A 71,633-nucleotide genomic window follows, 5' to 3' on the forward strand; every position below is an offset into this window, starting at 1 on the left:
TTGACGTCGTCGTCGCCCACAAGATAAGACCTTAACTTTACTAAACAAGCGAGATAAGCTCTTTCTATTCAGTCAAGACCCGCAATGCAATAATAGAGCACGATTGGAACGGGAGACTCGAAAGACCAGACTTTTGCGCGTCTTGACTGCAAATTCATTTTAGCCGTCACTAATGGCGTCGCTAGAAGACCGCCATTGACGAATCCAAGGAAGGACTTCTTTTTCTTCCAACTGGGGAAGCATCATCACGTAGTGTTAAAGTTTTCTACATTTCTTTGTTACGATTATGTCAAGACCTCATGTCTATGTGTCCGTCTTCAACCTAACAACTTATATTTTCTGGTGAATACCTATCTTAATCAGAGCAAGTTCGTCAATTTCTTCACGTCGCTCTTTAAATTTAACATAAATTTAATTATGGGCTCTTGCTAATTATATTCCTTAATCTTCAAGTTTTCGAGTGACGTTTTCCCAATCCAATTTGCTCATAGTCTAATGCTATCCTACATTGCCGGATGGTGGGATGTCATGATAACCTCTTCCGAGATGGAAAATACCCACCATCAACACGGGCGAGCTACACAATCACTCAGAGCAGTGTTTAACTCACAGGAGATGAAAATACCTCTTCCGAGAGCATCGGGTTCAAGCCGAGCTCATTTCCCGCCGATGCCACACTGGCCCGAGGGAAAATGGACGTCCACGGCGGCGGCGGCGGTTCTGCAACCAAAAATTGCCAACGGAAGAAAGCAATCGATCGAAACGTTTTCAGGCATGAAAGCACACAACAAGCGCACACGCAAAAGATAATGTACGTCCTCTTGTATTATGCACTTTGATTGTAGTATAAAAACCATTGTCGATTCTTTGCCCTAAATTTGTTTTCAAGCCTATGTGTAGATTCAGAAAAATTAAAGTGAATTACCTATAGTTGGATTTGATTTTAATTTTTTTAGAAGACCTTTAATAATGTAAACTCAAGGTCAAAAGAAAAATTAGACTCAGCTACATGAATAGAGACTGATTGCAAAATACAAAAAGAAAAGGTATTATTACATGAAAAAAGCAAGAATATCTTCGATTAGATTTGAAGAAAAAGAAAAGGGGGAGGAGAAAAAAGAAAAAAAAAAAGATAGAAATTTTAGAAAAGTATACGCTTTATATTTATTTATGAGCAACTTAAACACAAAAGAAAGAAAAGAAACTCTCAGATGAAATGGAAAAATTTGAAAAAAAACAAATCAAAGAAAAAAGCTTGGAGGAACCACAGCACCAGCTAGGGGTGTGCAATCGGACCGGGTTTACCCGGAAACCGGACCGGCCCACCCGAAAAATAGGTCCGGTTACTGGTTCTTGTTAGAACCGGTTCGGGAACCGGTTCCATTTTTTTGGAACCGGTTAGAACCGGTCCGATTTCCGGTTCCAAGTAAAAACCGACCCGGACCGGTTTTAGAACCGGTTTTAAGATAATGTAAAAAAAAAAACCCCCAAATGACGATCACGTTATCCTACCTCTCTTCTCTCTTCGCCACTCCTGTGTATCACTTCTCTCTTCGCCGCTCCTCTGTCTCAGTTCTCTCTTCGCCGCAAGAACGCAATTACGCAACCAAGGAGGCTCCTCGTTCGCTTCGCCCATCCAGCTCTCACCGATCCGTGAGTCCTCCGTTCCCTCAGTCTCTCTTATTCGTCTTTGTTGCAAGGTCAGATGGTTTCGAGCTCGAGCTCTGAATCTGTTCTCGTGTTGGGGAAATGTTCGAGTTCGAGTTTGAGGTTTTGCGTTTGAGTTTTAGGGGTTTTTCGCTGCGGGCTTGGGTTGGTGTAGAAGATTCTCTGAATTTTGATGATCAGTGGAGGACTTGAGGGAAGAGACGCCATCTGATCTTGCAGAATCCGGCTTGTCTGAAATTTTTTTTTTTTTGAAACTTTTATCTCTTGCTTCTTGGATTTATGAGTTTGTTTAATGGTAGAATATAAGCGTTGGTTGTATACCTAATTTCAGTGGTTGACCTCAACTCGAAACTCTATATGTTGCAAGCTCCTTAAAGATTAGTGATTTTTGCGTATTTGAGTTGAGAACCCCCTTGAGTTAACCTGATATGTTCATCAGGAGTCCCCCTTTGTTCATTCTTGTCGTTCTTTTGGTTTAGATGAAGAACTTAAATTCACTAAAAAGAAATTTCGCCCTTTTATCCAATATAGAAAAGAAAAGAACTCATGCTTGTTAGCATGCAGATCGCTAACATTTTATGCTTGCTGCTTGTAATTTATGAATAGGAAGGGAATAATTCGTCACATATCAGTTTAGCATCTTAGACAAGAACAATGATATTTGATCCTAGAATATAGTTTAGCATCGTAGACAAGAAAAAGTTTGCAATCGCACCAATAAGTCAAAGAATGGTCTATCTGTGTAGTTATATGTTGCAAGCGCCTGCTGGATTTACTACCAAATCTTGCGTAGTTTGTTTAGGGATTGTTACTTTTGGCGGATAGTGGTTTTTATTATTCATCTTTTATTTTGAATCGTTTCATTACTACATATATTATTTTGCTAGAAAAAAATGAAATCAGAAAAAAAAGAAAAAAAAAACAGGTTCTCGGGTAGACCCTGAAACTGGACCGGAAAAACAAGGTCGGTTCCAAAACAGGGTCCAGGGAAAACAAGGTCGGTTTCAGGTTCCAAAAATTGGGAACCGATTATAATAGGATTGGTTTCAGGTTCCAGGTCTGGACCCAACCCACCCTGTAACCAATCACCCCTAGCACCAGCATTCCAGCCTTTGTCCTAGGCGGCCAAAAAAAAAAAACCCTCTGTCCTAGGAGTGGTTAACGGGCCCGTCACCCACCTGAGCCAAACATGGGCCTGGCCCGGTCCCCGGCCCATGCCAAAATCTTTTAGGTTGGGCCACATAGGCCGAAATAATAATTATAAATCTTCTGCATTATATGTTCAGTCTCTAATAAAAAAAAAATTAATACCAGTTTCAACAATAATTCCGGCCCAAAACAAGTTCCAAGTAGAAGTAAGCATAGTTCCCGGGTAGAACCGTAGAACCGTAGAACTTGTCTAGTTCTAGAGTATATAGGGTAAGTTTTCATATTCCAAAAATTGGAGAACCTATTTCGATAGGTAGGTTCCAAGTTCTAGATAGGTGGAACCTAGGACAAGTTTTTGTATTTTTCTTGGTATATGTCTTCGCGTGATCCAACGGTATTCCATGGCATTCAATGATGAGTATATAATCTAGAATCACTAGTCCGAGTTTCCATTTTATGACTAAGACTTTTGTTTTGTTAATGTTTCATATTCTTTGTGTGTTTAAATATAAATTGCGATAAGTGAATTATAGCAGTAAGTGGTGGTTATTAAAGGTGATGATTCACTGCAATCGTTCAATTAATTATACAGAAGACTGGGTAGACCTAGAACCGACTCTAGAACTTATGACAGTAAGTTCCAAATTCCAGAGTATGTAGGGTAGGTTACAGGTTCCAAAAAATTATGAACATATTTCAACAGGTAGGTTGCAAGTTTCAGGTGGAACCCGTACGAATTCTAGAACCACTCACCTCTAGTTCCAACAATATCATGGCTGATATCTAAAAGAGCAACCGCATATTTTAAACAACAGACGAATTGATAATTCCAGCGAGCGAACACCCCAGTTATGTGAGAATTAGAAATACAACCAGATAGTTTTTTAGAACAAGAACATGTGTCAAAGACATGCCATAACATTAAAAACTCCTACACAAGAAATTTAACAGGAAAAGGTACATAAACAAGGCATCATCACAGTTAATCATTGTTATTAAAAAGCTGTACAGGAAAGATAAGGTATCGAAGCCCAAGCGTACTTCGACTTAGGCGCTGCCAGTTTTAGGCTTCACCTAGCCACTTCTCAAAAGGATATCTTTACAAACGCAGCATGACTCAGATTATATTTTACTCCTTCAAAATTTCATTAATTAGGAGCTAATGCAGATGAAAATCGAAACTCCTGCACCAAAAAGGAAGAGAAGAAGAGGAAACAAATGGGACAAATGGGGTTGAAGGATGGCTATTTCTAGACACATTGCTGTAGTTTACCGTTGGCACATTGATATGTTGACGGGCTCGGACTTGAGCTCCCTCTTAGCGATCTCCTCAGGTGAAGATATCGGGCTTTTGCTGCGCACTCTCAACAGAGAGACCCTTCAAAACTTCAACAACTTCACTCATCTGGGGACGAGCTTTTGGATCTAAGCTAAGGCAGCGAGCAGCCAACGTGAAAGCAATCTGGACACCTTCTTTTGAGAACTTTTTAAGCCTTGGATCCATCAATGCGTGCAATTTTTTTTTCCTTCCTAGATGTGGCCGAACATATTCAACAAGGTTAACTTCACGGGGAGGCCGATCTTGGTCTAGGACTGTCCGTCCGGTCAGAATTTCCAAAAGAACCACACCAAAACCATACACACTGCACTTTGCTGTGAGGAGCCCTGCAATAGTATATGTGCACTCACTAAACAGGTGTACATAAAATAAGTACCAAATGGTCCTATTTATATATAAATACAGTCCATGAGGTACCCGCCGAATATCTCGCAAACCTCTTGCAATAAAAAACAGGTACTTGACCTAAAAGGCTGAAACAATAACTTAGTTCCGTCTTCCCATCACTTCTTTTTTTTCTTCTGATTATGCTAGGTAAGCACACCGCATGTTGCAGGGGATAGAAAGCTATCGGTATTAGTCATGGAATTATCAAAGTAATTAGTGCCATACTAATTAAAGCCCAAATTATGATATTATCGGCAATTCCGAAGTACAATATTGTATCTCTTGTTATCATAATATACTTCATTCAAGGCTTCGGCGAGGCAGTAATTTATAGCATGATAGACATGGACCTAACTAATTGATCTGTAAATCAGAATAATGCTTGTTCTTAGAAATTGTCAAGTCATGATAATCTCCATTTACGATAAAATAGTGAATGCTTCTTTATGCATTGCCTTCACTGACACTACAAAAAAACATGTAATTTGCGACGGATTATATTTTCCGTCGCAAATTAGCGACGGTTTATTTCCGTCGCAAATTTTCGACGGAAATAAAAAACAGTCGCTAATTCCGTCGCAAATTTGCGACGGAAAAAAGTTCGTCGCAAATTTCCGACGGAAAAAAAAACCGTCGCAAAATCCGTCGCAAATTTGCGACGGAAAGAAGTTCGTCGCAAATTTGCAACGGAAAATAAATCCGTCGCAAAAAGTTCGTAGCAAATTTCTGACGGAAAAAAAAACCGTCGCCAATTCCGTCGCAAATTTGCGACGAAAACGAACGTCCGTCGCAAATTTGTAGTTTATCAGCCCGTGATATTCCAACCCTATCTCTCTCTCGCTCTCTCTCGCTTTTCTCCCTCTTTCATATGTCTGAAATCAGCAAAATCCGCGCACGCACATATTAATCTCGGTGAAGCTTTTGTACCAGTAAGTATCATAGCTAGCAACATGACTATTCATCGTTGAATTGTAATTTCTTTTATTTTATATATGTTTATGTTTGTTTTTTTTTCGTATCTGCATCACCGGTTTAACGACCGGTGACCGGCAACACCTCGCCGGCCTTTGGATGAGGCCGAACGGCCACGCCGTTTTGCGACGGAAATAGTTTCCGTCGCAAATTTGCGACGGAATGAAGGATCCGTCGCAAATTTGCGAGGGATGAATTCCGTTTCCATCGCACATTAAAAATTATTGAAAAATGATTCTTAAGTGATTATTCTTTTTGGGTATGTGTCTAATTGAAGGTCTCGCAATCCAAGTGGACGTTGCAATTCTCATCAAATTGACCACTTTCTCCTACCAATATTTCAGTCAAATATTTGGGTAAGTCTTCTTTACATAGTAATTTTTTCTATTTTTGCAATTTCATATTAATTGTTGCGTGAATAACAAAAAATTATAATTTCCAAAATTTTATGGTTTTAATTAAGAACAATGGATATGATATTTTAAATATTTTACTAGAATTTTTTATTTTAATACAGACACAATGCAAAGAAAAAGGGCTTGGATGTATAATAAGAACTTACCTGGACGTCAAGGATTGACAGATGAGTTTCGTACTGGGTTGGAACTATTTTTAGACTTTGCTAGTAGTAAATATGAGTTCATGGATAGAAATAAGTTAAGGTGTCCGTGTAAAAAGTGCGGTAATGGTAAATTTCTTATGTGTGATCAAGTTAGAGAACACCTTACTAGATTTGGGTTTAGTCCGAACTATTATAATTGGACTTCCCATGGTGAACCATTTATATCTAATGAAGGATATGGAAGAAGTGACCAATTTTCAGTTAGGGAAGAATGTGGCTATTATGAGCAATTGAACCCATACGAGAGGATGGTGATTGATGCAGCTAGTTATAATTTTGTCACAGAATCAAATCATGCAAGTACTAGTTTTACTCCTACACATGAACAAGTGGGTACTAGTCATGCTTCACAATTGGAAGATATAGGAGTAACAGGTTTTGATGAGAATATTTATAATGAAACTTTTCAATGTAATCAGTTCTGGGATGTGTTGAAAGCAGCAGATGAACCTTTATGGGCAGGTTGTGAGGACCACACTAAGTTATCGGTGACAGCCCGACTATTAAATATCAAGGCAGAGCATAATGTGTCTGCGGATTGCTTCAACTCTTTTGTTGAAGTAATGCGGGAATCATTGCCTCGTGATAACATCATGCCAAGTGATTTTTATGATATGAAAAAGCTAGTGGATAACTTAGGTCTTCCGGTTGTAAGGATTGATGTATGTAGTAGGGATTGTATGATATATTGGAGAGATGATGAAAATGCAGAATCTTGCAAATTCTGTAGCCAACCTAGGTACAAGATTAACAGGAGGCCGGGTCGTAATTAGAAGCGTAGACCATACAAGCAAATGTTTTATCTACCCTTAATCCCCATATTGCAAAGGCTTTATGCGTCTAAAGCCACTGCTGAACACATGACTAGGCATGCAAATCATGAAACAGAAGAGGGTCTAATGTGTCATCCTTCAGATGCGGAGGCATGGCAACATTTTGATAGAACATACCCTGAGTTTGCGATGGAGCTTCGGAACATCAGGTTAGGTCTCTGTGCCGCTGGATTTGCTCCATTTGGGAAAAGTTCAATTTGGTTAAAATAAATCACAAGAAAATGTATATGAAGTATGAACCATTTGTCTTGGCACAACAAGCAATTCAAGTATGTTATGCATCATATCCTAGTTTGAAACGTGACAAAGCTGATTGGTGGGATGTATGTAAAATCAAAGCACGGAGGAAAATCGAGGAACACTAGAAGGATAGAGCCTACCAACAAGAGGAAGTGTGTAACACGGTTGAAATTGAGGAATATAACATATCAACTTTACGAGATCCGTGTGGAGCAATGATAGATGTGGATCCAACTGAAATTTGCGAATTAAATGTACAAGAATGTTCAGAATCTGATTTTCAGACAGATGACGAAGACGAGGACGAAGACGAAGATGAAGACGAAGATGAAGATTAAAATTTTTGTCACAAAACACTACAAATGTGTAATTATTAATGCTACAAGTGCTATTTTGGTTGTTATCATTATTGTTCTTGTTATTATTGTTATTGTGCTTTTTTATTATTGTTATTGTCGATTATTCTTTTTATTTTAATTGATCGTCCGAAATTTTGTTCCTAAATGCCGACAAGTCAAATATTATTAACGTGCCCTAACATTTCCGATATTCTAATTTCCATTGCAAAATTTGAGATGCCAAAATTTTGGACTGAAAAAAAGACGTCACAAATTTACAACGATCATGTAGTATGTCCATATTTGCGACGGATTTTTATTTCCATCGCAAATTTGCGACGGACATAGAAAGTCCGTCGCATATTTGCGACGGAAATTGGAGTCCGTCGCAAATTTGCGACGGACCAGTATAGTCCGTCGCAAATTTGCGACGGAACTCCACTTTCCGTCGCAAATTTGCGACGGACTCCACTTTCCGTCGCAAATTTGCCACGGAAAATTTTACGAAGGATTTTTATTTCCGTCGCAAATTTGCAACGGATTTTTTTTTACGTCGCAAATTTGCGACGGATTTTTATTTCTGTCGGAAATTTTTTGTCGGTTGAAAATTTGCGACGGACATAGAAAGTCCGTCGTAAATTTGCGACGGACACTTTAAGTTCCGTCGCAAATTTGCGACATTATTACCCCCTCCTCCTCCTCCTCCCCCCCTTCCTCGACGCCACCCAAGCCCGATCTGCGCAGCTCCCCCCCGCCGTCGCCGCGCAACCTCGCAGCCGCGCCTCGCAGCTCCGCCGCCCGTCGCCGGTCGCCCTGCAGCCCCCGCCCATCGGCGGTCGCGGCCGCCCACCCCGACCCCCGCCCGTCGCCCGCCCCGCCCGCCGGGTCGCGCGCCTCGCCGTCGCAGTCGTCGCCGTTGCCGTCCGGCCCTCGCAGCTCGCCCGTGAGCTCCCTCGCTCGTCGCCGGCCGCCCGCAGCCCCCCGCTTGTCGCCGATCGGGGCGGCCGCCCGCAAGCCCCCGCCGTCGTCGTCGATCGCGGGGCAGCCGCCCGCCCGCGTGCCGATCGCGGGCGGCCCGCCTGGCCCGGTCGCCCGCCCCCGGCGGTCGCGCCCTCGCCCCGCCCGCCTCGTCGCGGCGAGCAGCGGCCCGAAGGCTCGCCGCCGCCGCCCGGCCTCGCCGCCCTCGACCGCCCGCCAGGAGCCGCCCACGCCGTCGGCCGCGGCCGCCGCCGGTCGCCGCCCACCATCACCATGTAGGCCGAGGCTCTCGCCCAGAGCAGCCCCCGCCCTTTGCCACCATCGCCGGAGCACGGCCCCGCCGTCGCCGTGGCCGGCCCGCCGACGACGTTGTCGTCCACCGTCGCCACCGCCCGCCGGCCGTCGGCGCCGTGTTGTGCCGCCGCCAAACATTCCGGCCACCCGCCTCCCAGTCGCCGCCCGACGCCATCGCCACCGAGCCGCCGCCCTACGCCGTCACCACGGACCGACACCGTCGACGTCGAGCTCCGCTGTCGTTCGCCCGGTCGTGGCCGAGCACCTGGCTGACTAGTCACCATTTGAGCCCACGCTCGCGCCGGGACCGCCACTGTTCGATCGGCCGATTTTTATTGTCCTTGAACCAAGTAAGCAACTCTCTAAACCCTAGTTAGTATAATTAGGTAATTAGTCGGACTTGTTTTGGGATTATTTAGGATCACTTTTCGTTGGCTAAGTTACGGGTCAATTTCAGGATTACGTGTGACTTTGATCGATGGTCGACTGGTTAATTTGTCTATTATGTGGATGATTAAGCGTTAAATGACGATAGGGTGATTGATTAAGCGTTTTCACAGAAAATGCTTGAAAATTGAACAATTCTATAAAAAATCATGAAAAATTACGGAAAATTAAAAAAAACGGTATATGTTGGCAACAAATATGAAATTTGACCGTAAAAGTTTTTAAAATTTTTAAAAAACTAAAATTTCATAATATCACAAAATGGCAAAAATTAATAGTGACCACCCATTTTGAGTGAAATTTAGATTTTTTAACGTTCCGGGACAAAAAATATTAAAATATTAAAAATTTTCATAACCTTATAAAATGGCTTAAAATAAATGTGGTCACCCATTGTGAGGGAAATTTTTATTTTTTTTTTGGTGAAAAAAAAAATTAAAAAAATATAAAATTTCAAAACTGCATAGAATTACCTAGAAAACATGTGGCCATCAACTTGCAGTGAAATTTAAATTTTTTTACATGGCCAAAAAAAATTAGAATTTAAAAATTTTCAAAACTTCACGGAATGGCTTATAATACCTGTCGCCACCCACTTTTAGTTATATTTAATTTTTTTAACGTGTCCTAAAAATTATTAAAATAAAGAAGGACAAAAATTTTGGAAACTTTACCTAATAGCTTAGACTACCTGTGGCCACCCAATTTTAGTATGGAAAAAAAAATTCATTTCACGGAAAAAATTTTATATTAAAAAATAATAATTTAAAAATTCTACAAATTTTTAAATTTCAAAACTTTACAGAATGTCTTAGAATTCGATGGCCACCAACTTTTAGTGAAATTTTTTTTTTAGGTCCCAAAAAAAATTTAACAATAATAATAATTTTTCTCTTACAAAACTTTACTGGAATGACTTAGAATACCTGTGGCCACCCACTTTCAGTGAAATTTTAATTTTTGTACGTGGTCAAAAAAAATTTATTCAAAATGAATGCGATTCATATAGTGATGTTTGATACATGTGGCCACCCATATCGTGCTCATATATTGATGTTTCATATCAAAATGAATGGGATTCATAATATATTTGTTCGTAGGAAATTGCACGTCATAAGCACTCGACATTGGCTCATTTCAAGGAAACATTTTCTCAGTCTTTTCCATCAAAATGGTAAGTTTCGTCATGTACATCATTATGTGTCCGTAATACGTGTCAATAATTCTTTACATATTCGCATAACCTTCCTACTTGTCAGTATAAACGTGGAGGTCATTCGTATGGAAGACAAGCCTCTTCCTCATCCTCGTCCCCGGCTCTTTCCTCTTCCCCTGTCCCGTCATCTAACCCTCAACCACAATATGGTCCGTCACAATATGGACACATTGGCCCTTCCTCCAACACTCAACAACATGTTACGGGACTTGGCCACATGCGAACTGAATCTCCTCCAGTTCAATCTCCTTTAGCTCCCTCTCCTTCCGTTCCACCCCATTATTCGGCGGAACAATCGAATATTGACAGAAACACATGTCAAGAAGAAAACCGATTCTTCATATGCCCATTTGGAGATTCGTAAGTACTTCATTTTTATTTTAGTATATGTAATATTTAGGGCTTTAGATATTGATGTCAACTGAATTGTCGATGTTGCACAATATCCGTATGATTACAGATTCACGGATGCTCCGTATGTTGTGAGGGAATTGAACAAAATAGTAAGAAACTTTTGGATGGGAGAGTATATTACTTACAGAAGTATTCCACAAGAAGTGAAAGAAATGTGGTGGAATGAGTTCAAGGTAAATTTTACATATTTTATTTTCTCACCAATTAAGTTTGGTGTAGTATATTGATGGTCAAGAATGATATAAAGGGACCAGAACAACTCTGTAGTTTTCGATACCTAAAGGACCAGATATTTTCCCCGACATAAACTTTACAAAATCTGTCTATATTTGTTTGGTGCATGGTTATGGATATGTGATCATCATAATAACTTTCAATTTCTGTTTTTATTCATTGCAACGGAAGTTCAAGTGGGAGAAAGTGGAAGACAATGAAGTGAGAAGAATTTTCGATAAGAAAAACGGTGATTTTATGCGAAATGTCATGAATAGAGTGAAGATCAAGCAAGTGAAGCCGTCTTTCTTTACAGCTGACAATTGGGCGGCAATTAACAGATTTTGGGCATCTGAACAGAGTCGGCAACTCTGTGAGCAGAATAAGAAGAATCGATCTTCTAGTTCTAGTGATGGGTCAGCCACATATGCTGGGGGCTCTATCAACATTGCGGAGCATCGCAAACGACTGTTAAGTCTGTTAAATGAGTTATAAGTTAATTTAATTCAATTACTCATGTTTACATTTTGTAGGCACAAGAATTGGGGACGGAACCGACATTTGCAGCTACATTTGAATGCACATTTCAAAAGAAAGATAAGACATGGACTGGCGATCGAGCAAAAGCTGTTAAGGTATGTAAGGTTATACTTTGGCTTATATGTAAACTATAATGAAAACCGTGAATGCTTTCAATATTTATGGTAGATATATATATATAGGGAAAAAACCACCAAAAACCCCAAACTTTACCATCTGTGACACATTTACCCCGAACTTTTTTTTGTGACACCAAAAACCCCCAACTTTGCTTTTTGTGACACATTTACCCCAATGTATTTAGTCCATGGGCATTTTCGTCTTTTCTGCTTTTTCTTTTTTTTTCCTTTCCGGCGAGGGGGGGCCTCGCCGGATCCGGCGAGGGGGGCCCTCGCCGGCGTCGAGAGGGCGGCCCTCGCCAGATCCGGCGAGGGCGGCCTCGCCGGCGTCGGGCGAGGTTCGCCTCGCGGGCGAGCGAGGGCGGCCTCGCCCAACTCGGGCGAGGTCGACCCTCGCCCAGACGCCGGCGAGGGTCGACCTCGCCTGAGTCGGGCGAGGCGGCCCTCGCTCGCCCGGCGAGGGCGACCCTCGCCGGCGTCGGGCGAGGTTCGCCCTCGCCTGGGCGAGCGAGGGCCGCCCTCGCCCGACTCGGGCGAGGTCGACCCTTGCCGGCGTCGGACGAGGGTCGACCTCGCCCGAGTCGGGCGAGGGCCTCCCGCGCCGGATCCGCGAGGGCCGCCCTCGCTCGACGCCGGCGAGGGTCGACTCGCCGGATCGGGCGAGGCCGCCTCGCTCGCCCGGGCGAGGCGGACCTCGCCCGACGCCGGCGAGGGTCGCCCTCGCTTGGGCGAGCGAGGGCGGCCTCGCCCGACTCAGCGAGGTCGACCCTCGCCCGACGCCGGCGAGGGTCGACCTCGCCAGATCGGGCGAGGGCGGCCCTCGCGCCGCCCAGCGAGGGCGGCCTCGCTCGCCTGTGCGAGGGCGGCCCTCGCCGGCGTCGGCCGAGGTTCGCCTCGCACGGGCGAGCGACCTCGCCGGCGCCGGGCGAGGGTCGACCTCGCTCGAGCCGGGCGAGGGCCGCCCTCGCTCGCCCAGCGAGGGCGACCCTCGGCGGCGTCGGCGAGGTCCGCCGCCCGGGCGAGCGAGGGCGGCCTCGCCCGACAAGCGAGGTTAACCTCGCCCGACGCCGGCGAGGGTCGACCTCGCCCGAGTCGGGCGAGGACGCCTCGCTCGCCCAAGTGAGGCGAACCTCGCCGACGCCGGCGAGGGCCGCCTCGCCGGATCTGCGAGGGCCGCCTCGCTCGACGCCGGCGAGGGCCCCCTCGCCGGATCCGGCGAGGGCCCCTCGCCGGATCCGGCGAGAGCCGGACCGGCGAGGCCCCCTCACGGAAAGGAAAAAAAAAGAAAAAAAAAAAAAGAAAAAGCAGAAAAGACGAAAATGCCCATGGACTAAATACATTGGGGTAAATGTGTCACAAAAAGCAAAATTCGGGATTTTGGTGTCACAAAAATAAGTTCGGGGTAAATGTGTCACAGATGGTAAAGTTTGGGGTTTTTTGTGATTTTTTCCCATATATATATATATATAGTGATTTTATTTTCATCTACATTGTTAATGTAGGAAAAATATGATAAACTTTTAATGAGCAGTGCTAGTGGTAGTGATGATTGTCCTAAGTCCAGGCCATGAGTTGATAATATGGCATTATGGATGGAAGCAACGGGTGGGGTGAAAAAAGGGAAAATATTTGGGATGGGATCGTTGTCAAGGATGTACATGCCGAATAATCCTGGAAGTTCATCATCCACTGCGACTGGTCGAAGGAGGTCACGACAAGACGAGCAATTGACCCAAGAAGTGCATCGTCTGAATAATTTACTTGTTCAGAAGGACGAACAAATAAATAACTTGGAACAACAAATGAGACTCGTTATGCGACACCTTAACCTCAATCGCTATGACGATCCTCCTGTACCTCCAGCCAATCCAATAGGTGATGGGCACAATGATGACCAACACATTGATGCCGAGAATGCTGATGATGATGATGATGATGATGATTTTCTCCAGACTTTCTAGTTAAAATTCTCAAAATCGGGGTAAGCTTACTTCATAATCTTGGTTTTTCATAATTTCACTCATATTCATATGTAAGAACATTTATGTTCGTCCTGAAACGTATTTTTGTTAACCCTCTTGTTATTTTACACCTAGTTTCACATCCATGCATAAACGCTTCTTTTATATTCTGGACTGATTTATGTATCGACATTTCCTCAGGTCTCGACAAAAGTGACTACTTTTGGTGTCCTGCTATCGTACCAAAGCTGCATCTTCTTGTGTATGGTTTTTCTGCGTCTTCTATGGTTGTCCCGTCTCTTAGTTCATGTTTTGAATGTATTGTAAGATTGGATATCAAATAGCATCATGTCAGACTCTGCAACTTTCCTTCAGTTATTTGTTTCAATTATCTGTCATCGTGGCTGGTTTGTCAAAATCTATGGTTTGTTCGTTTTTCTATTTCAATTATATGTCATTGTCTCCTTTGTTTGATATGGACAAGAATTTATGGCCGAAATGATGTAAAAATAGCGACGAATATTTTAAGCCGAATTTTGCGATCATTACAGTTCGTCGCTAATTTGCGACGAATACATTTTGCAACGAATTTTGCGACGAAATTGCGACAAAATTTGCGACGAATTTTGTGACGAAATATTTGCGACGGATTGTATTCGTGGCTAATTTGCGACTAATTTTGCGACGAATTTTGCGACGAAATTTTGCGATGAATTTGCGACGAAATTTGTGACGAAATTTGCGTCGAAATTTGCGACGGATTGTATTCGTGGCTAATTTGCGACGAATTTTGCGACGAAATTTGCGACGAATTTTGCGACGATTTTGCGACGAATTTTGCGACGAAATTTGCGACGAAATTTTGCGACGAATTTGCGACGAAATTTGCGACGAAATTTTGCGACGAATTTGCGACGAATTTGCGACGAAATTTGCGACGAAATTTGCGTCGAAATTTGCGACGAATTTTGCGACGGATAGCGTTCATCGGAAATTTGCGACGAAATATTTGCGACGAATTTTGCGACGGATTGTATTCGTGGCTAATTTTGCAACGAATTTATTTTCGTCGCAATTTTGCGACGAACTTTTAAATTTTCCGTCGCAAAATTTTGCGACGACCTAGTAGCGACGGAATTTTTTCCGTCGCAAATTCGATTTGCGACGGATTTTTCCAAATTTTCCGTTGCAAATTTCGTCGCTAATCCGGTGTTTTTTTGTAGTGTGAAATTATAAGGACGTATGTAGATTAAAAACAAAGAGAAGATAAAAGTTTCAACTCTTAATCTATAGATGTATAAGATAAATCAACCGCCTTTCTAATGGTTTCTAAGTTAAATTTTTCTTCTCGTAAATGACAAATAGGATAGTACAATGAGAAAACACATAAATCATGATGTACTACATGTAGACCTGAAGCGCGTAAAACAAAGAAACATATGATACCTAGTTTTGGTCTACGTTTTTGGGTAATCATCTTGTGCATGGAGGATGGACGACTACCACATTTAGTGGAAATTAACTAGCTACTTGATAAAAACCTAGATCCTACATTCTGAACTGAGAACCCTTTGGACACGTAGCGTTGAAGCACATAAAAACATAAAAAGAAAGAGCTTTAATTATGAATCGGTGTTTGGGTAATTACTGGTTGTGCATCCTATTAAAAATTACAACATATGGGGATTGATCGAGTGTCCGAAGGGTGTAGCGGATATTCGGCCGTTAATTGAAAAGAATAATATCAACCAAAGACAAAAAATAATAAACAAAGTAAAACAAAAACAAAAAATTCACTTGCCAGCAATGCGTAATGTCCAAGAAGTTCAAGCAAGATATATGCAAAATATTCCATTCAATGATTGATTATGTGGTGGACTGAAAGATAAGGGAATAACATCATTTGGGAGACTACATGCAGGACTCAAACAGAAAGAATGGGACTTTTAGCATGATGTGCAAGAACTACAACTGATTGTACCATTACTGCAAATTGTGATCATGTATGAGGACAGACCAGATATAGGATGCACACAGTGAAAAGTAGGTACATCAGTGTATAACCATCCCTCTAATTTGCTTGTCTTTGGCTGCGATTGATATCCACCTAATTCAATTCAGTTCCTAATCATAATTGGTGCACTTGTTGTGCATGAGGTGTGTAGATTGGGGCTGTTATTTCTTTTTAATGCGATAGGATTTGACATGTCAAAAACATTGCTCAACCACTTTTATGCAGTTAACTTGGACATTTCTCATCATCAAATTGCTTGTACTAACATATACATACCAGTCGCTAGGTATTCTGGGGCAGCATAGCCAAGAGTTCCTATGACACGGGTGTAGACATGGTGATCTCCCTTGGGAATAATTTTTTCAAGTCCAGAACCAGAAAGCTTGGCGTTGTAGTCCTAAAAAAAGACAAGTCATAAGAAAATAAAACAACATAACAAAAATGGAAAAAGGAACGCCGCCACAACTTTTGCTACGTACAGCATCTAATAGGATCTTGGAAGTTTTAAAATCACGAAATATCACTTGCAGTTCTGCTTCCTCATGAAGAAAAGCGAGACCCTTAGCAGCATCCAGCGCTATTTCCATCCTGGTAAACCAAGGGAGAGGCAGAGTCCCTCCTACACAGCCCACAAAAAAACACAAAAATTAACTAATAAAATATTTGTCGTCACACATATATTAGTATTCCCTTTCTGAAGCCACCATAGTCAAAGATAGTTTGGTTAGAACTTATACTAACTTTTGGAAAATTACTGTGAAGAATTAGTAGGGCCAGAATGGAGAGACCACAGCAGGCCCTTTCTTTTCTCATAAAATTGAAATTTACGCTTATGCAAAGGAAAGCTCAGCGAAACCTGCCGAAACAAATCATTATGCCCTACTATTAAAAACATTTAGTAGCTATCAAGAGTTGTTCAATTGGCAAGCATGTACCTTCCACTAAATATCATTACTAGCGTGCTTGCAAGCTTTGTACTCAGTTTCATCCTCAATATGGTACAACTGTGGTGTTCTCGCGCCTAAATGACCAAGCTAAAGAGAATTAAGTCTTAGGATTCCCTGAGATGTCGTACTGAGAAACAAAGATGACAAAACGATACTAAAAACATCACACGGATGAAGCTGCTAGAAAGTGACATTTCATGACCATTTCACATGATCTCCCGACATTTCTTTCCTTTTTTTTTTCATGGCTACGAACTATAATGTCCCCTGGGTATGATGACATTGAAAGTCTCTGGTCTTGCATCCTTTTGGTTCTCAGTGGCACCAACATCAAACAAGCAATTTACGCTAAAACATTTCAGGAAGAAGAACATTCAAGAATAAGCATTGTGGATGACAATTTGTATGCATATTCTTCAGGAAAATATGGTTCCGAACCCTATCATATTTGGAAAGACGTCCATAATAAGGACAAGTAAGTTTCTCTCTCCTTAACATTATTATCCAGATGCTGGTAGCAATTTACTAGTTTTCTTAGGAGACATGACTTCAATATCCAGCTATGGGTGGATTGATCTACCGTGAGTACTTATACAGGATAAAAAAAATGTAAGACATGTCATTAAGGGCACCAAAAGGACAACTGCGCATACTTTTAAAGAGGTGATTGTCCAAGCTCCCTCCTTGCATAAACTCATATATTAGCAGCCCTTGGTCGCCTTCCTTGCAATATCCAATTAACTTTACCAAATTTGGATGCTCTAGATGACCAAGAATACTCACTTCAGCCTGGCACATCGAAAGTGCAACAGATCAAAAGTCATACTAACTTTCAAACCTGCATTAATCCAGAAATAAAAAGATCATTAGATGATATATTACCAGCCACTCTTTTTGACCCTCCAGCCCATCGTCCGTGAGAGTCTTGACAGCAACAGCCAGCCCAGTACCAGGCCTCGCGGCAGCAGTCCCCTTTTCTTCAATCCAACCCTTAAAGACACGGTTAAAACCGTCTCCACCGAGCAGAGCCTCACGACTAAAGTTTCGTGTAGCTAACTTAAGATCCTTTAATGAAAATTTCCGCAGCTGAGGAGCGACTATAATTTCCTCTTTGAGTTTAGAAGTCAAAGTGTTGATTGTTGTATTACTAGTGTTCTTGGATGAAATTGAAGAGGTTATTACTGTATTACTAGCGGCCGTAGATGAAACAGAGGAGTCAATCCCTGTAATTGGTGTAAATGAAACCCCAGCAGCAGCAGGCTGCTCTCTGCTTGTGTCATTTGTAAATCCACGTACACAGCCCGAACCAACTTCACCAAGAAGACTTGCAGCACTAAAGTTTCTTGCAGCTAACTTAAGATCATTGAATAAGGATTTCCACAGCCGAGGAGCAACTTTAGGCTCCCTTTTGAGTTTAGAACTTGAAGGGTCTGCATTACCAGTGGTCGTAGATGAAACCACCGGAGGAGCCGGCTGCTCTCTGCTTGCATCATTTCGAATACTTTGTGCTCCTCAAATACGAAGTTAGCAAATTAGACGAAACAAATAAGCATCGATTTGGGTCACTTATGGGAACAACAAGCACCAAGCCACTTCATCTAAACAGGAATTTAAAGATCAATCAGCTAATCTGCCAGCTGGCATAACACGTGTTACTTTTCCAATACAAGGAAGTATCCAGTCCCGAATAGAGGAGGGCATGTAGCCACCCAGGTGGATATCTGTGGTTTACCACAGATAACTATGACAACGTACTTCAACTTGCAATCGAAACGATGGAAAAAGATGAGCAGAAATGAGTCTACCCGATCTCTTGATATAGACTAAAATAATTCTATGCAATCAATCTCCGAGGTACTTCGCTCACTTCTTGTGATATCACACCCTCAACCTACTCTAGATCTGTCACAAACTTATGTCTTCCTATGAGATACATCGCTATCATCACCCATTACTAGATTATCTACAACACGATAGTTGTTAGTCACTTCCCAAAGCAACTCCGCCAAATAAAACTCTGGGAACAAAGAGCACTCCTAAAAACACTAGCAATCAACTCCAACTTGACAAGTGTTAGCGGGGCAATTGCATGAGCCATCAAAAAGCACAACCAGAATTAGACTATAACTCCACAATAACAAGCTACATATAATAGTAAAATATCCCACTTTGCTTCTTTTGGGGTTTATAATGGTCTTATGGTCTGCATCCACTTAATACTTAAACTTTCAGATTAAACTTTTGATTTGGTGCTAGAGCCAACTTTCAATTTTTCAGGCCCCATTAAATATTTCATTTCGAGTGAGATATTTTCTCTATCTTATTATTGAAGTGCATTGATCATATGGTTTTATTCGGGTTTGCACATGAGAGGGGACATTAAAGTATGGAACTTCACTAGTTTACGGAGCTTATAATAACCATCGTTTTAAGTAGCAGCTGATAGTAGTTGGCAAGAATGAAATTCACACCAATAGCAGCCGCTATTGGCCCTACTGTGGTGATTACACCTCCAGAAGGCTCATATACCTGCATCTGTGATTATTACAATGCAATCCGTAACACAATTTGAAAATTAATAACCTTGTAGACATGTAGTCTCCCTTGCCCCAATAGCTTAAGCCTGTGGTTGGACTTTGTGACATAAACCAAACATTAATTTCAAGTTCATTCCTTCACCAGACCAAAAATAAATAAAAAGTATGTTCCTTTCCTTTTTACCATATGTACCTCCAACAAACACAAGCAGGATATTAAGAAGTAAGATCTTCATATCGCTAGATAAAAAGTACAGAATTTCTACAGAATGCAAAACAGGAATTCCAATGAAATATCCACAACTGAGCTCGATAATAACTCCCTAAGCACTCTGATGAAGAAATTCTCCCACAAGAAATAGTAACTAAGCCGACTATTGTTAATTCGCTCTACAAGCTTGAAGCACGTTTACAGTGGCAAAAATAAACCAGCAATCCATATCGGTGCAGACTAATGCTGTGCCAACATATGGTTTTGTCCACCGAAATATAATATGCATTGGAAGAAGTCACAGTTCTGAAGATACAGAAGAACGGCCAAAGTTTTTTACAGTTAGCTGTCACTGCGTCATTCATAAACATTTCAAGGGTAATAGATCAGATATCTGATTTGAAAGAAGATAAGAGTTCATTCATATAAGTGTGACTTTCCAATTTTTCTCTTCATTAAAGCTGGGACGGCAACTTTTAACTTGTTCAATCAAATGCATCGAATGAAATTGAAAGAAAAAGACACATCATTTCAAAAGAACACTGATTATTACCCTTACGTTTAGTCCTTGTCGGATGATTGCCACAGATTTCATCAGTTGATGGTCTCTTGAGATTCGGACAATCAATAATGCTCAATCATTCCAAGTTTGGTGCAATGCATAAGCCATTGAAAATGCTAATGAATTCAGGCAATGAGAATAGGGATATCTTTTTCAACTTGGGGAGGACGTAAGTACTCTCGCAAACACAAGTATCTTCACACCTCACTAAACTTATGACAAGGGGGCAGTCTTCAACTTTCAGCTCATCTAAGCTATCAAGGTTTTCCAGCAGGCCAGGTGTGAATATAGTAGTCAACTGAGGACATGTGAGTAAGGCCAAGCATTTAAGACGAGACAAGAATCCTCGATGCAGCGGCCCCTCATAAATGCACCTCAAACTCTTGATACGATATAAATAGAGATATTCAAGTGATTTGAGAAACCTACTCTCATCCTCCCATGTTTCTAATACAATTTCACTTCTATCTGCTTCGCCATACATGTCAGTTCCATCAACAATAATCTGAATCTCATCACACTCCCCAATTATGCAGCATTTCAGTTGCTCCATGTTCTCAATCCCAAAATCAGAAAGCTTCGAGACATCTCTATGGCGATCTAAGAAAAATGCAGAAGTATGACGAAGCATCTTTTGGATATCTATGGGTACTCCCACACCATTTACATATTTCAGGGATCTATCCCAGTGTTCTAACTCAAACTCAAGATCCTCTGGGAGATAACACATGATGCGTTTAGCATGTTTGCCAACAACAAATTTGAAATGCGACAAAGATCTAGACACCTTTGATGTGCCAAACCATTTCCTTAGATGTTCCACTTGTGGAAAGTACAGTTTAAGTGTATCCAGCCTCATCAAGCCACAAACATCGTCAACAAGAGCTTCCACAACACTCTCCCACCCCTCATCCTCTGGATGTATATCAATACTTAGCTCTTCTAACTGTGATAGGGCAGAAATAGTGCCTTGAGGAATCAATGCATTCACTTCTGTAGACTTTGTGCCACAATTTGTGTGTGGACAAAAAGATACTTCTAAGCAAGTGAGCTTTGTTAGCTTCGCAACCTCCTTCGGCAGATCCATGATCTTAGTGCCTTCAAGATCAAGTACCTCAAGCTGCTGAAGTTCTCCAATTTTCGGAGGTAACACCCTCAATAGCTCACAATGATTTAAGAATAGTCTTTTTAGGCGGCTTAACCTGAATAGAGACTCTGGCATGGACTTGATCCGAGTTCGGGATAAATTCAGGATTTCAAGAGCAGGCATGAAATCAAAGAAAGGTGGACTAATCGTTCTGAGTTTGCAATTTCTATTTAGAAACAGTACCATGAGTACTGGACACCGAGGATTCTCGGATAACTCAGTCAACTGATTTTCCATCAAGTATATCTCTGTGAAACTCTGCCATTGCCTGACCTCCGGAGGCTCCGTCAGTCCTAAACCCCCGCACATAAGGACCTTTCTATTACATTCAGGTGGACTGGATTCGTTGTCGTTAGAACATCTTTCAAGTTCCTCTGCCAGGTGCGGTGGCTCGAACTGACAAGATTCATCAAAGGTACCTGATAAGTAAAGATCCATTAATTCTCCCCAATGATGAATAATCCTACTAGGAAAATAAACAATTAAAGCATGTGTGTCAAGCAATAAATGAAGATCCCAGCCAAAAACCAAAAACAGCGCACAAAGTTGGAGGTCCAACACCTAGACCTTCTTATGTAAACAGGAAAATTACGCTTTGCATCCTGTAATGGATGGTATAATCATATTTTGCATCCTGAGAGCAACACCACTACTTTCTCTGGGGTTTGTGGACTTTTTTCTATATATATATATCTTGAAATAGGGTGAGTTTCTTATTATCCAAACCAACTGGTAACCCTGCTGAACAAACATTGTATCAGTTTGCTTGTCCAAAAAGAAACACGGAGCGTGGCAATTGAAACCTTACCAGTGACCTGAATTTTCTGGGACCATTTAGAGAGCAAAGAACTCCAACTTGGCAAGTGTTAGTGGCGCAAAATCATACATCATCAAAGCGCAAAACTGCAATTAGACTATTATTCCACAAAAACAAGTTACATACAATGTCACCCACTTTGCTGGTTATAATGGCACCATAGTCCGCATCTCCTTAATGGCTTAAACTTTCATAATGGACCTTTTAACGCGGTACTAGAACCAACTTTGAATTTTCCATGCCCCATTTACTATTTCATTTCGAGTGAGGTATTTTCTCTATATTATTCCCAACGTGCATTCATCATAAGGTATTATTAGGGCTTGCACATGAAAAGAGATATTAAAGTAGCAGACATCACTTGTTTACAGAGCTTGTCATTACTATCATTTTGACTAGCGGCCGATAGCAGTCGTCAAGAATGAAATTCACACCAATTCTTTTAACTCCTCGAACCGTGTGCCCTGCTTTTCCCAAAAATCAATTATTATCCTCGCTACCTTTTTGTTTTTGGTCAGCAGAAGCTAATCATTCCTTATATTGAGATCCTTTTATTACTAAAAGTTTAATGGCCCAACTAAGCAACACAGAGCGCTAACAATGACTTCTCTGTGTCTTTTAAATGATCGTAACTCAATTACAACGTCTTATTTATCAACTCACCGAGTACTTTATCTTTAGACATCTTGATTTGCTTCAAAGCATTCTTCCGTTCAGATAAACCAGCGTCTTTGACATGTTTCGCCATTGCAAGAATTAGGAGAGGCAAACCTGCACATTGGTGGAGTGCTTCATCCACCAAAGGTTTGAGCTCGTCATCATGAATTTTGTCCCCTACCATCCGCTCAAACAATATTTTTGCCTCTTCCTCCTTCAGTTCACCCAGACGGAAGCCTATGTCGCAGCACATTTCCCTTTGCAAAACATTTCGATCCCTCGACGTCAACAACAACTTGCATCCTAGGACTTTGTTGTCATTTCCGCAAGGAATGCCGACTGATTTCAAGTCGAGCCCCTTCCACAAGTCGTCCAGTATTATGAGGACTTTCTGTTTCTCAATTTCCAACCTCCTGCGCAGACGATCTGCTCGCACACTCTCATGCTCATCGTCCTTTAAGTCCACGTCCAGCGCGCACGCAATCTCTCCTTGAATCCTCTTGACGCTCGGATTTGCTGACACGTCAGCCTTAGCGACCAGATCGAACGACTTCTCTCTTCTTATTCTCCTTTCGGCATCCTCCAAAAGGGTGGACTTGCCGACCCCGCCCATCCCGTGAACTCCGACCACGCTAGTGCCGTCATCGGCAAGAGCCTCCATGATGCTATCTATGATCGAAGCCCTGGATTCAAAGACGCCATCGTCCCCAATCCTAATCGACGTCGAGGCAGAAGGAGCGGAGACAGATGACGCCACGGCGGTCGACGGAGCAGCACGTCCGCCTTCTCTCCTGGCCGGAGCAGCAGGATCGACGAAGGAGATGTCATTCAATTGCTTGAACTCGCCGCACTTCTGAACAAGTCGCCGAATGATCTTGATCTTGTCCTCAGCTTTCCTGCTGAACTGGTACCGGTAATCGGGGTCGGCAAGAGACCAGCAGGAGCAAGTCTTGCTCGCCTTACTGCTGATGTCTTCCAACAGGTACCCCGCCTCCTGCAAGGCCCTGTCGGCGCTCTGCCGCCACTCCGTGAAGCAATAGTAGATATTCCGAACGTTGATCCTGGCCTCTTCCGCCAAAGTGTCGACCCTCTGAGCCTCGCTCTCCAGATTCCGGACTTCCTCCCGAAGACGGTCGGCGTAGCGCTTGGTGGATATCACGTATCCGAATCGACGCTTGATGGGAACAACCACCTTCTTCTTCAAGCCATCCCATGCAACAACAAAGGTAGAATCGCGCGGCATTTGTTTCTTCTTTTTTCCCGAGAAACGAAGAGCGAGAAGACGACCGGAAGAGATTTATTAATACTGGCAATCCTCCCATGCACCACTCAAGTACTTTGCTCCTAACGTTTTGTTGAATTTGTCGTGATCTCTTGGTGTTGCCTCTACGTCCCTTTCTCTCCCTCTCTCTCTCTCTCCTCATTTAGTCATGAAAAACAACTAGGATTTGCCGTAGGAAACGGCAGGTGAGGGAAGATGAAAGAATTTGATAGGCACGGTTTGGTTTGGGTTGGCTTTGGTCTCAATGCAAACGCCAATCGGAAAAGTCAGACAAGCGAAAATCAGATGGTGAAATGTGAGATAACCCATCCGAATGGCAAAAGGAAAAAACAAAGGTGGTCGGCAGTGGCCAACTTGGCCGACCGAGCAACAACACTGAAAATGGCCAATCTGACAACTATGTAATAAAGATAGAATTGTCGATACCTTAAACAAGAAAATCATTATTAAAAAATCTATTATTAAAGGATAATTAAATTTTCATCAATTAATTAAAAATTTAAAAGAAAAAAGCGGGACGGGCATCTGTACATGTGTGTGCGTATGTATTTATGTATGTCCCATCCTTATTACTCTTAATTTCTTAACATTTTCATTGAATCCATTAGGTTGATTACTTGCGATCATGATAGATCATCCGACTTGAGCAACGACTAAAAAATTCCAATTAACCATGGAAGCTCCGTTCTCCGGTAGCAACCGCATATGGACAAGAGTGTAAGTCAAGCCGGCAGACAGAACAACTATACAAAAAGCGCCCAATTTATATGACAAAATGTAACAAATATAAGATCCATGAGAGTCGTTCTCAACTTTCCAACTAATCTAAATATTTAAGCTAATTATGCCCTGACCATCCACAAGTTCTTCCAAGCCCTTGACCCAAAACTTCTCCCGTTAGATTTTGATTGATGATGCCTCATTATTTAAATCTAAACTTTTATGAACCAAGTAAAATGCATCAGGTTTATCTAAGAATTTTTCGTTAGAAGGGTAGGTATTGCTTGCACTCGGCTTAAAATTAGCAAATTAGAATGATGATTCAAAAAGTGATAGAAAAAAAAAAGGCTATTTCGTCCCGTTCGTTTTACTGGCATGAAAATTGCTTATTGACTTTCTCAATCTGGCCAAAAGAAAAAGACTTTCTCCTAATAATAATTTGAGATATTATGTGAACTTTACAAAAGTAAAGAAGCAAACAAAAAATAAGTGGATAGTATTCAAACACCTAATGAAAGTTTGACACATGGAGGAATTGTCCCAAAACATGACAATTCACAATCATGGGATAAGGTGCACGAGGGCATTTGTGCAATTGAATAGGCGCAATTTGGTCTTTCCGACGAGTCAACGTCAATGGATCGCCCACTGGTTCATTTCTCTCTCTCAAGTAGCTTCAACTGGGAATAACTTTTCTCACATGTGATTCTTATCTTGCCAATCTCAATCTCAGCAGAATCAGGTACGCGAGATGTTCCTTCTCTCTCTCTAAATCTGCGATATGTTGCTTATGGGTCTGTATTTTGATATTTTCTTTTTCCTTTTAGTTCTTTCCTTTCTGTTGCCTAAACCTGTTCTTGAAAAGATCCCATCTCCACTGCAAGATTGCTCTTCTGATTTTCGATGAAATGATGGTCGTATCGCAAAGGATGCAACTTTGCAGCTTGAACAGCCGCCATCTTTTGCCATCTTATAATATCTAATGGTCTAAATTTATCTTCTTCTGAATCTGTGGGATCTTTCGAATTGAACACAATGGATGTTCATGTAGAACCTAACATTTCTTCTTGTGTGTGTGGGGCTAAGTAGGCAACTTCCTTTTAAGCACCCAATTATAAGATAAAGCTCTTGTTTCGTTTGGTCTAACTTTTCCGATGCCCATTTTTTGTGGAAAGGTGACATTTCAGATTCAGTGTGTACTTGAGCTGAACCAAGAACTGCAAGGTTGTGGCTGCTGTGACATCTCTTATTACTTTGACTTGCCGTATGCTTTTATTACATGTAACATGTCATCATGCTCTAGTTTAGGTACCAATCATTCTTGACAACATAGGTTTGCACATATGGATTAGATTCACTTAGACTGGAATTGAGCTAAATGCAGAAGTTTTAAGGTTTTTGTTTTTGAGACATCTTCGTTGAAGTCTCTGAATTATTACAAAACTTTATTTCCTTGCTGTTTATAGTGATGTTTTCCTGTACATTCACTCGATAAATGTAAAGTCGAGCCTTTTCTTTTTCCTTTTGTCTGAGTAAGTATTATTACCGACATCTCATGGCTTTTGTTCTTGTGATAGTCATGGTTGAAGCAGTAGCAACTGCAGCAGCTTCTGCAATAGCAGTTGACGCATACAAGGAAGGGCGTAGCATTTTTCGCTACATCAGTAAAAAAAAAGAGTATGCTGACAAATTTGAGGTCAATTTTAAGGAGTTGACCAAACAAGCACAAACGCTTTCTAAAAGAAAGAAAATTGTAGAGACAGAAATAAAGGAAAAAAAAGATGAAGAGTGAGGAATGTGAAGGTTGGATTGGCAAGGTCGAGGTGGCTGAAGAAGAAGTGCTCCAATTGGACAGCAAGTACAAGAAAGAAATCAAGCATGCTTGGAGATTCCCTCGGTTCTGGTCACGTGCAAACCTGAGCAAGCATATGGCCAAAAAGCGTGAGGAATTACAAGACCTGATAAAAGAAGGAAAGCTTGATAATCGGTTGGTAGCTGAAAGACCCCCGGAGCCCGTGATAGTCATAGATGCCCCTAGGACCGAGGGTAAGCCTTCACTACACGAAACCGTTGAAGAAATATTGGGTTTTCTGAGAGAGAGAAACGTCAAAAGGATCGGACTCTGGGGAATGGTTGGCATTGGGAAAACCACAGTCATGCAGAATTTGAATAATAATGAAGAGGTTAAGAAAATGTTTGATATTGTCATTTGGGTATCAGTGTCGAAGGCGTGGAGCATTGAGAAGGTGCAAGATGCAATCACACAACGTTTGAAGCTAAAAGTGGAGGGTGGAGTCAATGCGGTTGAAACTGCTCAACTTATATCAAATGAGTTGGGAGGCATGAGGTACTTACTTCTCCTTGATGAAGTTTGGGATCCTCTCGATCTACATGAGATAGGTATTCCTAATAATGACAAGGACAGCAGGGTGGTAATTGCCAGTAGATTCTTCGAGTCGTGCCGTAAAATGAATGCCGACGAGCTTGTCCATAAGAAGCGTTTATCGAATTCTGATGCATATAAAATGTTCAAAGAAAAAGTCGGTCGAAGTATCAAAAATCCAAACATCATACCAATGGTGAAACTCATGGTTAGAGAGTGTTCTGGTTTGCCACTATTGATCGATAAAGTGGCTAGGACTTTCAGGAATAAGAAGAACATTCACCTCTGGAGAGATGGATTGAGAAGCTTGCAAAGATGGTCCAGTATCCAAAGTGAAGGCCTAGATGAAGTGCTCGAGTTTCTACAATTCTGTTTCGAGGATTTAGATGAGAAGGATAAAAAGGATTGCTTTCTTTATGGAGCATTATTTCCTGAAGAGTGCGACATATTTGTGGACTATTTGATGGAATGTTGGAAGGCAGAGGGATTTCTTCAGAACATGGATGAGTTTAGAGATGCACGCGGTAGAGGGCATAAGATATTGGAGGATCTAATTAATAAATCTTTGTTTGAAGAAGGTGCGATGAAGGAACATGTCCGAATGAACAAAGTAATTCGTAATATGGCGCTTAAAATCTCATCACGAGGCCTTGACCATAAGTTCTTGGCAAGAACATGCGAGGGGCTAAAGGAGGCTCCAAAGGAAAAAGAATGGGCTTCTGCAAGTCGAATTTCTTTGATGGATAATGACTTGCATAGTCTACCAGCAACACCAAATTGCATAAATCTTTCGACTTTACTCCTGCAAAGAAATTACAATTTGATGTTGATCCCAGATAACTTCTTCTTCTCTATGCAAAGACTCTGAGTCTTGGACTTGCACAGAAGTGCGATCGCATCCCTTCCACCTTCTTTGTCTTGCTTGACTGGTCTCAGGGCACTCTACTTGAATTCATGCACGCTTTTAACAGAACTGCCTTCAAGCTTAGGGGCACTGGTGCATCTAGAGGTACTAGACATCCGACGCACCGGAATCATCTCTTTACCTATTAAGTTAGATGTTTAACACAGATGAGATGTTTACGGATGTCATCGTCAAATTTCGGCACCGGAACCATAATATCCGAGGTGATTTCAAGCCTTTCATTATTGGAAGAACTCATCATCGATGTAGACCCGAACACTTCGTGGTCTGATCAGGTCGCAAGGACTATCATGGAGGAGGTTTCTATCTTGACACGGTTGACTTTGCTAACATTTTCCTTTCCTAAGGTGGAGTGCCTTGAAATCTTCATCAGATCAAGCCGTGTGTGGAAGAATGTGCACTTCACATTCCAATTTTCAGTCGGTATTTGCAATTCGGTCAAGCATCATATTCTTGATTATTTTGAATATCAATCGTGCAGGTTCTTGAAGTACGCAAACCATGAAGCCGTACATCCTGTGATCTTAGAAGTACTCACTGAGACCAATGTATTTGAATTGATTGATCACAAGAATATATCGAGCTTATCAGATTTCGGCACTAAGAACATGGGTAATCTGAGAGCTTGTTCGGTGGAGGGATGTGAGGATATCATATGCATTATAGACGGCAACGTAGCACCACATCCTACATTCCAACGGCTAGAGAGAATGGTTATAAAGAATGTCCCAAGTTTGCATTGCATTTGGAATGGTCCTGTGCCCGTGGGAAGCTTAGGTTGGATGACTAGTTTAACCTTGTACAATTGCCCTAAGCTGAAGAAGATATTCTCAAATGGTTTGATTGAGCAATTAGCCGAACTTCAGCATTTGAGTGTCGAAGAGTGCTACGAAATTGAGGAGATCGTCATTGAATCCGAGAATACTTCTTTGGACCCAAGAACGCTTCCAAGACTGAAAAAGCTAGTACTTCATGATCTTCCAAAATTGAGGAGCATTGCGCCGGATGACTCATTGATTTGGCCTTCTCTAGAGAGAGTGGAGATAACTTCATGTGGATCCTTGTCGAAACTTCCCTTTTGTGGGGAAAATGCTATCAATCTAAGATATATTGGCGCCGAGGAATCATGGTTGCCTACATTGGTGTGGCAAGACGAGGCCACCAAACAAAGGTTAAGGTCTTTGTGCAACTTCACTCCGTAACTCTTTGCTTTTTATTCATCTTGTTTGTTGTGATTGGAAAAAAGACCAGAGATCATGTATCAAGCCAGACTTTCTCTTTAAAATTTCTTTGCGTGTAAAATCTATGGCTATTGGTCGTGGTATCACTGGTATGAGGTGATGAAAATAATAATAAGGACAATTCTAGTTTTGTTTTTCTATGATCAGTCCACTTGGTTGCAATATTAAGCTTCTTTAGTATTGTCAAACAGGAGTTGGTTCCCCCCAGGAAATAGTGAATTGGATGTAGTTTCTTCTCAATATCATGCGAGTTGTATATATTGCCCGTTCGTCTACACGGCTACAATCTTTAATACAAAATGTAAAAGTGACTTTTGAGCATTTGATAGGTTTTATTAGGATGAGGGATGAAGAATTGTGCAGGGCATACATATTATGTGAATTGAGGTCATAATAGTTTGCCCAACATCTTAATTATGTCCATGTTGCTGCCTGCCCCTTTTCTCTTCCTTCTGTTCTTTATTTCTAGTGTACTACATTATTTTGAGTTTAAAGGTACCAATTATGTTCCTTCCATTCTTTTTTGCACTTTGTGGGTTAATGTCATATTTTATTGAAACTACAGTGAATCATTAGAGTTAATCTGCTTTTATTTTATTCATCACAATCGAATATATGTCTCTTGAATTTATTAAAGTACACTTCATATACTTATAATTTTATGTTGTCTATTTACAATTTCCTCTTTAATTTTTTTTTGTCTTAATTTTTTTCTCTCATCTTAATAATTATCACATCCTACCTTGAAAAGTCTACAGACTCATCGATTTATGGTGGGATAATGTCGTTTCTTTTCTTAAATTTCATATCATATCCCGAAAGTTAGATGCCCGTTAGACGTTGGAGAGAAATTGAGCGCTCCTCAACTTGATGAATGAACCAAACCCAAAACAAACGGGTTTCGCAGTGTGACTGATATAGTAAACTTGCCGTCTCCTCATGGAATAGCGAATTAAATATGTGTAGCTTATTTTAAATGTCACACAACTCATTTTATCGACATGTTAAAATTGCATGCAAGTGATGATAACCAAGAAGGAAATTATGGCCGTTTCAATAATAAATTCTAAAGAAGTATTCCATTTTACATCAATATTCCCGTGAACTCATTCCCGGTAAAAGCAGGATTCTTGGTGATGTCTGAGATAGAAATATGTTCTATACTCGGTCATCGGCCTCCAAAATTTCACTTCAATAAATTCAATCCCTAAATTAAACTCCTAAATCCACAATCTGCTCTGCGTCATGCATTGACCCAGGGTAGGAAAAGCATGGAGGATATGCCCACTGTACTGTCGAATAATCAAAACAGCCTCCTCAAAAGTTCCCATGGATGGAAGAAGCGTCTCTTACAACCGGGGAAGACACCAACCGCTGAGGATGGAACCTTGCTCGGTTGCGATGTCTAGCCTCTCTCCTTGAACTTGGCCGACTCCGATATGAGATTTGATATGAGATTCGATGCCATGTCTAGCCTCTCTCCTTGAACTTACTCAGTTGCGATGTCTGCTTGCCACATGAGGGCTCGGAGCATTACGATGGAGCTTCGACGAAGACGTATTGATCTTCTGCCATCGGAGGGGGAGATACTTCTCGGGGATCTGGAAGCAATTCCCTACCGAGAGGACTCGAAGCGCATGCCGGTACAGAATTCCAGAAAACTCGAATAGATGGCACGCTCTGTGGATGTTGATCTATTAACATCAAATAGACAATCTCAGGTAAGAGCACGGCTAATAAGAAATATGGAGCATAGTAATAATAATTGCGAGTTTATCTGTCAATATTTGTATATTATGAAAGTTTCAAGTGTTTCGAATAAAAAAAATGTTAAAATTACAAATAGATTTGACCGTTCGACATGTGCTCTTGTACTAAAGTAACCAAACCGTTGGTCCTATCTACAGCTACACACATCCATGATTACTTGGCATGACAGTAATTTTAGAAAATTAAATAACTAATGATTGTGTTATTTCCCCTATAAGTTCCTATTAAGAAAAATAAAGTCTGCATTAAATGATAGAAGAGAAATCTATAGTTTCGGCATCTTTGGGACCACATTTCGAATTTTGGTACTTGTTCTCTGCCCGTTTGCTGATTATTTGCTAGATTTAGCTTGGTTTATGACTTTACTAGGTCTTTTGAGAATAACTATGCCAGATTCTCATATAGATCAACTTCTACATATTTCTTTCTAATTCTTAAAGATGTATCTAGGTTGGTTCACACTTTGTAGGCTTTTATGGCCTTTTAGCCCCGGTTGGAAAAATTACCAAAAAAGTCATAAATCTATTGCACTTGTGTCAATTCGATCATAAATCTTTTAACAATTTACCGATATACTCCATCTGATCAATTTTGGCCGGAGATCATTGATATGGATGCCGGCCATCCTACGTGGCATGGCCGGCACTGATATGAACAATTTTTTAAATTTTTTTATTTTATTTTTTCTGATTTTTTTATTATCATTTTTTTTTCTTTTCCATTTCTCTTCTTTCCTTTTTTTATTTTTCCCCAACCGTGGGCAAGGTCGTCCAAAAAGAAGAATGATATTGAGCCCGAAAAATCTGTCCAATCTAGACTTTCAGGTGAGAGCAAACCACAAAAAAAAAAATACCTTTAATTAACCGTTATTGATCTTTTAAACATACTAAACGTGATCTTGACGTGGAAATTGCAAGCAAATATATCTAGATTTCCTCAATTTTTTTTCACTAGAAAGCATCCAAAATTTCCTTTTCTTTTTCTTTGGCCTGTGGCCGGTGCTCGGTCATGGCCGGCGACCGGCCACGAGGGCTGACGAGGGCATCACAGCCCTCGCCAGAGGCCATAACGTCCTTGCTATCGGCCGCAAGCTAAAGAAAAAGATAAGGAAAGGAAAAAAAATTCAAAAAAAATTATTAAAAAAATTATTCACGTCAGTGCCACATAGGATGGTCAATGTCCATGTCAACAATTTCCAACATAAGACCGGATGGACTCAATTAGTATCAATGTGAAAAGGTTTAGAACTAAATTAGTTCAATCGAAAGATTTGGGGCTGAATTGGTACTAATATAATAGATTTATGATTTTTTTAGTACTTTTCCCGAAGGAAGAGCTTGGGGAGCCTTCAAACACTTCGGCAACTTCACTCATCCGGGGACGAGCTTTTGGATCAGGCTAAGGCAGCGAGCAACCTAACTGCAAAGCAATCTGGGTACCATTTTCCGAGAAACGATCTCCAAACCTTGAATCTAGCAATCTGTACAAACTTCTCTCCTTTCGTAGATGTGACCTAGCCCATTCAACAAGGTTACGTTCATCGGTATACCGATTTGTGCATATGACTCATAGGCTCCGTTTGTTCTGCGGAAAATATGACGATCCAAGAAACAATTTTCCAAGAAAATGATACAATTTTCTAGTATTCGGCTGTAATCTGAACAAGAACCGGAAAATATTTTTCGCCGTTTGGTGTGGAAAATCTGATTTGATGTTCTTCCGTGCACTACTTTAAGAAAAAAAATTAATATTTTAATTTTAAAATTAAAATTTTCTTTTTTCTTTTCTTTCTTTTTTTCCCTTTTTCTCCGGCTAGTTGCCTGCTACGGCGATGGCTGGCGACCGATCATTAGCGAGCTCTAGCCTCGCCAGATGCCGGCGAGCCTTATCGGCCTATGGTGAGGCTCGACCTCGCCTGTGGCTAGTCGTCGGCCTTCGCCGTGGTCGGCAACCGGTCGAAGAAGAAGAAAAAAGAAAATTGAAAAATTATAATTTATAAAAAGAAAAAAAATAAAATGAATGTTAAAAAAGATTTCCTCTTTTCATTTTTTCCGTCGACGGAAAATATTTTCTTTGACTTGTTTATTTTCCTTAAACTGAACGCCAGAAAATCCAAAAAACATTTTCTTGAAAGTTATTTTCTGCGAAACAAACACACCCTTATTCTAGTCAGAATTTCTGAAAATACCACACCAAAACCATGGACATCCTAACTTGAATGCGGTAAATGTGCAGTCACTAGAGAGTAATACGTAATATAAAAGGCTCAATTGCTGCGGATAGAAAGCTATCAGTCATGAAATTATTAAAGTCATTGGTGGCATAGAAGTGTGGCATTTCCGAAGTACAATGCACTTCATTCATGGACCGTCATGCCATGGCATTTGCTCCGGCGAGGTATTGATTTACAGCATGATTGACATGAAATTAACTAATTATTCTGTCAATTTTGAATGATCGCCTGCTATTAGAAATTGTCATGTCAAGGGAATGCATTAACTCTTAATTATTGGATGTATAAGATACACCGTCGCCTTTTTTAATAATTTCGAAGTTAAATTTGGCTACTCATGAATGATATATACGAAAGTATACGAAAGTAGTAATGAGAAAACAAACAAATCATGATGTAATTATCTGGTGCGTGTAGGACAGACAACTACCACACTCAATGGAAATAAACCGGCTACTCCGACATACTCTAGATATTCCATTTGGACATACTCTAGACATGTCCAAACATTTGGCGTTGAAGCACATAAAGAAAGAATTTTAACTGTGAATCAATGTTTCGGAAGTCACAAATGATAGAGAAATAATCGAGTATTTGAAGGACGTAGCGGAAATTCCATGTATTTGTGATCACTTGCCGGCGAGGCGTGATTAACGTGGATTATGAACTCGCCGGATTCGCACCCTCAAGATCCAACTTTCATGTATTTGCGATCAGTGCTTACTCATTTCCAGAGCCTGAGCGCGCCGCGGCGACTAAATCTAGATCACCTAGGAACACCAACTCATTGGGTTCCAGCAAATTTTCCAGGTTCCTCCCAGGCAAACGGTACGAGAAAGAGGAGATATGTGGTTGATTGGCAGATATGGGGACAACATCATTTGGTTGACCACATACAGGACTCAAAAACAGAAAAAAATGTTGTAGCTTTTAAGCATGATGTGCAAGAACTTCAGCTGATCGTACCATTCCTGCAAATTGTGGCCGAATATGAGTACAGATCAGAGACATGGTGAAAAGTAGGCATATCAGTATATGACAGTCGCTCTCACTCTTTGGTCGCGATTGATATCTACCTAATTGAATTCGGTTCCTAATCATACATGTTGTGAATGAGGTGTGAATGAGGTGTGTAGATTGGGGCTGGTATCTGCTTTTCTGTACGATGGGATAATTTGACATCCAAAATACTACTGAAACCACTTTTTTTGCCGGTTACTTGCACATTTCTCATCCTCAAATTGCTCGGACTAACAAATGCATACCAGTCCTCATGTATTTCGGGTCAATATAGCCTAATGTTCCCATGACACAGGTGAAGAGAGAGTTATCTCCCTTGGGAACAATGTTCGCAAGTCCAAAACCAGAAAGCTTGGCATTGCAGTCCTAAAACAGATGTCGCCACAACTTTTGCCATATACGGCATCTAATAGGATATTGGAAGTTGTAAAATCACGACATATCACTGGCCGTTCTACTTCCTCATGAAGAAAAGCAAGACACTCTGCAGCATCCAGCGCTGGTGAAAGGCTCTGGGATTTTGTCACTAGCTTTTGGAGATGAAACTAAGTTAATCTCTATATCACAAGTGGTTGTAGATGTAACCCCGGAGGAGCAGGCTGCTCTTTGCTTGTATCATTTGTAAAGCCACGTACAAGGCCAAAACCACCTTCACCAAGAAGACTTGCAGCGCTAAAGATTCTTGCAGGCAACTTAAGATCATTGAATAAGGATTTCCACAGCCGAGGAGCCACTTTGGGTTCCCCCTTTGAGTTTATAAGTTGAAGGGCTAACAGCCGCATTACCAATGGTCGTAGATGATACCACAGGAGGAGCAGGCTGCTCTCTGCTTGTATCCTTTGGAACACCTTGTGCTGTTTAAATACAAAATCAGCATATTAGACAAAACGAATAATCACCAATTTGGGTCACTTGGATGAACAACAAGCACCAAGCCACTTCATCTAAACAGGAATTCAAAGATGAATTAGCAAATCTGCCAGTTGGCCCTCGCACGTGTTACATTTCCAGTTCAAGAAAATATCCACGCCCGAATAGAGGAGGGTATGTAGCAACCCAGGTGGATATATGTGGTTTACAACAGATAACTTTGACAACATACTTCTACTTGCAAGATAAGCAGCAATGACCACCTGATCTCTTGATATCGACTAAAACAATTCTATGCAATTATGACAACCTCATTCTACCGGATACAATCAAATCCTCAGCGAGCTTCACCAATTTCAGCTCCAGTCATCACATAACCCCACTCAATGCTTAATTAAACACTTAAGATTTCTCCACAAGCAACTCAGAATGCTAAAATTTCCCTTCTACCTGATATACAACTTTCTCAATCTCTGAGGTGCTGAACGCTCACTTCTTGTGGTATCGGTATCATACCCTCAACCTTTTTCTCTATATCAGTCACAAACTTATTTCTTCCTATGAGATACACCACTGTCATCACCCCTTACTAGATGATCTACAACAATAATACCAGAGGATCCATTTTGCATGCTAGTCTCCCTCGCCCTTATAGCTTAAGCCTTTGCTTGGACTTTGCAACATAAACTTAAAGTTCATTCCTTCACCAGACCAAAAACAAAAAGTATGTTCCTTTCCTCTTTCGCATATAGTACCTCCAACAAACACAAGCAGAATTTTACAAAGATCTTCACATCATCAGGTAAAAAGTAAAGTATTTCTTCAAAATCTGAAGCAGGAATTCCAATAACCTAACCAAAATTGACATCGATAACAACTCCCTAAGCACTCTAATGAAGAGATTCTCCCACCAAAAAACAGTAACAAAGCCAGGTATTGTTAAGGCACTCTTCAAGCTTGAAGCATGCTTACAGTGGCATAAATAAACTAGTAATCCAAATCAGTGCACACTAATGCTGTGCCACCATTTTATTGTGTACACTGAAATACATATGCATCAGAAGAAGTCAGTTCTGAAGATAACAGTGGAACTGCCAGAGTTTTGTACAGTTAGCTGTCACTGCCTCGTTCGTAAACATTTCATCAGTAAAAGATTAGATATTCAATTTGAAAGAAGATTAGTGTTCATTCAGATAAGTGTTGACTTTCCAATTTTTCTCTTCATTAAAGCTGGGCCTGCAGCTTTTAACTTGTTCAATCAAATGTATCAAGTAAAATTGAAAGAAAAAGACGTGCATCATTTCAAATGAACAATGCTCTCAAGCTGATTATAGCCCTTGCCTTAAGTCCCTGTCAGATGATTGCAACTGATCTCATCAGTTAATGGACTCTTGAGATTGGGACAATCGATAATGCTCAATTGTTCCAAGTTTGGTGCAATGCATAAGCCATTGGAAATGCTAATGAGTTCAGGCAATGCAGATAAGGATATCCTTTTCAACTTGGGGAGGAGGTATGTACTCTCGTAAATAGAAGTATATTCACACCTCACTAAACTTAAGACCAGAGGGCAATCTTTGACTTTGAGCTCTTCTGAGTTATCAAGGTTTTCCGGTAGGCCAGGTGTGAATACAGTAGTCAACTGTGGACATGTGAGTAAGGCCAAGCATTTAAGACAAGACAAGCATCCTTGATGCAGTGGCATCTCATAAATGCCCCTCAAACTCTTCATACCATATACATAGAGATACTCGAGTGATCCAAGAAACCTCTTATCATCCTCCCATGTTTTCCAATACAATTTCACTGCTATCGGCTTCATCGTACTTGTCAGTTCCATCCACAATAACCTGAATCTCATTGCACTTTCCCATTATGCAGCATTTCAGTTGCTCCATGTTCTCAATCCCAATATCAGAAAACTTAGTGACATCCCTATGGCGGTCTAAGAAAAATGCAGCAGTAAGCCGGACCATCTTCTGGATATCTATGGGTACTCCCACACCATTTACATATTTCATGGATCTATCCCAGTTTTCTAACTCAAACTCAAGATCCTCTGGGAGATGACACATTATGCATTTAGCACGTTTGCCAACAACAAATTTGAAATGCAACAACGATCTAGACACCTTTGATGTGCCAAACCATTTCCTTAGATGTTCCACTTGTCGAAAGTACAGTTTAAGTGTATCCAGCCTCATCAAGCCACAAACATCGTCAACAATAGCTTCCGCAACACTTTCCCACCTCTCATCCTCTGGATGTACATCAATACTTAGCTCTTCTAATTGTGATAGGGCAGAAATAGTGCCTTGACGAATCAATGCATTCGCTTTTGCAGATTCTGTGCCACAATATATGTGTGGGCAAAAAGATACTTCTAAGAAAGTGAGTTTTGTTAGCTTCACAACCTCCTTTGGCAGATCCATGATCATAGTCCCTTCACGATCAAATACCTCAAGCTGCTGAAGTTCTCCAATTTTTGGATGTAACACGCTCAATACCTCACAATCAAGGACTTGATCCGAGTTCGGGATAAATTCAGGTTTTCGAGAGCCGGCATGTCATCAAAAAAAGACGGACTAACCGTTCTGAGCTTGCAATTTCTATTTAGAAACGGTACTGAGAGTGCAGGACACCCGGGATTCTCGGGTAACTCACTCAACTGATGTTCCATCGAGTAAATCTCTGTGAAACTCTGCCATTGCATGACCCCCGGAGGATCCATCAGTCCTAAACCCGTGCACATAATTACTGTTCTGCTGTCTTCAGGTGGACTGGATTCGATGTCATTACAACAAATCTCAAGTTTCTCTACCTGGTGCGTTAGCAATTTCCGACTAAAACTGACCGAAATAACTAAATTAGCACAATCAAAAGGTTTATGACTAGAGAAAAGTGTCAAAAAGTACTAAACCTTTTGCATTAGTGCCAATTTAGTCATAAACCTTTTTTTGGTGCCAATTCAGTCCTAAACCTTTGTCTTTGTGCCAATTCAGTCCTTCAGACTAATCTTGGCCGAATATTGCCGACATGGACGCCGGCCGATCTACGTGGCACCGCCGGTAATGACATGGACAACTTTTAATAATATTTTAAGATTTTTCGATTTATTTTTTTTCTTTTTCATTTTTTTTTCTTACCCTTTCTTCTTCCTCCGGCTGGTCGTCGAAGGCCAGGGCCGTATCACCCTGCCGGCCATTGGCGAGGCTCGCCCTCGCCTGCGATGGCGAAGGCAAGCCTCTCTAGCGGCTGGGCGAGGCACGACCTCGCCGGATCTAGCAAGGTTGGGCCTCACCCATGGCTAGCGAGGCTCGACCCTTGCTAGATTCGGAGAGGGCAAGCCTCGCCCAGCCTGGCGTGAGGCTCGAGCCCTCGCCGGATGGCCGCGAGGGTGGCCTCGAGCTGGGCTGGGCGAGGCGCGACCTCACCAGATTTGGCAAGGTTGGGCCTCACCCTTGGCCGGCAAAGCTCGACCCTCGCCAGATCCAGCGAGGCTTGAGCCCTCACCGGATAGCCGTGAGGGCGGCCTCGAGCTGGGGGTCGAGCCTCGCCGCGCTCGCTAGTGGCTGGCAGGGCGGGGCTCCCTAGAGGCCGGCGACCAGTTGGAGGAAGAAGAAAGGGTAAGAAATTTTTTTTAAAAAAAAATCGAAAAATATTTAAAATCTTATTAAAATTTGTCTACATCATCGCTGGCGGTGCCATATAAGCCGGCCGGCGTTCACGTCAGCAATATCCGCCCAAATCAGCCGGAATGATTGAATTGGCACAAAGACAAAAGGTTTAGGACTGAATTAGCACCAAAAATTTTTTTTGACCAAATTGGCACTAATGCAAAAGGTTTATGACTTTTCTGACACTTTACCCTTTATGACTAAATTGGCATAAGTGCAATAGATTTAGAACTAAATTGGCTAAATTAAAAGGTTTAGAACTGAATTGGCACAAATGCAAAAAGTTGAGGACTTTTTTGATAATTTTCCCACGACTAAGGTTTCCTATGGTTGGCAACCTTAGATCGCAATATAAGGATGCTTTCAAAAAAAGAGAGGGAGGGAGGCAACGAACACAAGCAACTAGATGGTGAGTTCATGTTGCTTGAAGTTTTATAAAGTACTCTACTAGTCTCATGAAGCGGTTCAATCGAAACTTTTGGCTTATGCAAGTTGCCCATCCGAGAGTAGTTGGTGAGACTGTGAGAGTTGAACATATCATCGCTAGCTCTCAAGCTAGAAATCCTTGACGTCCAACCAACCTTGTTAACTCTAAGGATTATATGTACAATTGGGCATCATATGCCAAATAAAGCATGTCAAGGACGCTTGAAAACCTTGTATATTCATCAATGGGAAACGTCCATCTGTGTGTGTATTTGTGGGTGTGTGAACCCGAAAGATATACTTTTTCTAAGGTCAGTGATCAAGTAGTAAATGCCATAAGTTCAACCAACACTCAAGAGCTCCCCCACAAAAAGAGGATGGATAGATGTGAAAAGCATTTTTTGCTGTATACGTAAATATCATGCATGGGATCTCCTCATGAGAGAGAGGGAGAGAGAGAGAGATGGTCTGGGGGACCAATATGGATCATAGCACTGTAACTTTTTTGATGTTGTTGCATATTCCCGTGAGACCAAAAAGAGTGACTTCTTTTCGTTAACTGCCTTTCGTCCACTAAATAGTTGGAGCTCAGCTCGCAGCAACAGTGATGAGGATGGAAAAGAAAGGGAGGAGGAATTGTCTTAATCTCGTCATCGATTCATCATCATGAACATCATCAAAGCACCATCAGAACGACATTGCTTGAGAGAGAGAGAGAGAGAGAGAGAGAGAGAGAGAGAGAGAGAGAGAGAGAGGGTTATCATTTTTGCATGTGCATGTGAGTATAATGAGTGCCAATGTCAGTCCATGCATGTGAATTTGTGGGGATTGTAAACAAGTGGGGTATTCGTTTTAGGGTGCGTTTGGCAACCATTCTGTGCCCGGGACTGATTTTGCTAAGAAATAATTCTTTTTTATTCTGTACCCCGGAACCGATTCTAAGCATTTGAAGGCGTTTGATAATAGCCCAAAATTTCCATTCCTGGAATAGAAAAAGAACAGAAATACGTTTAGTAAGGCGCAAAATTTCTTTTTGTTAATAATATTTTAATAATACTTTTTTAAATATTTTAATGTTTCTTTTTACTTTTCTGTTTTTTTTTCTCCTCCTTCTTGGCCATGGCATGGTCGCCGGCGAGCGCAAGGTCTGGACCCTCGCAGCCTCGGTGAGGGCCGCCCTCGCCCAGGCCATAAATGGCGAGGGCGGCCTCACCGGCCTTTTCCAGCCCTTGCCCGAGCCGGCCAGGGCCGCCCTCGAGGCCTGCAGCCTGGGCGAGGGCCGCCCTCGCCAGATCTAGCGAGGGCTGGATTTTTGCTGCCACTCTCACCAGATTCGGCGAGGCCGGCCCTTGCCCAGGCCACGAGCCTCGAGGGCGGTCCTTGCCAGCTCGGGCGAGGGTTGGAAAAGGCTGGCGAGGGCGACCCTCGCCCAGGCCGCAAGGGTCCAGCCCTCGCCTGTGTTGCCGGTCGCCGGTGGCCGGCCAGGCAAGAAGAAGATGAAGAACAGGAAAGAAGAAGAAGGAAAAAAAAAATTTCTTTTCCAAATCTAATTCTTGTTCTTAGAATCCAGAAGCTACTTTTTTTTTGCTTCTTAATTCTGTTCCAAAACTGATTCTGGGAATAATTTTTTGCAAATTTATGCCCGGGAATAAAAAGTTTACCAAACGAATTTATATTCCAAAACTGATTCTGGGAATAAAAGAACAGAAATTTTCACTATTTGGCAACTTGCCAAACGGGTCCTTAGTGTCGCTTTTGCTTTTGTTTAAAGTGTTGAAAGCGAGGGAAGAGTGCATGGCGACTCTCTTGCTGCTTGCTGCTGCTGTAAATTTGTCAGGGTTTCGTCTTTGATTCTTGGGTTGGAGTGCATGTGTGTACTTTGCTTCCGATTTCATTTTTACTTCCTTTTGCCCCATGTGAAAAGCCCATCAACCCAACTTAGTGAAACATAGGCAAAAGAATACTATAAGTGCCATAAGTTGTGTACAGTGCTCACTTTGGTGCCAAAATTTTTTTTTGGATCACTTCAGTGCTAAAATTTTTGAAAAACTATCACTTAAGTGCTAAAATTTTTGAAAAACGATCACTTAAGTACCAACTCCGGTGCCGTACACAACTTTTCGCCGGAAATCCGACGTGGAATTTTTTTTATTAATTTATGAAGCTGGCGTGGCTAGCCGGAGTTGGCACTTAAGTGATCGTTTTTCAAAAATTTTAGCACTGAAGTGGTCCAAAAAAACTTTTGGCACTTAAGTGAGCCGGCAAAAACTTTTGACACTAAAGTGAGCGCCGTACATAACTTGTGGCACTTATAATGTCATTTTGCCGTGAAACATGCTATCATGATATGAGCCCCTTTTATGTTTTATGCGATTTCTTTTCTTTTGTATCGATATCTTTTCACAATTCACCACAGAAAAGAGCTGGATGCAGTACAAATCTTAATAAAATGTATTGAACAATGTGACGAGGTTTAATTGAATGTGGAATAAGTGACATCCGGGAGTTGGATAATCGATTTCCTTGAAACTCCAACAAAAAATTACCACATCATTAAATAATCAAATTTTAATAACGTTTCTTTGTGTATATGTTGCATTGCCCAACACGGAAATTCCTAAATTTATAGGGGAAATGTAACCGAACCGGTGACAATCACAAACTCCATTGATTGGCAAATGGGCTCTCGTTAGCCGCCCTGAGCACCTTTAAGTGTTCAAATATTTAAAATTAAGTAGGATTCACCGATAAATGATCATCGTTATAATTTCAGATTTGGCGTAATTGGGTAGAATATTAAGAGATTTATAGCTCAAGAACCGAAGGTCACGCGTCTAAATGCCATCAATTGCATGTAAACTAGGGTTGTGCAAGAAAAAACCCATGAAACCGGCACAACTAGATGTGGCGGGATAAGTTTCAAGTAGATATTAGAGAGCGCACGGTAGGTTTTAAATTTCGAAATCGCCAAATAAAAGGTTGTTGACACCTAAATTTTGCCTATTCATTTAGGATTTAATTGCATGAAAATTTAGGGATTGATTTTTAACCCCTAAACAAAAATATTCTCATTAAATTCCATGGCACATAGATATTATGTGCCTTTGCATTAATATAATTTAGTTAAACATGTTTTCCTTTTATTCTATTTTATTTTTATTTTATTAAAAAAAAAGTCATTAGAAAAATTTAAAAAAAAAAGAGAGAAAAAAAAAGGAGACGCTATCTTCCCCATAGACAGGCGCCCTCCCCTCTGCACACTTACACCCAAAAAGAAAAAGGTGTTCAGCTTCGGAGAAAAACAGAGAAAGTAGAGAGGAGTGAAGGAAGAAAAAAAAAACAAAGAAGGAAGGAAAAAGACAAAAATGATGAATGAAGCCTTTTCCTTTCTTCTTCCCGGACTAACACAAGGAGATTTGTTTCTCTCTCTTTCAACACTTTCACAAATAAAGAAACAAGTGAGAAAGCACAAGAAAAGGGGGCTGCATGTTTTCGTGAGAAAAAAAGAGAGAAGAAAGCAGAACACGAAAAAAAAACAAGAAAGAAAATGGAGAAAAGCTTTACGGTCCCGAGGCTTAAAAGAAAAAGGAGAAATCGCAGAGAGGAGAGCACCAGATCGAGAAAGGAAAAGCCAAAGAAAAGACAAGAGAGAAACACTTCTCTCCAGAGGATTGAGACGAAAGCCTTTCTTTCTCTCGCTCTCTGGTCTCCATCCACGGACACACGAAAAAGGCAACACGATAATCTGCACATGAAAAGGGGGAGTCAAGATAGAGTTTGACTGGAGAGAGAACGGGGAGGATAAAGCTTGATGAGCAAGAGAAGAGGAAGAGGACGGAGGGGGGAGTTTTTGAAAAGGAGAAGAGAGAGTTCTGAGAGAGAACTCGAGAGAGCTAAAGGGGGGGATAGGAGATGGAGGAGAAAAAGGAAGAACATGGAAGTTACCGAGAAGAAAAAACAGAGACAGGGAGGACAGTTCAAAAAGAGAGAACAGAGGTGAAACCGTGAGAGAATAGAGAGCGGGGAGAGGGACCAAGAAAGAAGAAAAAAAAAAAGGGAGAAGAGTTAACAGGGAGGAAGGTCTGTTTTGGTGGGGGGCTCCTTGAAACCAAAGAGAGGGGGGGAGCTTGAGGCACGAAAGGGAAGAAACAGATAAGAAAGAAGAGTTGGATAGGAGATGGAGAAGGAAAAGAGAGATCTTTGGGGGAGAGTAAAAAAAAAAAAAGGCACAAAAGGGAGAGAATAGAGAGTAGTCAAAGAGAAAAAAAAAAGGAGAGAGTTTCAAGAGAGAAAGGGGAGACCGAGAGAAAGTTGAAGTGAATCGGAGAGGCTCGAGCCTCCTCCGCTCGCCGGAGGACCGTCTGAACCATCGCCGAGCCCCCCCAGCCATCGTGCCTCGCTCCGGTCGACCGCGAACCAGGTGGGTACTTGCTCAGGTCCCCCGTTTTTGCTACCCCTTCCCCCGCCTCTCGGGTGCCTGGCACACCGAGCCTATTCGGTGGTCGCCCGGCCCCGTCGACGGAGATAAACAGTTTTTTGGCACCCAATGAAGTTGTTCTAAGTGTTATATGTTGAAAATCAACCGTAAACTTCGTCGAAATCGGATCTGGGATCCCATCTTTCAAACGCTCCTCACATGTTTGATGAAATGCCCGAGTGAGGACTGAAACTGAAAAAACACGAAAACAATCCGTAGAACCTTTGATTTATGCTTTATTCGTTGGAGATTGATGTTTGGTCACTGACTCCTTGATTTCGTGTGATTTTATGGCATGTTAACTCCGGTACGAGTCGACCATGTGTACATTCCGTACCCGGGAAAGCTTTTCGTTCTTAGGAGCGATGCCGCGGTTGAGGCCGCCCGTTAGTTTTCGATCTTTCTTTGTTTGTCCGTATGTTGGGTTGTTTGGTTTTAGCATGTTTCTTTGGGGCCGAACGTTGGGACGGTCGGAAAGTGTATTTCGAGTCGCCGGCGAGGAAATGTGGTTTTTCTCCAAGTCGCGGGGTGCGGATTCTTGGAACATCGACCTTCGGCGACGGCGTAAGACCAGCGTCCGCCACTGACGTTGGCGGCTCGAGTCGACGGCCGGCGGTGGGCTTCCTCGGCGATGGTTATCTTCGGTGATGTCTCGATGAGTTCTTGGTTGAAGAAGCAAAGGAGAAAACGTTCTGGGGAAGACGTGCATGGGAAAGGCACGAAGGGGATGAAGGGTGCGTTTGGTACAGCATTTGGAATGCTACTTTGGAAATGCAAATGCCTTTGGGTGGAAGCCCTTTAGGAAAAATACAAATGGCGTTTGGTAAAAACTCATTTGCAAAGCTATTTTGACCCAAGTGGTGTTTGGTTAATTTTTTTTACAAATGGGCTTTGGGGGGTTTTTTTTAAAAAAGGCAAAAGTACCCTTCGCCAGCTCCGGCGAAGGGCTACGGCCTCCGTGAAGGGCTACGGCCGCCGGCGAGCCCGGATCTGGCGCCGGCGCCGGCCGTCGTCGCCGTCCCGGCCGAGCGACCCCCGGCGAGGACAGCCGACCTCGGGCGACGAGGCTGAGGTCGCGCGACCTCGGGCCGACGGTCGCACGGGTCGCGCTGACCCAGCCGACTGGCCGTCCCTGGGTCGCGCTGACCCGAGCCGACGGGCCGCCCTGGGTCGCGCGACCCAGCGGACGGCCCCTCGAGGGTAGCGCGACCCCAGGGCGACGGCCGCCCTGGGTCGCGCGACCCCAGCCGGCGGCCGCTGGGTCAGCGCGACCCCAGGCCCGGCCGCCTGGGTCAGCGACCTCGGGCGACGGCGGTCGCCCGAGGTCGCGGGACCTAGCGGCCGCACTGGCGATCGCCCAGACCCCGAGCGCCGCACTGGGCGATCGCGACCGGCGGCCGTCGCACTGGTCGGGCGACCTCGCCGGACCTTCGCAGTCGCGAGGCCCTTTGCCCTCGCGGAGTCCCTTTGGTGAAGAAGATGAACAAGAACGAGAGGGCAAAGCCGGAATATTGAAATTTGAGTGAGGGTAGTTTGGGAAGTATAAAAATGATTTTGGCATTTGGTTCAAGGCTGAAAGTCCAAAGCTAGTCGATCGATTGGGCTTTCAAGATTGAAAATGCTAGTTTTGAGCATTTTCAATGCTCAATGCTAACCGTTTGGTTCAGCATTTTTGGGAAGGGGCTTTCGGGGCTGAAAGCCCCTTCCCAATGCTGTACCAAACGCACCCGAAGAAGAGTAATAAAAAAATAGAAAAAAGTAAAGAAACAAAAGAAAAAGAAAAAAAGAGAAAGGGGAAAATCAAAAGAAAAAATTGAAAAGAAATGAAAATGGGGTCCCGGGTAGGGTCGGAATTTCGGGTCAGGTGTCGGGCGGATCGGGTCAGGGGATCCGGTCTGAATCCTTATTTTATTAATAAACATTAAAAAATTCCAAAAAATAATTAAAATATTAAAAATTCCAAAAAATTCGAAAATGTTAAAAAATCTAAAAAAAGTCTGAAAAACATTAAAAAATTCAGAAAAAATTCTAAAAAATTCAGAAAATTAGGAAATGTCCAGAAATCAGTTTTGGGCTTAATTTCACTAGATTTTAGGTTAAAAGCTTAAAAAATGAGAAAAACCTCTAAGAAATTTCCAAAAATCGAATAAGCCATTAGGGCTTTTGATTGTCTTTTCCTTTCTAGAAACGATGCTAGGTCGCTGATTGTTTATTTTCTTTATGATTATCCAGTTGCACACTTTTAATATAATGATTGTTATTTTCTATTTTTAGAACGATTAGGTGAAATCTTAACTTTTTCGATAGGCTGCCCAATACATTAGTTTGCGAGTGATCAAGTTTAGGTACCTAAAGGGCACTAGTAGATCGCTAGTGTAATCAAGTCCCTAAATTTTAGAATCTCTGGTTTTCGCACGTATCAAGACGACACTCCCGCATCTCGGTTAGGGTTTCTAGCCGATCTTTGATTATGGCTAGTGGCAACTCCAATCGAATGCTTAGTTTAGACAATTCTCGTCGCATGAGGTATGAGGCTCGGGAGCCCCTCGGTCTTTGGATTAATGAACTATTTGGTTCCTCATTCGAACGAATCAATTAACATTCACATCCATTGACAAATACCTCTTGGCCTAATCCGATCAGTTCGGGAAGGTCGCGACAAAGGTATGTTCCAACTAGACAATAAAATCGCTGCTCACCGTTGAATGGCCAGGAACCCCCTTTGAGAGTACCAATCGAAACTCTGTAAATTTATTGCCGTTTCTATTTTCATGTTTATGACTGTCATAAACATGAAAATGGCAACAAATTTATGGAGGTGATATAAAGAGAACAGTATGGCCTCACTCGAAAAGGGATTGCATGTTTAATTTGCTAAAATTAAGAAACTGGAGGTCTTGTCTGAGCGCATTTAGCAAAGAGCAATCAGATTCACAAGCCCTTGCTCCTACGTTGGTTTCATTGTAGTTTGTAAGAAGTCGCAGTGCACTGTATTTCACTATAAAAAGCACAACCCGAGTATTATTCATGCATCGTGCTCTGCTCTCTCTGTCTCCTTTAGTCTCTCTTCTTCTTCTACACCATGTCTTCGCACGGGATATCGATCATCGATCACGAGATCGAAGAATACACCCACAACATATACACTGTAACCTTCCACGACTACAGTATTCAGACCATGGTCACCCACTCTCATTCCATCGCAACCGACTGGCTCACGTCCTGCAGCTCTGAGCTCCGCGACGTTGGCTCGTCCCGCAACTCGGGGCTCCACATCATCGGTCCGGACATCGGATGGTTTCCCAACTTGCATGACCAAGACAACCCAGTTGCACTCCTGCAGATTGCAGAGGGCACGCGTTTTCTGATTTTCCTATTTCAACATGAGTCTAGCATCACCCAGTCCCTCATCGATTTCCTCGGCAACTGCTCCTACGTCTTTGTCGGGGTTGGAATCCACGATAACGTCCAGAAGCTGGTCAACCACCACGCCTCAATGTGACCAACGTGAAGGACCTGCATGACTGGGCGCGTAAGGGATATTAGGGTGGGAAATAGAGTGATCGGGCTGAAGGGCCTCGTGTAGGAGATATTAGGGTGGAAAATAGAGAAGCCGAAACGGATTACCTTGAGCCAATGGAACAAGTTATGGCTTACTAGTGCGCAAGTCCAGGCTTACTAGTGCGCAAGTCCAGTACGCTTGCGTGGACGCGTTCGTGTCGCTCAAGATCGAGGCCCTTCAGCCCGATCACATCCTTCCGCCCAGTCATGCAGGTCCTTCACATTGGTCACATTGAGGCCGTGGTGGTTGACCAGCTTCTGGACGTTATCGTGGATTCCAACGCCGACAAAGACGTAGGAGCAGTTGCCGAGGAGGGACTGGGGGATGCCAGGCTCATGTTGAAATAGGAAAATCAGACAACGCGTGCCCACTGCAATCTGCAGGAGTGCAACTGGGTTGTCTTGGTCATGCAAGTTGGGAAACCATCCGATGTCCAGACCGATGATGTGGAGCTCTAAGTTGTGGGACGAGCCAACATCGCGGAGCTCGGAGCTGCAGGACGTGAGCCAGTCGGCTGCGATGGAATGAGAGTGGGTGACCATGGTCTGAATGCTGTAGTCGTGGAAGGTTACAGTGTATATGTTGTGGGTGTATTCTTTGATCTCGTGGTCGATGATCGATATCTCGTGCGAAGACATGGTGTAGAAGAAGAAGAGAGACCAAAGGAGACAGAGAGCAGAGCACGACGCATGAATAATACTCGGGTTGTGCTTTTTATATTGGAATACAGTACACTGTGACTTCTTACAAACTACAATGAAACCAACGTAGGAGCAAGGGCTTGTGAATCTGATTGCTCTTTGCTAAATGCGCTCAGACAAGACCTCCAGTTTCTTAATTTTAGTAAATTAAACATGCAACCCCTTTTCGAGTGAGGCCATGCTGTTCTCTTTATATCACCTTTGTAAATTTGTTGCCATTTCCATGTTTATGACAGTCATAAACATGAAAATAGAAACGGCAATAAATTCACAGAGCTTCGGTTGGTACTCTCTGTCGCGGCCTACCTGAACCGATCGGATTTAGGCCAAGAGGTATTTGTCGATGGATGTGAACAACGATTGATTCATTTGAAAGACAAACCAAATAGTTCATTAATCCAAAGACTAACGCACTCCCAAGCCTCATACCTCGTGCGACGAGAATTTTCTAATTTACGCATTTGAATGGAGTCGCGCACTAGCCATGATCAAGGGTTGGCTAGACACCCTGATCGAGACGCGGGAGTATCATCTTGATACGCGCGAAAATCAAAGATTCTAAAATTCGGGGACTTGATTACACTAGCAATTTAACTAGTGCCCTTTCGATACCTAAACTTGAATGCTCGCAAACTAACGTACCGGGCAGCTTATCGAAAAAGCTACGATTCCGCCTAACCGTTCTAAAAATAGAAAACAACAATCAATATATTAAAAATGCGCAACCAAATAATCATAAAGAAAATGAACAACCAGTGACCTAGCATCGTCTCTAGAAAGAAAAAGTCAACCAAAAGCCCTAAAGTAAAGCCCTAATGGCTTATCCGAATTTTGGAAATTTTTTAGAGGATTTTTCTCATTTTTCGTTCATTTTTTTAAATTTAAAATCTAGTGAAATTAAGCCCAAAACTGATTTCTAAACATTTCCTAATTTTTTGATTTTTTTGGAATTTTTCTGAATTTTTTCTGAATTTTTTTAAATTTTTCTGAGTTTTTAAATATTTTTTTATTTTTTTATTTAATTAATTTTTTTGGGATTTTTAAACATTTTCGAATTTTGTTTTTGGAATTTTTAATATTTTAATATATATTTTTTTGAATTTTTGTATTTTAATATTTTTAATAAAATAAAGATTCCGGACCGGGTCCCTGACCCGATCCGGCCGACACCTGACCCGGCTCTCTGACCCGCCCGGGACCCCCCTTTTCCTATTTCTTTTCCGAATTTTTTGTTTTCCCATTTTCCCTCTCTTTATTTCTTGTTTTTTCTTTTTGTTTCTTTTTTTCTTTTTCTATTTTTCTTTTCTGGTCTTCTTCCCTTCTTTGCGTGCCCTTCTGGACGTCTCTCCCCAGAACGCTTTCTTCTTTCTTCATCAAGAACGTCTTCATGCCGTCACTGGGATTACGCCGGGAACGCCCACCGCCGTCCGTCGGCTCGGGCCGCCAACGTCGACGACGGACGCTGGCCTTACGCCATCACCGCCGGCCAACTTTCCGGTGACCACACCAGCCCCTTAGAGAAACAGTCAGAACTCCCCACCGGCGACAAACGCACTTTCTGACAATCCAACATTCGGTCCCAACAATAGACGCTAAGCCTGAACACACAAGCATACATACACAAAATCAGGCATAGAACACTGTCACGGTGGGACTTCGACCCAAGGCCTCACCGGAAAATGAATGTTGACTCCGACTCGTGTGCACGTCCATGGCCGACATCGGGGAACAACGGAATATGCCATACAAACACATGAAAAAACAAGGAAAGCTTGGGATCAGTAACTACAATAGAACCATTCAAGCATATAACAAAACTTTAGGGCGTCGGTTTTGCAAAAAGGGACTCGGAGTTTCAGTCGGACATTTTGTCGAACAGGTGGTGGGCGAGTTCGAGCAGGGGCTTAAGATTGACATTCGGTGCGATTTTTTTCTTGAACATGGAGTGTGAGGATCTAAGGAACCATATCTCGTCAAAAAATCGTCTCGGCTTGCGATAGAACGCTAAAAAAAAAAAAAACGCGACCAGATTCGACATTTAAAACTTAAATAGCTTCAGGCGGCCAAAAAAATGGATCAACAGATCCGATTTTGACTAGGCTCACGGCTTGTTTTCAACATCCAACGCTCAGAAAAGGTTCATGGAGTGTCGAACGAATGTTAGCCTCTGTCGACGGGGCCGAGCAATCACCGAACGGACTCGGTGTGCCCGGCACCCGAGAGGCAGGGGAGAGGAGAAGCCAAAACAGGGGAAAGCTATGGAGACCCACCTGGTTCGTGACCGACCGGGATGAAGCGCGGCGACTGGAAGCTCGTCGGCACCGACGGCGACTCGGGCGGCCCTCCGGCGAGCGGGTGAGGCTCTCTCTTCCTTTCTCACCCTCAAGATCTCTCTTTTTCACCTCATCCTCCCTTTCTCTCCGGTTCTCCCTCGCCCGCTTCCCCGATTTCTCTCCTTTAGCTCTCTCGAGCTCTCTCGAGGAACTCTCTCCCTCGGAACTCTCTTTCTCTCTCTCGGAACTCTCTCCCTCTGTGCCTCTGCCCCCCTGCTCCTATTTCTGCCTCTCTGCTTTCGTTCTGGCTTCTGTCCGCTGCCTTCTCCCCTTCCCCAGGGGCGCAGAAAAGTTGCTTTTATTATGACATGAAAATGGAAATAAAGTACTGGGCGTAACCTTAGGAGTCACGGTCGACTGACAAAGTGATTATTTTTAGCATTTGAAATGGGCGTGCCTTTTCTCTTAATATCTTAAACATAAGTTTTTTTAGCTGCTCTCTATTGAAAGAGAGTAATGCTATGACAAGTTATTAATGAGCTTTACAAAAAAAAAAGTTCATACTTAAATCTCATGTGAATTTATTATTTAAATTAAAATTTATGCTTCAACTTAATTAAAAGAGAAAAAAAAAGTACTAGAATTATGAAAACATCATATATAAATCAGTGTGTCATTATTTGCATTATGTGAAATTTTCAAGTGTTTGGGGTGTTAGAAAAGTAAAAAGAGAACGTAAATCGCAAGATATTAATTAGAAAGGGTGAAAAAAAAAATGCAATCCGGACATGCCCTTATTTTGTAAGGATTTTGCCAACAAATGTTCAGTCAAACAATCGATTAGGGAAAATTTAAATTGAGTATGCTTGATAATCGCTCGAGGTACACTTGCTAACATGATGCCTTTTCATAAAGGAAAATATTAAAGAGTGTCTCTAAGGATTAACTCATACACTGAAATGTTAATATATCTATTTGAAGCACATTACCTTTTTAGAACTTATCCCCTTTCAAATTTCAAAATGCGTTTATATAGGTTATAGCTAATTCTAGTAATCTTAACTAGTACCAGGGACACTATTCATCAGGAAAAGACGGGGCCCTTATGTCTGACCTCTGCAGGATGACACACTTGCTTGGCATTAACACAGTTAACTAATCGATTAATAAAAGATATTAATTGAAGCACTTACAACGATGGAGGTTATTTAATTGGGTGATTATAAACAAATTAATGGGGCGGGCCTTTGGCATGCATGATGGTGTTTCCCCATAATTACGAGAACCGAAACACTGCGACGTGGGACTTCTTTGGACATTCGCTTCCACAGCATGTGCCTCCCACCCTCCCTGCAACCCTATACGGACTCTGCATTGTCTAATATATACATAAACACACATGAATATATACATAATCCTGTATGTATTTAACAAAATTTAACAGAATTGAATATTTCTCGATATTCAATTTGTCCAATGCGCAATTAAGTTTTGAAAAAAAAGTGCAACCAAATTCCTGTATGTATCCGGACGAACAACCGCTAAGGCAAATTCATTTACACACTTGCGATCGAGCAAATCTCATCTTTTATGTTTAAAATTAACCGGGATTCCGATTCTTAACGCAATCTAAAACCTCGCTTTGCAAGTCTAGAAAAATCTAAAACAAAATATATATGTGGTTTAATTCTCCCAACATTCGACCTAAAAAAAGAAAAGAAAGAAAATATAAATCCCACCAACATTAACATTGAATAAAAGAAGGCAAAGAGCTAGCCGTTCATCGAGACTGAAAAATTTAAAACCAAAAAAAAAAAAAAGAAGATGAAATTTTTCATGAGAAGGAAGGGCTTGAGCATCAGTTTTAAAAAGCTCGATCTTGGTGAAACTTCATGGAGCGATCCAATCAGAGCATTCAATCACATCGTTTCTCATCATCTGCTCAGCCCCCTCACTCATTCAGACAAGAAAATAGTTCGAATCGGAAAGGAGGAGGACGACGCAGGACGCACGCCAACGAAAACACCAAGAAGAAGAAGAAACAGAACAAGGCAGGCCAAGGCGTCGTATCGGATGGAGGAGATTCAGATCTACAAAGAGAATCGTAAGACGTGTAGGTAGCCGGATTTCGATGCGTAAGAGATGTTGGGAGAACCGTCGATGGGGACTGCTGTTTGTATAGAGTGTACCTCAAGAAGATGGTCTGCCTCAGAAACCCTAATTGCTCCCGCTTGAAACGCCGTCGTGTGCTTTGAGTCTCTCTGATCTCGAGTCCCCAAAACGGCGTCGTTTTTAACTACGGCCCAAAAACAGGCCCTAGGCCAAGGGGGTCCTGTGTCGGCCGGCAAGTCGGAGGCCCCACAAAGGGAAATTCCTTTCCAGGATAAACTCGGTTCGCGCTTCGAGCGCTCGCGGGCTCGAGCCGGGGCTAAACAAGCCGCCAAGCTCACGATCAGGTATATATGTTGACAAAAGCAACCTTAAGCGGATTGAAATAACCGAAATAACAAATGGAAAGGATGGATGTTTCTTTTTATTGAAAATGCGAAAGCCATTCGTGATCTCGAAAATACATGATTGTTTGTATCGATAAAAACAATGATATTTTACCCTACGAACTTATATTACTTTCTGTTCCATTTTTTATACAAACTTCATTTCCTCTCTTCTACTTATTATTAATGTGCTCAGGCCGATTTTTACAAAGGAATTTTTTTAGTAATGATTATGAATTATTTATGTAATAATGTGTTTGAATAGATATAGAGCGGGTCATATAGTATAAAGCCCGTGATCGAAAATACACGCCGAAAAGAGACGACGTGAACCGAACATCAAAAACCTGGCATGCGGGACTGGGTTCTTCCCTGAGCAGAGGAACACGGTCGCATGATCAGGTTCCTGAGCACGAGAGCGTTCCGATGTGCGAGTGTTGCGACACCATGCGATGGTCGTGGACTCAACAGCTTCCTTCACCCGTCAGCATGTGGGTTCTCGGCCCAAGCCGCCCATCTGCTCGAGCAATGTCCAAACGACTCGGAGCTTCCAACTTCAGACTTCGGCTCACATTCCTACGCCAGTATGCTCCAAGACTGCATCCACAGCGGCGACCCCATTTCGGCCAGGCCTCTCCACTGCGACGTCATCAAGAGGGCTGCTTGCCTGGACTTGTTTGCTTCCAACATCCTTCTCAATGCGTACGTGAAGTCCGAGCTCTTGGGGAATGCGCGCATACTGTTCGACGAATTGCCCGAGAGGAATACCATATCGTTTGTGACGTTGATCCACGGCTTAGCGCAGGCCCTCCGGTTTGGTGAGGCCGTCTAGCTTTTCGTTAGGCTGCATAGGAAGGGGCACGAGCCGAACCCATTTGCTTTTACTACTTTCTTGAAATTGCTTGTGAGTATGGAGAGGGCAGACATGGCTGGGGCTGTTCATGCCTGCATATGCAAGTTGGGCCATGATTCGAATGCATTTTTTGGGACAGCTTTGATAGATGCTTACTCTGTGGGTGGATCTGTTTCCTGCGTCAAGGATGTTTTTGGTGGGATTGTTTTCAAGGACATGGTTTCATAGACTGTGATAATTTCCTGCTGTGCTGAGAATGGATGCTTCGAAGAGGCCATGGGGCTCTTCTCTCAAATGAGAATTGTTGGGTTTAAGCCAAATAACTATACCTTTGTCAGTGTTTTGAAGGTTGTCTCGGTATGGGGACTATACATTTGGGGAGAAGCGTTCATGGATGCACGCTGAAAACGCATTATGAGCTGGATGTACATGTAGGTGTGGGATTGCTAGAATTGTATAGTGGATTGGGTGACATGGAGGGCGCACGGAGGGTCTTTGAAGAGATTCCTAAGAAAGACGTAATTCCTTGGAGCTTTATGATTGAGCGTTATGCTCAGATTAGTGAGAGTAGAAAAACGGTGGAGCTTTTCTGTCAGATGAGGCAAGCATTTGTCGTCCCCAATCAGTTTACCTTTGCGAGTTTGTTGCAAGCATGTGCCACTATGGAGTCTTTACAATTGGGTGAGCAAGTGCACTGTAACGTCCTCAAGATTGGTCTTGACTCAGATGTGTTCGTCTCAAATGCTCTAATGGATGTCTATGCTAAGAGTGGAAGGATTGATATTTCTGTTAAAATATTTGAGGAATCACAAGCTACAAATGATGTGACTTGTAACACTCTGATTGTTGGCTTTGCACAAATAGGTGAGGGGCAGAAGTCATTGAGTTTGTTCTCACATATGCTTGATCATCGACTGACGGCAACTGAAGTGACATATCCTAGCGTTCTTCGTGCTTGCGCTGGCTTAGCATCTCTGGAGCCAGGAAACCAGATCCATTCTCTAACCATCAAAACTACTTATGACAAGAACACAGTAGTTGGTAATTCTTTAATAGATATGTATGCCAAAGTGTGGGGCCATCAAAGAAGCTCAATTAATGTTTGATCGGATGCATGCACGAGATGAAGTTTCATGGAATACTATGATCTCAGCGTATTCTATGCATGGTCTTGGTGGAGAGGCTCTAAACATATTTGAGATAATGAATGCAAGCAAATCTCGACCAAATAAGTTAACTTTTGTTGGCGTCTTATCAGCATGTAGCAATTCTGGACTTATGGATCAAGTTCAATGGTATTTTCATTCTATGGTGCATAACTATGGCATTGAACCTTGTGTAGAGCATTACACCTGTATGGTTTGGCTCTTGGGAAGACTAGGCTATCACGATAAGGCTATGAAATTGATTCAGGAGATGCCATTTTAACCTAGTGTCACGGTGTGGCGGGCTTTGCTTGGGGCTTGTGTTATCCATCATAATGTTGAGCTGGGAAGACTTTCAGCAGAGCGTGTGCTTGAGATGGAATCTCATGACGAAGCAGCCTATGTTCTTTTGTCCAACATTTATGCAAATGAAAGGAGTTGGGAGAATGTCGCTGCTGTGAGGAAAAAAATGAAACGACAAGGCATAAAAAAGGAACCAGGGTTAAGTTGGTTTGAATATCAGGGAACGGTCCATTACTTCACCGTTGGGGATACTTCACATCCTGATATGAAGCTAATCAGTGGGATGTTGGAGTGGTTGAACATGAAAGCCAAAAAGGAAGGGTTTGTCCCTAATTGTAGTGCTATATTACTTGCTGTTGAAGATGAACAAAAGGAGCGCTTGCTGTGGTTACACGGTGAAAGATTAGCTTTAGCATTTGCGCTTATCGAAATGCCCTATGGAAACCCTATACGTATTATGAAAAATCTTCGAATATGCGTCGACTGCCATGCTGCAATAAAGCTGATATCAAAGGTTGTGCCGCGAGAAATTATCATCAGAGATATCAACCGCTTCCATCATTTTCACAATGGAGCATTTGCCTATCATAGGAAAAGGAAACTCTACTATACAACACAAACGATTGATTCGGGAGGTCCACTTGCAATTTTATATGGCCAGAATTTAAAGAAAATAATCTCCTTTTGGCACATAGTGCTTTTGGATTGTTGATTTTGATGGATTGTAATTTCAATTGCTCATTTTAGGGATTGTTGCTTTTGGCGGATATTGGTTTTTATTATTCATCTTTTACTTTGATTCATTTCATTGCTACCCATATTATTTTGCTGGAAAAAAATGAAACCATAAAAGGAACAAAAAAAAAAAAATAGGTTCTCGAGTAGACCCTGAAACCGGACCGAAAAAACAAGGTTCCAAAACAGGGTCCAGGGAAAATAGGGTAGGTTTCAGGTTCCAAAATTGGGAACTGGTTATAACAGGGTTGATTTCAAGTTTCAGGTCTGGACCCAACCCATTTTGGAACCAATCACTCCTAATACTGTCCATCATCGTTTCTAACTTCTTATTCTGGAAAAACAAGTACTTATTTATTCATGACAAGTATTATAATCCAATCTTATCTAATTAATTATACTAAAAATATATTTTTGGGACATTTAATGTGTTTTATTTAATGAGAGGAGTCTTTCTTTTTCCAAATAAAAGTTTAAAATTTTTTCTAAGTAGTAAAGGAGACTTTAGATTTAAAACGTTTAACTTTAATGAGATGGGTCTTTCTTCTACAAATTAAAAAATTTGAAGTTTTGGTAAATGAAAGTAAAAAATTTGAGTATATCGTTAAAGAGTCAATTCAGTTACAGATATCTTATTATATAATATAAATTCCAATATTATAAAATGAACTAGGAACAATAGTTATGTGATAGAGCAAAATATCTCGAAGTATATGTAAAATAATTATTATCTCAATATATGCTAAGTGAAGTTAATTAGGCTACACATAATAGTACCTATATTATTTTTCATTCAATTTGAATATGCACGAGTAGGCAAGAAATTAATTTTTCATTTCATTTTTTTTCCTTAAATAGGGTGATTTTAAATTAACGGGTTAGCTTTTAATACCGATTGTAGTGATTAAAATTCATATAATTTCATAAAAAGTAGAGGTGTCAAAATGGGTCTTAGACCCATATATGACCCATTTATTTTTAAATGGGTCACTTTAATTTTAAAGAGTCAACCTTAAATGGATTTTAAACTTTAAAGCTTAAAGATAAATGGGTCTAAATGGGTTGAGTTTGGAACCCATTTCCAACCCACCCACTAAACCCATCCACACACTCTCTCCCTCTTTATAAAAATGTTTAAAAAAAATCGAAATTTAATTATTTTTTTGTCTCCTTTTGTTTTATTTTTTCTTTTTCTTTTTTTTTTTTTTTTATTTAGTAGGTGGTCGGCCACGGCAGCCGGCCATCGGCGGGACGACCTCGCTCACGGAGGCCGTGGCTTCGAGCTCGCCAGGCCTCGCCCCGTCCCCCGGCTGGCCGGCCTCGCCGTCTGGCTTTGGCCAGGCCTCGGGGCGAGGCTTGAGGCCTCGCCGACCTGTGGCGAGGCTCCAGCCTCGCCGATCTGGTGGGACTCGAGCTCGCCGGCCTTGGGCGAGGTTCCACCTCGTCGAATCGGCGAGCTTGACCTCGTCGGATGGAGCCTCGCTCGAGGCTGGCAAGGCTCGGCTCGCCGGAATCGGGTGAGCTGGAGCCTTGCCTGAGGCCAGATTGGTGAGAACGAGCTTCGCCGACCTCCGGCGAGCTTGTCCTCACCTGTGGTCGGTCGCCGACCACGGCGGCCGGCGATCGGCCAAAAATAAAGGAAAAACAAAAAAACAAAAAAAATAATTAAAAATTCGATTTAAAAAAAATATTAATATTATTAAAATGAATGCACAAAGTAAAATCAAATCATATTTTATATACCAAATATCGAAAAATGTTTTCTAGTTAATTTTCAGGTTTCAGCCAAACTTCAGAAATTTTTTTATTTTCTTGGATAATGACTTTATGGAAAACATTTTATAGAAATATCGCATTTTTCGCAAAACAAACAGAACCTCAATTTTAAAAAAAATTATAAAAAAATTTCACTAGCTTTGTGTTGCATAAAATGTTTTAGCAGTATAATTTTAAAAAAAATTATAAGAAACAAGTATTCCTAGATTAGGTTAAATATAAAAGTATTTTAGTAATATGGGTCGGGTCGGGCATGTGTTGGGTATGGGTCGGGTCGGGTATGGATCGGGATATTTACACTACGAATAAATGGTTCATAAACGGATTAATGGGTCAATTTGGATCGGACTATTTATGACCCGTCCTATCCATTTAATAGGTCTAATAAAAAGTAGATAGATGCTACCTTTTTCCTCGTGTTTGGTTGTGGGAGATTGGCATGTCCCTGCTCCGGGTCGAGCGGATCCGTTCGGGGGAGCAAGGGCGGCGCGAGATTTAGCACCAGGCGCACGATAGCGACGAGCCGAAACGGGCCTTCGTCACTCACCTGCGCAGATTAGGGTTGCTCCCTCAACGAAGGAAGATTTTTCAATTCTTCTCTCCCCCTGCTCCTCCAAAAGAAAATCCAACGGTAACCTCCCCCTCCTCCGTTCTCCGTCTCTCTTCCATCGGCATTTACGATCGTCCCCGCGCTTTTGCTTCTTTTGGGGGGGATCTACTCGTAGCGAATCGCGTTCGAGGAAGATGGTAGGAGGGAGGGAGGGATCGCGAATTGGGTTTGTAGGGAGATAAGCAAATGTGGGTCGATGTCCAAACTGCGTGTAATGCGGATGGATGCGGGAGCTGTTCGCATTTTTTCGTTTTTCCTTTGGTTCAAGATTGAGAAATGATGAGGCGGTGTGTTTGCAAATTTGGGTTCTCTTTTTGATCTGGTGTTTGAAGGGAAAGGGGGTTCATTTTTTTTGTGAAGGAGCATGAGGGACTGGGTGTGCACTGTGCTGTCTCTTATCTGTTCTTTGACTTGAAAATCTGTAAAAGGGGTTGTTTGGTTGGGAACAGTGAAGGGCTTGTTCTGTTTGATTAGTTGAAAGCAGTCTTGGGTTTGTCGATTATGTTTTGGAACGATGTCCCGATGCGCCAACCGGTAGCTGTTTCTCTTTTCAGGGGTATCTGTCGCCTGTGGTCGGAGTCGGTTGTCCCTTTATTCTCTTGAAATGAACGGTTTGATCGGACTTGGGATCTGATCCTCAGAGATACATATTCGTTGGAAGAGAGGAGGAGTATGTCCATAGGGGCTGGACAGATGTTGGTGGCTTACGATGATCCGTCCGACCAGCATTCTTTCTCTTTAGACGACAACAGCAGCGCCGAAGAGTCTCTTGATGAAACGAGGCTCTCCCTGGAAAGCACTAACGAGACTGTTCCGTACATTGGGCAGAGATTCGACACTCATGATGCTGCCTATGAGTTTTACTGTGAATTCGCTAAACGGTGTGGCTTTTCGATCCGTCGCCACCGTACCGAAGGAAAAGAAGGAGTTGGTAAAGGGCTCACAAGGCGGTACTTTGTTTGCCATCGTGCTGGAAACACGCCTGTCAAATCAACTAACGAAAGTAAACCTCAAAGAAACAGGAAATCCTCTCGGTGTGGATGCCAGGCATATATGCGGATAAGCAAGACAACGGATTTAGGAGCTCCAGAATGGCGCGTCACTGGTTTTGTAAACCATCATAATCACGAACTTCTGGAACCAAACCAAGTTCGTTTCCTACCTGCTTACCGAACAATATCTGACACGGACAAGAGCAGGATTCTTATGTTTGCCAAGACAGGTATCTCAGTCCAGCAGATGATGAGGCTGATGGAACTCGAGAAGTGTGTGGAACCAGGATACTTGCCTTTCACGGAGAAGGATGTTAGGAACTTACTCCAATCATTTCGGAAAATAGACCCTGAAGATGAAAGTATAGATTTGTTAAGAATGTGCAGAAATATAAAGGAAAAGGACCCTAATTTCAGGTTCGAGTACACACTTGATTCGAACAAAAGATTGGAAAATATCGCGTGGTCGTATGCATCATCCATACAATCATATGAGATCTTTGGCGATGCTGTCGTATTTGACACGACACACCGGCTGACTGCATTTGATATGCCGCTTGGTTTGTGGGTTGGGATCAACAATTATGGCATGCCCTGTTTCTTTGGTTGTGTACTTATGAGGGAGGACAATTTGAGGTCTTATTCGTGGGCATTAAAGGTAATTAAACAAACAACAAATAGTTCTCTCTGTAGAAGAAATACAATGGCTGCATAGTTGACATATTAAATGTCAGGGGTAAGCTGATTGGGAGCATATTTTGTGTGCTGGTGTAGACGTACGAGTTATTACCTATCCTGTTTTTTCGTTTCTTCTGTCCATTCTTTCTGGAATTGGAATATATGTCCTATTTTGAGCTCCGGTTCCTCCAATAAATAGTTCGATGTTTTAATTTCTCTCTCTTGCTTGTGAAGGTCTTCTTGGGGTTTATGAATGGAAAAGCACCTCAAACAATTCTTACTGACCAGAATATGTGCCTGAAAGAAGCGATATCTATGGAAATGCAAACAACTAAACATGCACTTTGCATCTGGATGATCGTGGCGAAGTTTCCCTCTTGGTTCAATGCTATTTTGGGAGAGCGTTATAACGAGTGGAAGTCCGAGTTTTATCGACTCTATAATGTGGAATCAATAGAGGAATTCGAAATAGGGTGGAAGGAAATGCAAAATTTTTTTGGACTGCACTCAAACAGGCACATCATTAATCTGTTTGCCCTGAGATCATATTGGGCATTACCATACTTGAGAAGCTACTTTTTTGCTGGAATGACTTCCGCTGGCCAGTCAAAGTCCATTAATTCCTTTATCCAACGTTTTCTGAGTTCACAAACCCGTCTTGCACATTTTGTTGAGCAGGTACATTGTATTTTGTTTACATTATTTAATAGTTGTGGCTTGAACTGTCATATTTCTGTTTCCTCTAATTATGTGTTCTAGCTATTTGTTCTTAAATTCTGCATGGCCAATGCTGGTTACCTTTTGGAAGAAAACTAAGGAAACATTTGCGGGTTGCTTTTCTTTTGTCTCTCTGTCAGGATACCATGGGCCTTAATCATCGCTTTTAATTTAACTTACATAATCAGGTCCCTCCATCAATTAGCTTAAGCTTTATGTAGACATTGAACATTGTTGTCTCGGTCTTGATTTCGCTGGGTGAGTAGGGCTAATCAGATTATAGAGACTACAAAAGGCTGGGCAGCTTAGTGGGAATTTTTGGCAATTATGTCCAAGATGGTAGAGCTGAAAACATCATTATTTGGGCTGTGCGTGTCTGAGCCTGTTGCAATTTCGTGTCTCTTATTTCTGTGTTAACTACTAAGGTTGTGAGAGCCTATTGCTGTATTTCAAGGACCTCATAATGGAAAAGAAAGGCAGTGTGCTTTATTGGGAGAGAATTGAAGTTCTTTGAGTCCTAATTTTAGTTCTCTCCTCGAGCCAAACAGGATGGAAATGAAAACTTGTTCTCACCTGTTAGTACTTTCATCAGTACCTCCACATTCATGTACAAACAATCTTTTGCTAGTTGGAATGCGTGCAATTAATCCTCAGTGTTGACTAATGACCTGTTTTATCTTTGCTAAGACACTGTTGGTGGCATTAGTCTGTTTTCCCTCTGTTGACTGAAGCTTAGAATTTGTTGATGTAGGTGGCTGTTGCGGTCGATTTTAAAGATCAAGCGGGAGAGCAGCAAACAATGCAACAAAATCTCCAAAACATCTCCTTGAAGACAGGAGCGCCCATGGAATCCCATGCCGCTACGGTCCTCACTCCGTTTGCTTTCTCTAAGCTCCAAGAGCAACTTGTCTTGGCGGCCCACTATGCATCCTTCCAAATGGAAGATGGCTTTCTTGTGAGGCACCACACAAAACTCGAGGGAGGGCGGAGGGTTTATTGGATCCCTCGGGAGGGCATCATAAGTTGCAGTTGCCATCTATTCGAGTTTTCTGGAATCCTGTGCCGGCATGCGCTCCGAGTCCTCTCCACTGGGAATTGTTTCCAAATACCCGATAAGTATCTCCCCCTCCGATGGCGGAAGATCAGTACGTCTTCATCGAAGCTCCTTCACAATGCTCCGAGCGATCACGCGGAAAGAATACAGTTACTCCAGAGCATGGTATCGAATCTCATATCGGAGTCAACCAAGTCCAAGGAGAGGCTAGACATTGCAACCGAGCAAGTTTCCATCCTCTTGTCGCGTATCAGAGAGCAGCCGGTGTCTTCGCCGGTCGTAAGAGACGCTTCTTCCATTCATAGGAACTTTTGACAAGCCTATTTTGATTATCCGGCTGTAGGCGTGTCCTCCATGCCGTTCCTAGGCTGGGCGAATGCATAAGGCCGAGCAGATTGTGGACGTCGGTGCTAAATTCGGGGATCGAACATATTGAAGTGAAATTTTGTGGGCTGATGACTGAGCATGGAAGATGTGTTTCTATCTTAGATAGCACCAAGAATCCTGCATTTACCAGGGAAGAGTTCACGAGAACAGTGATGTAGAATGAAATGCTTCTTTAGATTTTAATCGAAAGGGCCATAACTTCCTTGATCAGACTTTTGACTGGTGATGATATACTTAACTATCGCTTGCATCTGACGTTAACTTATTGTGTGGTATTTAGGAGAAGCTACGTTTGATTCACTATTGCATAAGGAGATGTCAAGTTTACAATACTAAAGAAGCTCGATATTGCGATTTAAAGGATTGCACCTTCAAAGAAATCAAAGGGAGAGCAGACTAGGTGAAGTTATCAATAGACTGTAATCTAATCTTTGTTTGTCTTGCCATACAGAATGTAGACTACCATGATTATTCGCCGTCGATGGACATCGAATAAATAGCATTCTATATAGAGTAAGATTATGCGATGCGCAACATATATTTTACTCCCTTACCACAAAAAAACATATATTTTACTTAGCAATCCCATTGGACATCACACCCTTAAAGAACCAATTTTTAATAAGAAAAATAATTGAGTAATATAAACTATGAAAGTTCTTTGAGGAGAATATATATGTATGTATATATATATATATATATAGAGAGAGAGAGAGAGAGAGAGAGAGAGAGAGAGAGAGATTGACACCAAGATTAGGTAGATATGTAGAGATAATATAATTAGATAATGAAAAAAGGGGGAAAAATAAAAATAAGATGACCACAGACTTTAATAGTGCTTAGAAATTTTTTCATTATTTGCCTTTTTGGGAAGGAATGTGTACTTACCAGCTATTGATAATTTTATACGAGATTATTTAACTTTTAACCTATCTAATAACTTCTTAATGGAGTCGATATGCTAATAGTGATTTCACACAAAATTATCAACATTTACCGGTGAAATTGAGATTCTATATGCTAATAGTAATTTGTCAACAACATATCCACGTAAAGGAAGCAACTATTTCATCATGCCGACATAAACCTAAGGAGGCCTCGCCCAAATCAAGCAGGCCCACGCTCGCATCATCGTCCTCTCCGGCCATCCCGCCGCCGCCGCCGCCGCCGCCGCCGCCGGGACCAAGAACCGCTCCGCGTCTCCCTCGCCCCGCCGCCGACCCCTCTTCGCTATCCCCTCGCCCTCGACAGCAGCATCGAGGACCCCCCTGTTTTCTTCTCGTACCGTTACCCATCCTCCGTCTAGGGTTTCCTGGCTCTCTGCTTTGCGTCCTTAACGCCTCAGTCGATCTTCTTCTTCTTCTTCTTCTTCCCTCTTCTTCCCTCGTTCGCTTTCTCCGGCCTCGCCCGCCGCAGCAGCCCAGTCCACACTCTCTCGTCCGCCCCCTCGCGTCGTCGCCAAAACCCTAAGGCTCGGGCAATGGCGGACTCCGACCGGACCCTCGGGTATCTGACCCGACGGGACACGGAGGTGAAGCTCCCGCGTCCCCACCAGGGTCAAGAACAAGGCCCCGGCCCCGATCCAGATCACCGCGGAGCAGATCCTCCGGGAGGCCCGCGAGCGTCAGGAGGCGGAGATCCGGCCCCCGAAGCAGAAGATCACTGATCACGCCGAGCTCGGCGATTACCGCCTCCGGAAGCGCAAGGAGTTCGAGGACCTCATCCGCCGCGTCCGATGGAACGTCAGCGTGTGGGTCAAGTACGCCCAGTGGGAGGAGTCTCAGAAGGACTTCAACCGGGCGCGCTCGGTCTGGGAGCGCGCTCTCGAGGTCGACTACCGCAGCCACACGCTGTGGTTGAAGTACGTGGACATGGAGATGAAGAACAAGTTCATAAATCACGCCCGGAACGTGTGGGACTGCGCGGTATCCCTCTTGCCGAGGGTCGATCAGCTGTGGTATAAATATATACACATGGAGGAGAAGCTGGGCAATGTAGCAGGCTTAAGGCAGATTTTCGAGAGGTGGATGAATTGGATGCCCGATCAGCAAGGTTGGTTGTCTTACATTAAGTTCGAGCTCAGGTACAATGAGGTTGAGCGCGCGAGGGGAATTTACGAGAGATTCATGCGGTGCCATCCTAAGGTCAGTGCTTGGATTAAGTATGCGAAATGAAGAATGGCGAGGTTGCTAGAGCTAGGCATGTGTATGAGAGAGCGGTGGAGAAATTCGCTGATGATGACGAAGCTGAGATGTTGTTTGTGGCATTCGCAGAATTTGAGGAGCGCCGTAAGGAGAGCGAGAGGGCGAGGTGCATATATAAGTTTGCGCTAGATCATATTCCGAGAGGAAGGGCAGAGGATTTGCATAGAAAGTTTGTAGCTTTTGAAAAGCAGTATGGAGATAGGGAAGGGATTGAGGATGCTATTGTGGGTAAGAGGAGATTTCAGTATGAGGATGAGGTCAGAAAGAATCCGTTGAATTATGATTCATGGTTGGATTACATTCGCTTGGAAGAAAGTGTGGGCAATACAGAGAGGGTTAGGGAGGTTTATGAGCGTGCAATTGCCAATGTGCCACCTGCTGAGGAGAAGCGGTACTGGCAACGTTATATCTATTTGTGGTAGGTATATATATGTGAAATGTATGTGCTCATATTTACTCTTGAGATGAAATATGCCTCATGGTGTTTCTATTGGCGTTTCAGGATTAATTATGCATTGTATGAAGAGCTTGATGCTGAAGATATGGAGCGTACACGGGATGTATAAAGGTATGTATGTCCTTGTGTTGCGGAAGTTGCATTTTTCGCCTTTTTGACAAGGATGGGATCTATCTCACATCCTCCCTGTTTGTGTTTTCAAGAGAATCGGGTTGGATAATTTGTTGGTTTATACCAACTTTCCTATTTATGCTAAGGAATCATAAAAAATGGTTCATTGATCATGCTACGCTATAGATGATTGCTATATTTGTTTCTAAACTCATGTATATCTGATGTCTTGGGAGAGTTGATGCTACATAGGACTTGTACTAGCTAAACTGATGACATGTGATTTTCTCTTGTCCGAAGCTTCATGACTCGCAAGAGGGTGTATGAGAGTGTAAAATGGAATCAGTGGCTTGTCTATCTGAGTAATTATTTATCTTATCTAAAAAAGGGGGTTGTTGACCTTAGGTTGTTATGGGTCCCTAATGGTTGGAGATTGTGTTTATGAAGGTTTTAGTGGTTTTGCTGCATGATTGAAAGTTTTGGTGGCGGGATTAAAGTTCAAGCAGATATCGTCTATTGCAGTATTTAGTAATACTTTGATGCGTTCTTGAGAATAGAGTTTACGTTTTCTTCATTCTGGGTTGACTCACTTCATTTTTCTTGTCAAATGTGTTCTGTTTGTCACACTTTCATGCTTTTTCTTTTTTACTATCAATTTAAGCTGTCAACTCTAAGTGAGACTCCTTGTCCTAGCTGATATATCTTTTAATTTTTAACTAGATCTGTCACTCGCGCTACCGCTACGCGTGTGCAGAGTGAGTCTTTGTCGCTTTGTTGCAAGACATTACAATCTTTCTCAAATCAATTCACATGCATACAGATAAAAAGAAACCCATGTTTCTAATCCAACATATAGGAGTTGGAAGGTTTTTTTTATTGTAGAGACAGTTATAGCTGGACTTGGAATGTGGATGAACATGTGTTAGTGGAGGGTGAGGGTGAGGGTTAATGCCTAATGGCGATGGAGAGTGATGGATAGATGAATTTCTTCATGTACACACTCCTTAAATTGATTTGCGTTTTCAGCCCAAACTCGGGAGAATACGATTTATCTAAGGGTATTCTTGGAAGCAACTAAAAGTGACACAAAACCCACTTTTTGGCTTAAATATACAGATATATGTAAGTCTGTAGCATGGAAGCCATGATTGTGAGGGTTTGAATGCATGTAACCCCAAGTATTCATTTTGTCTTTTTGTTCCCTCTCTTTCCAGCATTGAAGACTAGTCTTATTACTGATGGAGCTTTCTCATTCAATCTTGCAGAGAGTGTCTCAAACTGATTCCTCAACAGAAATTTTCATTTGCCAAAATTTGGCTCTTAGCGGCTCAATTTGAGATTAGACAAATGAATCTTACAGGTGCAAGGCAGATCCTAGGCAATGCAATTGGCAATGCTCCTAAAGATAAGGTAATATAGATTGGATAAAGTTTTCACCGAGAGAGACTAGTCTCTAAGTTTCCTGTCATTCTTGTCCTTCAGTTTTTCCTCCCCGTCCTTTTCTAAACAAGTTTCTTTGTCGTGCTTGGTTATTAACAGATATTTAAAAAATACATTGAGATAGAGCTGCAACTCGGCAACATAGACCGATGCCGAAAACTATATGAGAAATACTTGGAGTGGTCTCCAGAGAACTGTTATGCTTGGAGCAAGTATGCTGAATTGGAGATATCCTTGGGAGAAACCGACCGAGCTAGAGCCGTTTTTGAAGTAGCGATTGCACAGCCTGCACTTGACATGCCCGAACTGTTATGGAAGGTAAAGGCCTGCCTTTTGTTTTACTTACCCAAAATATGCGTGACTTAAGGTCAAAAGGGAAAAATATTGTTATATTTTGCAAGAATCATGAAAACATACATCTCCAAATGATGTACATGTCCGTGTCCTTTTAAAATTTGAGGTGTTCAATGTTGGCCAAAAATCAAATTTCAAATGCAAAATGCAAAACTATACGTGAACAATTAAGACCATATTCATTCCAAGCCCATGCTAGTATGTTATTTTTTGATATAAAATTGAGTTAACCTAGGGTTCTACTCTCAAACTCGTCACTTTTATGTTATTTTATAATGGGCGCTTGCCAATGAATTTGCCCGATGTGATCTTAATGCATGTTTACCATTGTTGTTATTGTGTTAAAGGCTTACAACTACTTAAACAGCATATGTCTCGATGTGGATCTGTAGGGTGGTGTTTCAGTCCTATCTTATCCATTTTTATTCTGTTGTTCTCTGTATTAGTTGACTGCCAGCACAATTGCTGAGTGGCACAATTTCTTATTAATAGAGGTTTACATGGCCTGTCCTTGATATGATTTTAAGTTTTATAGGGCTCTAAGGTTTCGACTTGATGACCGCAGAGGCAATTATAATGACTCACAGAGTTGTATTTTTTAAGTTACTGTTGATGTGTGCTGTTTAATTGGGAGAATATACGGTAGTAATTGTAGTTGTCTTTTGATAACAGGCATGCATTGATTTTGAGATATCTGAGGGAGAATTTCAACGAACAAGAGAGCTATACGAGAGATTATTAGATCGGACTAAGCACCTGAAAGGGTGGATCAGCTATGCTACGTTTGAGGCAACGGCTGCGGATGCCCTTAATTCAGATTTGTCAGAAGATCAATTGCAATCACATCTGTTGGAACAAAAAAGGGAATGCGTACAATATGCCAGAAGTGAGTGCTCAGTTGCAATTTAAACTGCGGTTTTTTCCCTTTTGTGGTTCGAGTATTGATATATTCTTATTTCCTCTTTGGAAATGCTTCAGGAGTCTTTGAAAGAGCCATTAATTACTTCAGAACGTCAGCTTCCGAACTTAAAGAAGAAAGGGCAATGCTATTGGAGGAGTGGTTAAACATGGAGAGCAGTTTTGGTGAACTTGGTGATGTTGGCATTGTCCAGCCTAAACTGCCAAAGAAGCTGAAGAAGAAGAGGCCGATTTTGGCTGAGGACAGTCCAGCTGGGTATGTAACTGACTTCTGTTGTCGCTTATTTCTTCTCTTTGCTACATTTGATGCTTGTCAACGAAGATGTCCTTATATTGATTTTTAAGCATATCTCTCTTTAATTGGTTTTTGACCTTAGTTTGTTGGGTATCACTCACTGACTTCCTGATTTAGTGCTGTCCTTTTTGTTCATTTCGATTCATGCTTGTTGGTCTATCTGTGTGAGATGCCCCCCATAGTGAGTACTAAATTTGGTTATGCCCATCAATGATAGGTCCAGTGAGTCGCCTGTTGGGTTCTGCTCTTTCTGGTTTCGGATTTTAATTTCTGCTGTAATGCAGTTCTCTGTGTTGATGTCTATGTTTTTTCAATTCCCGGGCCAAATCTTGGTGTCTATATTGATAGAATCTTGTTGAGCCAATGCTTCTGCAAGCTGGGGTGTAATGTGTCTGATACAAGGCATACCTATTTTGTCAGTTTCTATTTGTAACTGTCCTCTTCGATCAGCCCTTTGGAGCTTGTCTGACATTCTTGAATTTCAGGTATGAGGAATACATAGACTACTTGTTCCCTGAGGAGACCCAGTCCACAAATTTCAAAATCTTGGAAGCTGCTTACAAATGGAAGAAGCAAAAGCTTGCTTCGGATGACGATTAGTCGATCGAGTCTGTGTACAAGTGGAATTCGTCTACAAAAATGTACATAATGCTCTTCAGACGGGCTGTTCTTTCAGGTGATGACCGCGGATTATTGGCATTCCCGAACACACCCCCGGAAATGGAACCTCGGGGAAACTGTTGGTGGCATTAGTCTGTTTTCCCTCTGTTGACTGAACCTTTGAATTTGTTGATGTAGGTGGCTGTTGCAGTCGATTTTAAAGATCAAGCAGGAGAGCAGCAAACAATGCAACAAAATCTCCAAAACATCTCCTTAAAGACGGGAGCGCCCATGGAATCCCATGCCGCGACGGTCCTCACTCCGTTTGCTTTCTCTAAGCTCCAAGAGCAACTTGTCTTGCGGCCCACTATGCATCCTTCCAAATGGAAGGCGGCTTTCTCGTGAGGCACCACACAAAACTCGAGGGAAGGCGGAGGGTTTATTGGATCCCACAGGAGGGCATCATAAGTTGCAGCTGCCATCTATTCGAGTTTTCTGGAATTCTGCGCCGGCATGCGCTTCGAGTCCTCTCCACTGGGAATTGTTTCCAAATACCCGATAAGTATCTCCCCCTCCGATGGCGGAAGATCAGTACATCTTCGTCGAAGCTCCTTCATAATGCTCCAAGCGATCACACGGAAAGAATACAGTTACTCCAAAGCATGGTATCGAATCTCATATCGGAGTCAGCCAAGTCCAAGGAGAGGCTAGACATCGCAACCGAGCAGGTCTCCATCCTCTTATCGCGTATCAGGGAGCAGCCGGTGTCTTCGCCGGTCGTAAGAGACGCTTCTTCCATTCATAGGAACTTTTGACGACGGTATTTTGATTATCCGATCGTAGGCATATCTTCCATGCCGTTCCTAGGCTGGGTGAATGCATAATGCCGAGCAGATTGTGGACGTCGGAGCTAAATTTGAGGATCGAACATATTGAAGTGAAATTTTGTAGGCTGATGACTGAGCATAGAAGATGTGCTTCTATCTCTCGGATAGCACCAAGAATCCTGCATTACCAGGGAAGAGTTCGCGAGAATAGTGATGTAGAATGAAATGCTTCTTTAGATTTTAATCGAAAGGGCCATAATTTCCTTGATCTTACTTTTGATTGGTAATGATATGCTTACTATCACTTAAATGGGACATTAACATATCGTGTGATATTTAAGAGAAGCTACATTTGATTTAATATTGCATAAGGAGCGGTGGAGTTTACGATAGTAAAGAAGGTCGATATGGCCAAATTATTAGAGTATTATTATTATTTATATCATGACATACAACAATAAATGGCCATTTAAAGGATTGCACCTTCAAAGAAATTAAAGGGGAGCCCGGCATTGGACAAGTAGAAAAGAGTTACAAAGAAAGGCTAGTTGAAGTTATAAATAGACCGTACTCTTTGTTTGATGGGTCCGTCTTGCCATACAGAATGTAGACCACCATGTTTATTCGCGGTCGATGGATATCAAAATTATAGTGTTCTGTATAGAGTAAGATTACGTTATGCTTGCATTATATATTTTACTTGGCAATCCCATTAGACTTCACTCCGTTAAAGAACCAATTTTTAATACGAAAAACATTAAGTAATATAAACTATGAAAGTTCTTTGAGGAGAAAAAATATAGACAGAGATTGAAACCATGATTAGGTAGATATGTAGAGATAATATAATTAGACAATGAAAAAAGTGGGAAAAATTAAAATAAGATGACCACAGACTTTAATAGTGGTTGAAAAATTTTCATTATTTGCCTTTTTTGGTAGGAGTATGTACTTACTAGCGATTGGTAATTTTATCTCTGCATATAACCGATCTAATAACTTCTTATTTGGAGGCAATATGCCAATAGTGATTTCACACCAAATTATCAACATGTACCGGTGAAATTGAGATTCTATATGCTAATAGTAATTTGTCAACAATATATCCACGTGAGGAAGCAACCATTCGTATGTCCTTAATTAGCAATATTTACATTTATTTACTTTATTAATGTGAAGTTACTTAAATATATCTTTCTTTAGTAGATCTGATCGACGAGCAAGTCTAAACAGGGTTAACATTCCATGAAAGCATCTATTCAAATTACCCATTATTCTGGAGATATTTTACTTTTTGCCAACATAAATCTAAGGAGGCCTTAACGGCCAAACTCGAGCTCAGGAAGAAAACCGTTCGCTCAAATTTTACTTATTCATGCCCCGGGCCTCGCAGGCTTGATGGGCTGAGCGACACGTTAGGTCAAACAATCTTAGTACTAAACTTTACATATAAACTAAAATAAAATTTTCCCAATATTCAAAATGGTTCTTGGATTTTCTTGAAATGTGGAGTGACTTCCTCTCCTTCTTTTCTTCTTGGGAAAATTTCAATTAAGGACCCCAAGTGGGGTCCTTTTCTCAAAAGAGGACCCAAAGTGAATATGGTGTCGAATAAAGAGCAGATCGAGTCTCCAATAGGGACCAGAAGTGCTCAATTCGTCTCGGAGTGAGGCACGGGTTCGCCGCCAGGTCAAATCTGCTAGGCGCCAAACCTGATGCTATTCCGAAACAGCCAAGACGATACATTTTCATTTGTTTTTTTCTTCCTTCGCAGGCCATAGCCGGCAGCGATGAAGATCACCGGCCTCGGAGCGAGGCCGACCTCGCCCGGCCCGGGCGAGGCGGCCCTCGCCGCAGCCGGCGGCGCTCGCCGACGCCGACGAGCGGCTCCGCCGCCGCCGACGAGGGCGGCTCAGCCGGCCCGAGCGAGCGGCCTCGCGGCGTCGGGCGGCGCCCTCGCCGGCGTCGGGCGGCCACTCATTTTGAGAGGCTAGGCCCAGTCGGCCTCGCCGGCGTCGGGCCGTCTTTCTTGGGTTGCGAGGGCGGCGAGGCCCTCGCCGGGCGCGGGTGAGGCTCGAGCCTCGCCCGGCTCCAACGCGAGGTCGAGCGAGGCCGACCTCGCCCGGGGTGAGTTGCCTCGCCGGCCGCGAGGCGGCCTCACTGGCAGGCGACCTCCGCGGCCCATATTATGGCCGACGGAAGAAAAAAAAAGGAGATGAAATGTCTCATTCTTTAAGAACATGTGCTCCGTCGGCCGCTTGGGATTTGACCCGCGGCGAACCCTCACATTGATCGAGTGAAGCTGAGATCAATCTTATTTGAGGGGCGAACACTTGTTCGATACATATTCACTATCTGGTCTCTTTGAGATAAGCGAGCCATGGGTTCCTTAGTGAAATTTTCCCTTTCTTCTTTTTCGTATGGTTTGCTGCAATAGTTAGTGCGGACTGGTGCCTCCATCTTCTCCACTTTCGAGAGACCAAAACAGAAGCGCCTTCTG

General features: G+C 42.3%; 4 protein-coding genes, 1 non-coding gene and 5 pseudogenes across 5 annotated transcripts in view; 6 read left to right on the plus strand and 4 right to left on the minus strand.

The window, feature by feature from the left end:
• Positions 1 to 4,025: 4,025 nt before the first annotated feature.
• Positions 4,026 to 23,872, minus strand: LOC115665885 (disease resistance protein At4g27190-like; annotated as a pseudogene).
• A 1,360-nt stretch (positions 23,873 to 25,232) lies between these two features.
• LOC130136649 (probable disease resistance protein At4g27220) lies at positions 25,233 to 29,307 on the plus strand (annotated as a pseudogene).
• Positions 29,308 to 34,427: 5,120 nt separating this feature from the next.
• LOC130136651 (uncharacterized) lies at positions 34,428 to 37,703 on the minus strand (annotated as a pseudogene).
• A 9,025-nt stretch (positions 37,704 to 46,728) lies between these two features.
• Positions 46,729 to 47,148, plus strand: LOC115668699 (uncharacterized). Its single transcript, XM_030590107.2, has one exon. It carries the CDS (start codon positions 46,729 to 46,731, stop codon positions 47,146 to 47,148), a length of 420 nt encoding a protein of 139 aa, XP_030445967.2.
• Positions 47,149 to 47,369: 221 nt separating this feature from the next.
• LOC115668700 (uncharacterized) lies at positions 47,370 to 47,846 on the minus strand. Its single transcript, XM_030590108.2, has one exon. It carries the CDS (start codon positions 47,844 to 47,846, stop codon positions 47,370 to 47,372), a length of 477 nt encoding a protein of 158 aa, XP_030445968.2.
• A 4,188-nt stretch (positions 47,847 to 52,034) lies between these two features.
• On the minus strand, positions 52,035 to 52,115 carry LOC115691201 (small nucleolar RNA SNORD36). The gene has a single exon (XR_004006953.1). It is a non-coding gene; the product is annotated as a small nucleolar RNA SNORD36 (small nucleolar RNA).
• Positions 52,116 to 52,944: 829 nt separating this feature from the next.
• On the plus strand, positions 52,945 to 55,690 carry LOC130136647 (putative pentatricopeptide repeat-containing protein At5g13230, mitochondrial; annotated as a pseudogene).
• A 2,405-nt stretch (positions 55,691 to 58,095) lies between these two features.
• LOC130136653 (protein FAR1-RELATED SEQUENCE 11-like) lies at positions 58,096 to 62,110 on the plus strand. The gene is made up of 3 exons (XM_056306749.1): positions 58,096 to 59,749; positions 60,004 to 60,447; positions 61,238 to 62,110. The coding sequence occupies exons 1-3, from the start codon at positions 58,772 to 58,774 to the stop codon at positions 61,853 to 61,855; spliced, it is 2,040 nt and encodes a 679-aa protein (XP_056162724.1). The 5' UTR covers positions 58,096 to 58,771; the 3' UTR covers positions 61,856 to 62,110.
• Positions 62,111 to 63,330: 1,220 nt separating this feature from the next.
• Positions 63,331 to 68,572, plus strand: LOC115667079 (uncharacterized; annotated as a pseudogene).
• A 3,055-nt stretch (positions 68,573 to 71,627) lies between these two features.
• The window catches only part of LOC130136648 (pentatricopeptide repeat-containing protein At5g06540-like), a 1,259-nt gene continuing 1,253 nt past the window's right edge, over positions 71,628 to 71,633 (plus strand). The window contains exon 1 of the mRNA XM_056306743.1: positions 71,628 to 71,633. This exon is cut by the window's right edge and continues 1,253 nt beyond it. The gene's annotated coding sequence lies outside the window, so the exon portion shown is untranslated.

The sequence above is a fragment of the Syzygium oleosum genome, unplaced genomic scaffold (genome assembly GCF_021117445.2).
Source record: "Syzygium oleosum isolate NSW1041296 unplaced genomic scaffold, Sole_v2.1 Sole_v2.47, whole genome shotgun sequence".
In the NCBI taxonomy this organism is placed as follows: Eukaryota; Viridiplantae; Streptophyta; class Magnoliopsida; order Myrtales; family Myrtaceae; genus Syzygium; species Syzygium oleosum.

Excerpts from the sequence above, each read along its gene's own strand:
- LOC115668699 (XM_030590107.2), top strand. The coding sequence starts at position 46,729 with ATGTCTTCGCACGGGATATCGATCATCGATCACGAGATCGAAGAATAC.
- LOC130136653 (XM_056306749.1), top strand. The coding sequence starts at position 58,772 with ATGTCCATAGGGGCTGGACAGATGTTGGTGGCTTACGATGATCCGTCC. Across the intron at positions 59,750-60,003 it reads CTTATTCGTGGGCATTAAAG|GTCTTCTTGGGGTTTATGAA; the intron begins GTAATTAAACAA and ends TTGCTTGTGAAG. Across the intron at positions 60,448-61,237 it reads TTGCACATTTTGTTGAGCAG|GTGGCTGTTGCGGTCGATTT; the intron begins GTACATTGTATT and ends TTGTTGATGTAG.
- LOC115668700 (XM_030590108.2), bottom strand. The coding sequence starts at position 47,846 with ATGTCTTCGCACGAGATATCGATCATCGACCACGAGATCAAAGAATAC.